This window comes from Nicotiana tabacum, chromosome 22 (genome assembly GCF_000715075.1).
Source record: "Nicotiana tabacum cultivar K326 chromosome 22, ASM71507v2, whole genome shotgun sequence".
NCBI lineage: Eukaryota > Viridiplantae > Streptophyta > Magnoliopsida > Solanales > Solanaceae > Nicotiana > Nicotiana tabacum.
The window spans coordinates 7,723,125-7,781,245 of record NC_134101.1 but is presented as its reverse complement, the minus strand read 5'-3'; the positions used below and the strand labels follow the sequence as shown (position 1 = coordinate 7,781,245).

Below are 58,121 nucleotides of genomic sequence, written 5' to 3'. Positions count from 1 at the left end.
TTTTGGGACTACAGATGTATTCCGGGAGATCCCCCAGCACTGCATTATTACTTTGGGACTACGGACGTATTCCGGGAGATCCCCTAGCACTGAATATTTACTTTGGGACTACAGACGTATTTCGGGAGATCCCCCTGTACTGCATATTCATTTGGAACTACGGGACGATATCCCGGGAGTTTCCCCACTGCGTTTACCTTATTCTGAGCCGAGGGCTCCCTGAACTGTTAAATTTTCGAGAATTTCTTTAACTGTGTTACCATAAACTTTACTTATATCTTTTAGTGTTTAATTTATTATATTTACCCCGGTAGGGCCTTGAACTGACCTCGTCACTACTCGATCGAGGTTTGGCTTGGCACTTACTGGGTACCATTGTGGTGTACTCATGCCCTTTCCTGCACATATTTTCGTATGCAGATCCAGGTGCGAGCTATCAGCCTTGGGGTTAGTGCGTGTTGTTGATTTTCGGAGTACTACTACTTGCTACTGCTTGCATCCGCAGATCTTCGGAGTCCCCTTCTACTCCCTCGCCTAGAGATTTTTTTTTATCTTCAGACTTTTGTATAGGGCTACGTAGATTATAGCAGCTTGTGACTTAGTGATATTCCGGGTCTTGGAAAATTATTTTGTATATGCCGAGTGGTACTACTCCTGGCTATTCACAATATGCTGTTGATCTTTAAAAATGTTGTGTTTTCTTTATATTTCTTGTAATATTAGGCTTACCTAGTCGTAAGGACTAGGTGCCATCACGATACCTTACGGAGTGTTAATTTGGGTCGTGATAAGTTGGTATCAAAGAACTAGGTTCATATAAGTCGCGAGTCACAAACTGGTTTATTAGAGTCTCGCGGGTCGGTGCGGAGACGTCCGTACTTATCTTCGGGAGGCTATGTAACTGTTAAGAACAATCATATTTCTTTGATTTCCTTGTCGAGTGATTGCCTACGCGTCTAGACAGTTGAAGATGCATGAGAAGAATTATCCGATTCATGATCTCGAGTTAGCAGCTATTGTTCACGCCCTGAAGATCTGGCGTCATTATTTGTATAGTGTTCCTTGTGAGATTTACACTGATCACCGGAGTTTGCAGCACTTATTCAGGAAGAAGGACCTTAATTTGCGTCAGCGGAGGTGGTTGGAGCTACTTAAAGACTATGATATCACTATATTATACCACCCGGGGAAGGCCAATGTAGTGGCCGACGCCTTGAGTCGCCGGGCAGAGAGTTTGGGGAGTTTGGCATATCTTCCGGCAGCTTAGAGGCCCTTAGCCTTGGATGCTCAAGCCTTAGCCAGTCAGTTCGTGAGGTTGGATATTTCAGAGCCTAGCCGGGTATTAGTTTGTGTGGTTTCTCGGTCTTCTCTTTATGACCGTATCAGGGAGCGCCAGTATGATGATCCTCATCTTCTAGTTCTTTAGGACAGGGTTCGGCGAGGTGATGCCAGAGATGTGACTATTGGTGATGACGATGTGATGAGGATGCAGGTCCGGATCTATATGTCCAATGTAGATAATCTTTGGGAGTTGATTCTCGGGGAGGCCCACAGCTCGCGGTACTCCATTCATCCCGGTGCCGCGAAGATGTACCACGATTTGAGACAACACTACTTGTTACACCCTATATTTTCGTATGTAAAAATGCGTCGTAAGCAAACTAATGTAGGACAAAAAAATGAGATAATATTTAAAAGTATATAAAGTAAGTTAATCATGTTACCTCTGAGGTTACAAATATTGAAGATCATGAACAACAAGTACAAAGAGGGTTGGACAGTTCAGAAGCTAAAGCAATTAAATAAAACAATGTTTCATCGAAAGTCGACAAGTTGGGAATGTTATAACATGTACCTTTGGGGTGAGACTAGGGTGATTAACATGATAAAGAGATTATGTTATGATTTATATTAGTCGTATTACATCCGTGTGTTATGTTTTTAAGTCAAGCGAGTTGTGGAACAAAAGTCGATGAAAGTCATCACAAGTTACATTCATAAGTTTTACTGAAACTTTGGGTCAAATGTAACTGCAATTTTCTCCCAATATACTTAGAGTTATAGTGTGTTCCACACATCAAATTAAAGATCTATGAGTCTATTTTCCAACGCATTAAACCATTTGTCAATACGACATCGGAGTAGAGAGATATGTGCATTTTTGCGATACTGCGCAAGCTGCTAGGTGACAAGTAGGTGTGTCACCTACTTGCTTAAATGAAAGCCCAAAAATGGGCCATTTCGGGTCGTCCAAAGAGGCCTTTTAAGGGCCTATTTTCTTCATATATTAGACTTAAAATAGAGCATAATAACCAGACATAAGCTCTGCAAAGAATCCTCCCAAAAATTTCCCACAAACCCTAATTGATTTTCTCTCCCTTTCAAGTTCCAATTGGAGGTAAAACTTAGAGTTTGAAGAACCAAGATAGGAGCTGAGTTATCCAACAAATAAGGTGAGTTTACTGCTCTCTTTCATCCATTTTTTCTTCTGTAAATTCATGGTAAGTCGTTCTATACTTGTAAGAACTCACGGGATGGTGATCGGAAGCCGTGAGTTCGAGTTATTCACTTGTAGCGGACTGTTTTGTGGACTGTTTTGTGTTGCTGTTGGGCTGCGTGTTTTATTACTATTTTGTGGAGTTTTGGAGGAGGAAGGGGGTTTATAAACACCATATAAATGTAGGGTGGTTGGCTGGTCGTTCGTCATAACATTTTCGGGTCGTTTGACACTACTACGGTGGTCGTTTTGTGTACGAAGAGATTGGGGTGTGTTGGGCTGTTTTGTAGTATTTGATGGTGTATATAGGGCTGGAAAATGATGTATATATGTTGTTATTGTTCTATCCTTGTATTGTTGGTGTTATCTTGAAGTTGGAGGAAGGGCATATTATAGGGGAGATGCTGCCCGTTTTAATACAAAATAGGTTTGTCGTTCGTTGTGCGATAGTTGTACCTTTCGTAACTTAACGATAGTATTATTATCATTCTTGTAGATTAAGGTGCGAAGAGGTGAGTTCAACTTGGTGATTGAAAAGATTGTGATAAGGTATGTTAAGGCTAAGCCTTCCTTCATTTTGGCATGATCTCGTAGCTACATGTGTTAGTAATGAGACAAAAAGAGAAGTTCATATTCATGAATTTATTCACACTATTCTAGTCTCATAAGTTACAATATTATTCCTTATCGAGACTCTATATTCAATTTTAGTATTGTCTTCTTTCAGTCAAGAGAGCAGCAAGCCTATATATACAGTATTACAGTATTTTCATTACCATCGAGCTATAATCGATGGGCAGGCCCCTATTGGGCAACCTCTGATCAGATGGAAAGTTATATACCGAGCCTACTGTGGCCGAGCGCCTATGAGCGAGCCCAGCATGGTCGAGATACATAGCCTAGTATGGCCGAGCGCCTATAAGCGAGCCTACTATGGCAGAGCAGTTATATATACCGAGCCTTATAAGGCCGTACAATTATTTTACTTACTATATTGAAGGAGTTGAGTCAGTATCAGCAGGTAAGTATATCTCCAGATCATCTTTGACTCCCAGTTAATTTCAGTTATCATATTATCAGTTCAGTTTCAGATTTCAGTTATTTTATTGCCTTACATACTCGGTACATTATTTCGTACTGACGTCCCTTTTTGGGGGCGCTGCATTTCATGCGTGCAGGTTCAGACAGACAGACGGGTAGACCTCCTCAGTAGGTGTTTTCCGAGTTCCGCCTGATCGGTAAGCTCCACGTCTTTCGGAGTTGCCAGGACTAGAGTTTTGTGTACATCTTATGTATATCTGTATATATGTTATGGGTAGGTCGGGGCCCTGTTCCGATCATAGTACATCTATCAGTAGAGGCTTGTAGGCATATCCTGTTGGTTAGTGCAGTATGTTGGGTTTGTATAAATTGGTGGTTTGTCAGCTGTAGTAGCTATGACGGCCTTGTCGGCCTAGCTTTATATTGATATTTAGTTAGTGCTAGTTTCCATTCAGTTTTATATTTTGCTTCGCAAATTGTCTTGCAAGGTGGCCCCATGGCCAAAGTATGACATTATGTGTTCAGAGTCCCTTAGTCGCAATTTGGTACGCCAGGTTAGGTGAGGCACGGGGTGCTTGTCTCGCTCCTAGGTTCGGGGCGTGACAAACTTGGTATCAGAGCAGTTCTGTCCTAGGGAGTCTACAAGCCGTGTCTAGTAGGGTCTTGTTTATAGATGTGTTGTGCACCACATTATATAAGCAAGGAACTACAGGGCATTTAGGAGTTGGTTACACTTCTTTGAAATCTAAATCGTGCTATAGAACTGAGTTATAGGAAATTTGAATTAAACTTATGTGTTGGTGTTTGCATGCACAGATGACGGTGACTAGGAAGACTACGGCTAGCCAGAGGAGAGATACAGTAGTAGGTGAGGGGACCAACAGGGTACCCCCAGTAGATGGGGCCCAGTCTGAGGCTCAAGGGGAGACCCCTACTCAGCCATTACCGGCTCCTCCACCAACTACGGAGATTCCTAGGGAAACCGCACATCCAGTTCCCCCTCCACTTCCATCAGATCAGGACTTAAGGAGTGCGGTGCATTTGTTGACACAGTTGGTAGCTACCCAGCAACATGCTAGGGCATCAGCTAGTGCAGGAACTTCTGAGGGGTCTGGGAGTTCAAGGGTCCGAGAGTTTATTGCTTTGAGTCCCCCAGAGTTCACGGGGACAGATCAGAGGGAGGACCCGTAGGATTTCATAGATCAGCTTCACAGGATCTTTCGTGTTATGCATGCCACGGAGAAAGAGGCAGTTGAGCTAGCAGCTTTTCGACTCCGAGATATAGCCATCCTTTGGTATGAGGGATGGGAGAGGTCCAGGGGACGTGATACACCTCCAGCTATTTGGGAGAATTTTTCAGATGCTTTCCTTGACCAGTACTTACCGCGGGAGATCCGACAGGCTCGAGTCGATCAGTTTCTAGCCCTCAAGCAGGGTAATATGAGTGTTTGAGAGTATAGTCTCCGTTTTGACTCATTGGCCAGATATGCACCATCCATAGTTTCTACTATGCGGGACAGGATTCACAGGTTTATAGCAGGGTTAGCCCCAGAGTTAACCGAGGCATGTGCCACCGCTGCATTGCAGGATAGTATGGATATCTCCCGGATTCAGGCATTCGCCCAGAATATAGAAAGGGGTAGGCGTCGACAGCAGGGTACAGAGAGGGCTGAGCAAGGGCAACGTAAGAGGATGAGATTTCCCAGGTCTCAGGAGCAATCTCAGGGTAGTTATAGGACCCAGTACTTCGGACGGCCACCTAGGCCTCCGCCACCTCAGTTACAGGGTTACGGGTATGACCGCTATACTCAGTCAGGACCAGGTGAGAGCTCACGGGCATCGGGTTTGCAGCGACAACGAGGTTCTGAGCAGACATGGTCATTTCCTCCGCGGTGTGACATCTGTGGTAGAGGACACTTGGGTCAATGCCGAGCAGGTTCTGATGCTTGTTATACATGTGGGCGTCCGGGGCATATGATGCGAGATTGCCCAAATAGAGATTCTGGGGGAATGGCACAACCAGCGAGTTCAGCAACAGGATCGTCTATGTCCGTGCATCCTTCAAGGCGTGAGTCTCAGTCTTCGGCTGGTAGAGGTCGAGGCAGAGGTAGAGGTTCCAGTTCAAGTGGTAATCAGAACCGTATCTATGCTTTAGCGGGTCGACAGGACCAGGAGTCTTCACCAGACGTTGTGACAGGTATATTAACCATTTGCTCTCATGATGCTTATGCTTTGATAGACCCAGGATCTACTTTATCGTATATTACCCCATTTGTCGCGAGGAAGTTTGGTATAGTGCCTGAAATACTAAGTGATCCTTTTGCGATATCTACACCGGTCGGAGAATCGATTATTGCTAGACGGGTTTACCGAGGTTGTACGGTGACAATTTGTAGTCGTCAGACCTCAGCTGACCTAGTTGAGCTAGAGATGATGGACTTTGATGCTATCATGGGCATGGACTGGTTGGCAGCTTGCTATGCCACAGTTGATTGCCGAGCAAAGGTAGCCAAATTTCATTTTCCGGGTGAGCCAGTCCTTGAATGGGTAGGTAATACACCAACACCCAGAGGTAGGTTTATTTCCTATCTGAAGACGAGGAAAATGATCGCAAAAGGGTGCATTTATCATATTGTGCGAGTTAGAGATGCAGATGCTGAGATACCTACACTTCAGTCTATTCCCATAGTCAAAGAGTATGCAGATGTGTTTCCAGATGAGCTTCCAGGTATTCCTCCAGAGCGAGAGATTGATTTTAGCATCGATTTGCTTCCAGGAACTCAACCAATATCCGTCCCTCCGTATAGAATGGCACCTGCCGAATTGAAGGAGTTGAAGGAGCAGTTAAAAGATTTGCTAGAGAAAGGTTACATTAGGCCCAGTACCTCACCTTGGGGTGCACCGGTACTATTTGTGCGGAAGAAAGACGGCTCGCTGAGGATGTGTATCGATTATAGGCAGTTGAACAAGGTAACTATTAAGAATAAGTATCCACTTCCAAGGATCGATGACTTGTTTGATCAGTTGCAGGGAGCTAGATGCTTTTCCAAGATTGATTTGAGGTCGGGGTACCACCAGGTCAGAGTTCGGGAAAAAGATATTCCGAAGACAGCCTTCAGGACCCGATATGGCCACTTCGAGTTCCTTGTCATGTCCTTCGGGTTGACTATTGCACCCGCTGTATTTATGGACTTGATGAATAGCCTATTCCGGCCATTTTTAGATCTGTTCGTGATAGTATTTATTGATGATATTCTGGTTTATTCCCGTTCAGAGGATGAGCATGCGGACCACCTGCGAGCGGTACTCCAAACCCTCCGTGATCGTAAGTTGTATGCTAAGTTTTCTAAATGTGAGTTCTGGTTGAAGTCTGTAGCATTCTTGGGGCATATTGTATCAGATGAAGGGATAAAGGTGGACACTCAGAAGATTGAGGCCGTGAAATCTTGGCCTAGACCTACCACTCCGACAGAGGTTCATAGCTTTCTAGGCTTAGCAGGATACTATCGGAGGTTCGTAGAGGGTTTTTCTTCCCTTTCGGCACCATTGAGGAAGTTGACACAGAAAGAAACTAAGTTTCAATGGACAGAGGCTTGTGAGCGGAGTTTCCAAGAGCTTAAGAACAAGTTGACCTCAGCTCCAGTTCTAACACTTCCAGAGGGTCTAGAGGGTTATGCCGTGTATTGTGATGCATCAGGTGTCGGGTTAGGATGTGTCCTGATGCAACATGGGAAGGTAATTGCATATGCTTCAAGGCAGTTGAGGAAGCACGAGAGGAATTATCCGACCCACGACCTCGAGTTAGCTGCGGTTGTCCATGCACTTAAGATATGGCGGCATTATTTATATGGTGTTCATGTTGATATATTTACTGATCATAAAAGCCTACAATATATTTTCAAGCAGAAAGAGTTGAATTTGCGACAGAGGCGATGGCTTGAGTTATTGAAAGATTACGATGTTAACATTCTCTACCATCCAGGGAAAGCTAATGTTGTAGCAGATGCCTTAAGTCGCCGATCTATGGGTAGCTTAGCACATGTAGAGCCCGAGAAAAGACAATTAGCTAGAGATATTCATCAATTGGCTTCGTTGGGGGTTCGGTTAGTAGATTCTGAGGATGGTGGAGTTGTAATCCAAAACACTGCAAAATCATCCCTCATAGCTGAAGTCAAGGAAAGGCAGTACGAGGACCCAGAGTTGGTCGAGTTGAGAGAGCGAGTTCCGCAGCAGAAGAAGCCATTGTTAGAGCTCAAAGGAGATGGGGTTCTCAGATACAAGGGTCGTTTGTGTGTTCCAGATGTAGCAGGGCTACGAGACAGGATTATGTCAGAGGCACATTATTCATGGTATTCCATCCACCCTGGATCGACAAAGATGTATCATGACATTAAGGATATGTACTGGTGGAATGATATGAAGAAGAACATTGCTGAGTTTGTCGCCCAATGTACTAGTTGCCAGCAAGTGAAGGTAGAACACCAGAAGCCCGGAGGGCTAATGCAGACTATAGAGATCCCGACATGGAAATGGGAGGCGATAAACATGGACTTTATCATGGGTTTACCTCGTTCTAATCGTAAGTTCGATTCCATATGGGTGATAGTCGATAGGCTCACGAAATCAGCTCACTTCCTACCGGTCAGATCTACATATACAGCAGAAGATTATGCAAAGTTATATATTAAGGAGATAGTGCGGCTACACGGAGTACCAGTTTCTATTATATCTGACCGTGGGGCTCAGTTTACAGCACATTTTTGGAGGTCATTTCAGAGAGGTCTAGGGACTCAGGTGAATCTCAGCACAGCTTTTCATCCACAGACTGATGGACAAGCCGAGCGCACAATTCAGACGCTCGAGGATATGTTACGAGTATGCGTGTTGGATTTTAAAAGAAGTTGGGATGAACATCTACCTCTTATCGAGTTTGCATATAATAACAGTTACCGCTCCAGTATCCAGATGGCTCCGTACGACGCTTTGTATGGGCGTAAGTGCAGATCTCCTATAGGGTGGTTTGATGTTGGAGAATCTGGGTTACATGGGCCAGACCTGGTTCAGCCAGCCGTAGAGAAAGTAAAGGTTATCCGGGAGCGACTGTTGATAGCTCAGAGTCGTCAGAAGTCATATTTTGACGTGCGGCGACGAGACTTAGAGTTCAGGATTAATGACTGGGTATTCTTAAAGGTATCACCTATGAAGGGCGTGATGAGGTTTGGCAAGGAAGGAAAGCTTAGCCCACGGTATATTGGGCCTTATAGGATCATTCGGAGAGTGGGCCAACTAGCTTATGAGTTAGAGTTGCCCTCAGAATTGGAGTCTGTCCATCCGGTTTTTCACGTATCTATGCTACGGAAGTGCATTGGCGATCCTACCCGAGTGGTGCCCACGGATGATGTACAGATTACAGAGGACTTGTCATACGAGGAAATTCCAGTTGCCATCCTAGACCGACAAATCCGCAATCTACGAAATAAGGAGGTAGCTTCCGTAAAGGTTTTATGGAGGAGCAAGAATGTAGAAGAGATGACGTGGGAATCGGAGGAAGAAATGAAGTCTAAATACCCCCACCTATTTCAAAATGAAGATATGGTTCGAGATGGGACGCTACAACATAGCTCTATGTAGGCTAGCAGGTCATCAGGTAAGCTTTTATTTTTCACTTTCAATATTTATGATTTACGGTCGGTGAGGCAAATTGCTGCTATTTATAAAGATTGGCCATGTGTGGCATGCATAGTATGTTTCTGGCTACGTGCAGGTTGGTTTTAACCTAGTGTACGAAGGATACTCTGGAAAAAGTTTCCAAAGTCTCCAAGAGTAAACATTCGAGGACGAATGTTCCCAAGGGGGAGTGATGTTACACCCTATATTTTTGTATGTAAAAATGCGTCGTAAGCAAACTAATGTAGGATAAAAAAATGAGATAATATTTAAAAGTATATAAAGTAAGTTAATCATGTTACCTCTGAGGTTACAAATATTGAAGATCATGAACAACAAGTACAAAGAGGGTTGGACAGTTCAGAAGCTAAAGCAATTAAATAAAACAATGTTTCATCGAAAGTCGACAAGTTGGGAATGTTATAACATGTACCTTTGGGGTGAGACTAGGGTGATTAACATGATAAAGAGATTATGTTATGATTTATATTAGTCGTATTACATCCGTGTGTTATGTTTTTAAGTCAAGCGAGTTGTGGAACAAAAGTCGATGAAAGTCATCACAAGTTACATTCATAAGTTTTACTGAAACTTTGGGTCAAATGTAACTGCAATTTTCTCCCAATATACTTAGAGTTATGGTGTGTTCCACACATCAAATTAAAGATCTATGAGTCTATTTTCCAAAGCATTAAACCATTTGTCAATACGACATCGGAGTAGAGAGATATGTGCATTTTTGCGATACTGCGCAAGCTGCTAGGTGACAAGTAGGTGTGTCACCTACTTGCTTAAATGAAAGCCCAAAAATGGGCCATTTCGGGTCGTCCAAAGAGGCCTTTTAAGGGCCTATTTTCTTCATATATTAGACTTAAAATAGAGCATAATAACCAGACATAAGCTCTGCAAAGAATCCTCCCAAAAATTTCCCACAAACCCTAATTGATTTTCTCTCCCTTTCAAGTTCCAATTGGAGGTAAAACTTAGAGTTTGAAGAACCAAGATAGGAGCTGAGTTATCCAACAAATAAGGTGAGTTTACTGCTCTCTTTCATCCATTTTTTCTTCTGTAAATTCATGGTAAGTCGTTCTATACTTGTAAGAACTCACGGGATGGTGATCGGAAGCCGTGAGTTCGAGTTATTCACTTGTAGCGGACTGTTTTGTGGACTGTTTTGTGTTGCTGTTGGGCTGCGTGTTTTATTACTATTTTGTGGAGTTTTGGAGGAGGAAGGGGGTTTATAAACACCATATAAATGTAGGGTGGTTGGCTGGTCATTCGTCATAACATTTTCGGGTCGTTTGACACTACTACGGTGGTCATTTTGTGTACGAAGAGATTGGGGTGTGTTGGGCTGTTTTGTAGTATTTGATGGTGTATATAGGGCTGGAAAATGATGTATATATGTTGTTATTGTTCTGTCCTTGTATTGTTGGTGTTATCTTGAAGTTGGAGGAAGGGCATATTATAGGGGAGATGCTGCCCGTTTTAATACAAAATAGGTTTGTCGTTCGTTGTGCGATAGTTGTACCTTTTGTAACTTAACGATAGTATTATTATCATTCTTGTAGATTAAGGTGCGAAGAGGTGAGTTCAACTTGGTGATTGAAAAGATTGTGATAAGGTATGTTAAGGCTAAGCCTTCCTTCATTTTGGCATGATCTCGTAGCTACATGTGTTAGTAATGAGACAAAAAGAGAAGTTCATATTCATGAATTTATTCACACTATTCTAGTCTCATAAGTTACAATATTATTCCTTAGAGAACCAAATTTCTCACCATCCGGTTATTTCCATAATACCTGATTCCTACATCAACGCACGGTATCAGCCTCAACCAACTGTAATAACCTATGTATACACTCACCAGATACAAACAAATGACCTAATACACTACACATATGTCCATAACAACATTTCTAATCATAATAGCCGTCCATACTCAAACCCAGCACCGATAATTAACCTCATATCAGCTATAACCCTGTTCCAAACCTCCATAACACCGACAAGGATGCAAGAAGCACGAAGATGCCATGATTATTCACTCAAATAAACAAGTCACACCCAACACCACTTGGGCACACACCTCGCAAGTAAACCCCAATAAGCACAACATGAATATGACTGAATATACGAGGGAACACATGAAAGAACTATCAAACAAGCCCGACCGGCACAACTCCCTATCAGTAGCATACTATGAATTAATTCCACAAGGGAGAATCAAAGTATACGAATAACTCACAAGGATATCATCCTAATATAACTTCACCGCGACACGCAGCCCGGCCCAAACATAACAAACCTCATGGAAACGCGAGGATCCCATTCTGAACTCTGAATCACAAGTAGATTACACATCATACCAACCGAAACCTTCCACTAATTCAATTTCTGCTAGCAAGGTCACAACACATGTTGAACTCCTACACTGGTATCGCATATAATTCACAAATTATAACCAACCACCCAGAAATCACATCAAAACCTACCGTAATAGGTAACAGAAAGTCATTCCTAGACTTATAGCTCTCAATAATGAATAAAACAAAACGATAGACGCGGGCTACCACTATAGAATCTCCCAATAAAGGTAAACACATAAGAAGAACCGAAATAATATATGAATGATGCTCCTTTATAACAAATCAAAACCATACTTGTTCGACATCAACCGGTGCAGCGGCCTCATCCCTACCTTAGAAAGTACATCAACGGACCGAGCCCCCCCTCTTGGGCACCCTCTACCTGCCTGACCTGCACCTCAAGCTAGTTGTGTAGTGATATCAGCAACTCGAGCAGAACGCATAACCTGGATATCCCGCCGTGACACATCTGTTCGGAGTTTGGGACAATCTCTCACCATGTGGCTGGTATCTCCACACTCAAAGCAGCCTTTCCGCTGGCATGGCTGTGGAAGCTGTCCGGCCCGGGCACTCTAAGACCCATGGATATCTGAAGCACCGAGCAAAGCCTGAAGTGAAAACTAATAGACTTACCCACAAAACTTCTACCATGGCATACCTTGCCTCCAAAATAGGGACTAGCAGACCCCACTGGTCTCTAGAATACCTGTTGTACGGAGTATCCTCCTAAACCTGTCCCAGAAACCCTGTGCATCTGCTTCCTCGGTACCACTGAAAGATGGGGGCTAGAGTCTCCCAAACCTCTCCAATCGGCGCTGCTCATCATCGGGCATGACAGAAACCACATAGTCCTGAGCAGCTGCAATCAGCTGGGTTGGTGGCGCTCCCGGTGTCTGGAGTCCTTGTACCACCTGCTTTGGTGTGCGAGCGACAGGAGTTTGTGCACCTCCTCCAGCCTGAGAAATGGCTGTAGTGGCTAGAACAAAGACCGCCTGAGCAAGACTGGTGCACATGGTCATAATCTGAGCTAAGGCCTCCTGAAGGCCTGGAATCACAATGGGCACAAGTGGTGCCTGAGCTGGTCCCACAGGCTCATCCACAACTAGAGCCTGCCCCTGAACTGCGGCAACTGGTGGATCTGTAGGTGCTGCCCTAGCTGCGGTGCGAGCTGCACCTCTACCCCTGCCGCGGCCTCTATCGCGACCGTGACCTCTCTCGGCCCTGACTGATGGTACTGGTGGCTGTCCATCCTGCCTCGTAGCACGCGTCCTCACCATCTCTAATAGAATAGAAAAACATAAATTCAGTTACCAGAATCAAACCATTCGTACAAACACTCCGGCGCCCTGTAACTGATCAAATAGGTCATCAATACGAGGCAAAGGATACCGGTTCTTCACTGTGACTTTGTTCAACTGGCGATAATCAATGCACATACTCATAGAACTATCTTTTTTCTTCACAAACAAGATAGGATCACCCCAAGGTGACATACTGGGCCGAATGAAGCCCTATCAAGCAATTCCTATAACTGTTCCTTCAACTCCTTCAACTCAGGAGGAGTCATACGATAAGGAGGAATAAAGATGGCTGAGTGCCCGGCAATAAATCAATACCAAAGTCAATATCTCTGCCGGGCGGCATGCCCGGAAGATCAGCTCGAAACACATCAGGGAAATCCCTCACTGTTGGGACTGACTCAACTGTAGGGGTATCAATACTGACATCTCTCACATAAGCTAGATATGCGTCACACCCCTTCTTAACCATTCGTTGAGCTTTAAGAAATGAAATAACTCTGCTGGGAGTGTAATCTAAGGTACCTCTTCACTCTAATCACGGTAAACCTGGCATAGCCAGCGTCACGGTCTTGGCGTGACAATTAAGAATAACATAATGGGGCAACAACCAGTCCATGCCCAAGATAACATCAAAGACTACCATGCTGAGCAATAATAAATCGGCTCTGGTCTCAAAACTACTAAGAGCAATCAAACACGATTGATACACGCAGTCCACGACAAGATAATCTCCCACAAGAGTAGACACATAAATAGGGGAACTCAAAGAATCCCGAGGTACGCCCAAATGCGGGGCAAAATAAGATGACACATAGGAATAAGTGGAGCCTGGATCGAATAGAGCCGATGTATCTCTATGACAGACCGGAAAAATACCTGTAATGATAGAGTCGGAAGCAACGAACTCTGTAAGAGAAGGAAATGCATAGTATATGGCCTGGCCTCCCCCTCTAGGGCGGCCTTTACCTCCCCGACCTACACCTCGAGCTGGCTAAGTAGGTGGAGTGGCAGTTGGTGCTGGAATCATGGCATGAGAACCCGATGGAGCACGCTGTGGCTGAGAAGTCTGTGGAGGTGCGCCCCTCCTAAGTCTAGGGCAATCCCTCACTATATGGCGAGTGTCGCCACACTCAAAATAAGCTCTAGGAGGGCGTGGCGGATGTGGCTGGCTCGGGCCAGGTCTGCTGGACTGACCGCTAAAAGAACCTCGTGCAGGAGGCACACTAGATACTGGAGGTGCATAATAAGGCTCCTGAGGCCTAGAAGGGGATGGAACACCACTGGCGGTTGGAAGAGCTGAATAAACGGGGCGACTCACATAGCCTCTACCATATCGAGTTGCAGCCGGGGCACTAACACCAAAATAATGGCCAGACTCTCGAGACCTCTTGGCCTCTCTCTCCTCTCGGGACATGCTAGTACCGATGTTGGGACGGAGCCCCTCAATAAACCGACGGACCCTCTCTCGAACTATAGAAACTAATGTCGGTGCATGTCTAGCCAAGTCACTGAAACGAATTGCATACTCTGAGACAGTCAAAACACCCTGGCGCAACTGCTCAAACTCTGCGCGCCATGCATCCCTGAGGCTATGAGGGACATACTCTCTCAAAAACATGTCCGAGAATTGAGTCCATGTAAGGGAAGCCGCCTCAGCCGGACTGCACAACTCATAAGCACGCTACCACTGATAGGCTGCTCCTCGAAGCTGAAATGCAGTGAAAGAATCCCAATCGACTCTGCTATGCCCATAGTACGGAAGAAACAATGGCACTCCTCCAGAAAACCCTGAGCATTATTTGTCGCTAAACCACTGAAGGTGGGAGGTTGGTACTTCTGGTACCTCTCGAGCCTACGTTGCTCCTCCTCTGAAACTGCTGCCCTACCCTCGGGCTGAACTGGGGCTACAGGTGGCACCGGTATAACCTCCAAAATCTGATCAACCTGAACCAGCTGCTCCAGGGTATGGACGGTGGGAGTCTGTGCTCTTACCCCGGCCTGAGTTGTGGCTGGAGCAAGGGGAATCAATCCTGCCTGGGCTAGAGTACCGAACATGCTCAGGAACTGTGCAAGGGTCTCCTGAAGAGCTGGTGTAGTAGTAGTAGGTATCTCAGGTGCCTGCACCCCGACTGGAGCTACTGGTGGCTCCTCTATAGCAGCTCGCTCGGGTGCTCTGGCTACACCACATGGGCGTCCTCAGCCTCTGGCGGCTCTAGCAGGGGGCGCGGGTGCCTGGTCATCTCCGGTTGCACGTGTCCTCACCATCTATGAGAGAATAGAAGATAAAAGTTTAGAATTTCGAAACCAACAATTTCACACGATAAGGAATTAAGAGAAGTGAAATTTTTCCTAATAGTTCCATAGTCTCCCGAAGATAAGTACAGATGTCTCTGTACCGATCCGTGAGACTCTAATAAATCAACAAGTGACTCACGACACCTATGAACCTAGAGCTCTGATACCAATATATCACAACCCAAATTCACCCTCCGTGAATTTGTCTTGACGATACCTAGTCTCTACGACTAGGTAAGCCTAACATTTGCGGAAAATAAATGAAGAACAAAAAGATTTACAACTAACAGTAACAGATAAAGTAAATAAGACATTTGAGATGTCGCTCGGCATATACAATAACCAACTACTCAGTAATACACAGCATGCCCAAAACCCGAAACATCATGAATCACAAACTACAGAAAGAAAATAGTATCTCTATACTCTAGAGTCTAACAAAAGGGAATACAGGAAGTGTTTGACATGTGTAAGAGTAGAAAGGGACTCCGAGGACTGCGGACGCGACAGATATACCTTAAAGTCTCCCAAGCTGTCTCGACTCACTGATAATGCAACTGATAAGCAGTACCTGAATATGCATACCAAAATATATGCAGGAAAGGGCATGAGTACACCACAACGGTACCCAGTAAGTGCCAAGCCTAACCTCGGTCAAGTAGTAACGAGTTCAGGTCAGGGCCCTACTGGTATATATATAATAAAAACAAGACAGAATGAAATATCGCAGTAAAGTAAAGACTGAAATTTAACAAGAATGAAATCATAGAAAGGTAACAGCTTAGTACACAGAGATAACAATAGGGGATATCCCGAGATACCGTCTCGTAGTCCCAAATGTAAATGTGCATGGGGGATCTCCCGGAATACCGTTCTGTAGTCCCAAAGTAAATATGCAAGATAGGGAGGATCTTCCGGAATACCGTTCCGTAGTCCCAAAGTAAATATATAGGGGGATCTCCCGAAATACCATTTCGTAGTCCCAAAAGTAAATATGCAGCTCAAACAATAGAATTAACAGCTACAACACGAAATCCTACAATTTAGTCTAAGTACGAGTCAAGGAAAAGCAGGAAATTCACAAAACATGTTGCACTGTATTCAGATAAACAATTAAGGCAAGTAGACATGCTCTTCTAAGCTAAAAAGATACTACACATGCTCATGTAACTCAAATAAGAAGGAAACAAGTTATTACTTAGCAGAAATTGGGTTTTTACAATAATTAGCCCGTGTACATACTCGTCACCTCATGTACACGGCGCTCCTATATCAAAAACATACCAAATCCTAAGGGGAGTTCCCCCACACAAGGTTAGGCAAGCCACTTACCTCGAACCAAGCTCAATCAATCGGTAACAATGCTCTTTCCTCGAATATCCGACTCTGAATGGCCCAAATCTAGCCAAAATAAATTACATACCATAAATATAACTATAAGAAACTAATATAATTAATGAAATCAAAGCTACGACAAGAAATTAGAAAATCGCCCTAAAAAGTCTCCTCGGGCCCACGTCTCGGAATCGGGTAAAAGTCACAAAATACGAACACCCATTCACTCATAAGTATAACTATATAAGAATTATTCAAATCCGACCTCAAATCGCCTTCCAAAACTCGAAATTTTAGTCTATGAAATTTCTACCATTTCCCTCAAATTTTCAACTCAAATCACTAATTAAATGATGAAATTAACCATAAATTAGTGGGTTATAACCATAAAGGAGTTAAGAATCGTTACCCACAAGCCTTCATCTGAAAATCCCTCGAAAGTTTGCCTCAATCGAGCTCTCTATGTCCAAAAATGGAGAATGAAATCAAACCCTCGCACTTAGCCCCTTTTCTGCCCAGCGATCTCGCACTTGCGAGGGGGTCCACCGCATCTGCGGAAAAATCCATCTCATGTGCGGACTTAACTTAAGTCCACAAAAGTCGCTTCTGCGCACCAGGGCACGCACCTGTAAGCATGCTTCTGCGGATGTCCTTCCGCATCTGCGATCCTGCCCAGGCCGCCCATTCTCGCTCATGCGTTCCTTCCTCCGCATCTGCGGCTGCGCATGTGCGGTTCCCTTCTCGCGAATCACCCTCCAATTCAAACTTAAAGAACTTGAAACTTCAAATTTCCACAACCGATGCTGAAACCTATCAAGCCACGTCCGATTGACCTCAAATTTTGCAAACAAGTCATATTCAACATTACATACCTACTTCAACTTCTGAAATCGGATTCCGACCCCGATATCAAAAAGTCCACTACCGGTCCAAATCTAAAAAAATTTGACTTTCGCCATTTCAAATCTAATTAAGCTACAGACCTCCAAAATACAATTCGGATACGTCTTTAAACCCAAAATCACCCAACTGAGCTAACAGAATCAACATAACTCCATTTCGAAGACGTTTTCACATAGTTCCGACTACGGTCCAAATCCTAAGACTTAAGCCTTCGTTTAGAGACTGTGTCCCAAAACACTCCAAAAACTAAAACGAAACCTCCCGGCAAGTCACAATAGTAGAAAATAGATACGGGGGAAGCAGTAAATAGGGGATCGGGGCTATAACTCTCAAAACGACCGGCCGGGTCGTTACAATGTTATATCGCACTTTTTTTACACTATCAGTTCCAAAAACTTAAACAACAATAAGAATTGCATTTTTCCATACCTACGGTAATAAAAAAGAAAGAAAAATCTGAATTTCACAAACACTTACATCATCATCATCATCAGAATCACTAGAGACAGCAGGCTCAGCAACATTGTTGGCAGGCCTAGGCCCAAGCCCAAACTTGGCTAGGGCAGACCAGGAAATAGCCTGGGATGTAGATGTAGATGAGGCTTTGCCCACCATTCTTGCCTCAAGTTTAGCAATCTTTGTGGGCAGAGACTGGTCTGATTGATTTGAAGAATTGGATGCAAAATCAATGATCATATCATCTCACATTTTTTAAAATGTTACCTTAAAGAACAAAATATCAGATCATTCACAAGTGCCTTTTAAGACCCAAAACATAAAAAAGAGAAACTTGGGTATCTTTTTTTATAATTCAAAGCGAATTTAGAAGATCCCTTTTAGTCAAAAAGAGTTGTAAAACCAATAAAGAAAGTGTCCCTCAAATGAATTCAACCTTTTTGACAACAAGAAAGCAAGTAAATGGGTAGTGTGGAGATTTAGGGTTAAATTTCTATTTTGTAGAAATGGAAAAAATTAAAGGGAGGGAAAGAATAAGGAGTTATATATGAGGTGGGGGGGGGGGAGATTTTTGAAATCAGAAGAGTGGGTATTTTTGGGAAGGTCAATTTTGTTTCCTATGCGCTGTTAGATTTGTTATGTTAGGGCGAGTTTTGTGCATTTATATGTGTTATATCTAAAAAGCTACTTTACTAGAATTGGGGCTTACGGGGGAGAGGGGGAAGATTTTGAGGGAAGACAAAGAGTTTACAAGCAGGAGAGGGGAGAGAGGAAGGGAAATGAATATAAAGTTGAAAAGAATTTTGGAAAAGGCATAACACTCCCCTCAAACTATCACCATATTTTCAACTACACATTTATATTTCAAGAGGGTCCTAATACCCCCTTAAACTATTTTAAGACGGAATATATACCCCTTTAAAAAGCTACACTTAAATTTGTATTAGGTGGTGATTTGCATGCGCTGTGCCACGTAATATTATAGTTTTTATTCTTTTTCTTTTTTTGCTTTTCCTTGTTGTCCTTTTTCCTTTCCTTCATTTTCTCTTTTTTTTTTCCTTTTTTTAATTGAATTTCTTTCAAATAATGGTATTTTTTATTTTATAATGTTGGATTTGGGGTTAGTGAAATTCTTCGATAGCTGACAAAATGGTAAGATTTTCGTGATAAGGAAAGAGCTGAAAATTTGTAAGATTTTTGTGAATATGGAATATCTAATGACAAAAAGGAGTCGGAGAGGTGGTGGCAGAATGGGTGGTCTTTTGGTGGTGACGGTGGGTGAAACTCCTTATTAAAATATGATTATGTTTTGGCAGAAAAATAAACATGAGGATGAAAAACTAGAGTTTATAACTGAAAGATGGTATTGTGTCTTTGCGGAGTGGAGTTGGCTGCAGTTGATGATTTACGGCAACGATGTAGATGTAGATGAGGCTTTGCCCACCATTCTTGCCTCAAGTTTAACAATCATTGTGGGCAGAGACTGGTCTAATTGGTTTGAAGAATTGGATGCAAAATGAATGACCATATCATCTGACATATTTTAAAATGCTACCTTAAAGAACAAAATATTATATCATTCACAAGTGTCTTTCAAGACCCAAAACATAAAAGAGAGGAACTTGAGTATCTTTTTTTATAATTCAAAGCGAATTTAGGAGATCCCTTTTAGTCGAAAAGAGTTGTAAAACCAAGAAACGACAGTGTCCCTCAAATGAATTCAATCCTTTTGACAATAAGAAAGCAAGTAAATGGGTACTGTGGAGATTTAGGGTTAAATTCCTATTTTGTGAAAATGAAAAAAATTAAAGGGCGGAAAGGAATAAGAAGTTGTAAAGGAGGTGAGGGGGAGATTTTTGAAATCAGAAGAGTGGGTCTTTTTGGGAAGGTCAATTTTGTTTCCTATGTGCTGTTAGATTTGTTATGTTAGGGTGAGTTTGGTGCGTTTGAACTACATTGTTTTTCTTTAGAAAAATATAGCAAAAAAATAAAGTATTCTCCAACTTTTAAATGATAATTGCATAAGCAAACCATTTTTAGTATAGAAATTTGAGTTAGTGAATATAACAATGAGTAAGAAAAGATAAAAGAGGGAATACTGAAAATCCAATCCCCTTCTCCTCGTTCTTGTGCTTTGCATTTTGTTTTTTTAATAAATATTTTTATTTTATGTTTTTTATATATTGACACCTTAGACATCAATTAATGAATTTGAATTTTAAATAAATCTTTTACATGCGTAAGAAAAAAAGAAGAAGAATAAAATTCATAACGAACGAACCAACGTGACATTTCGTCTAGTGAATCACTTCAAATTAGAACATTAGCTAATTGATCCTCCTCCGATAACACAAGAATCGTGTTATTACCAACAACAATAAACCCAAAGTATTCCCATAGTGTTGGATTTGGAGAGGGTACTGTGTACGCAGATTTTACCCATACCTTATGAATGTAAATAGGTTGTTTTGGGAAGACCCTCGACTCAAAAAATGAATTTCTTAATAGTTTTGAAAAGAAAAGTAGTAGTGAAGAAGCCATGTTGAGACTAATGAAAACAAGAATAGCAACAACAACATTAAAATAACAAAGCAATAAGCCACAGAAGCAAGGGTAACAACAACCGACATGTAGTAATAAAAATCGAAGCATAGATAATATGAGAATGATATGATGGAAAGGATACGGTGTCCGAAACTCGACTACTACTAACCTTTTACCCTAATTTCCAGAATCATGTTATTGCATTGACAAATCAGAAAATTTAGTCAATCTAAGGTTACAATAACCAAACTCCAAGAAACAACAAGAAAACATAGAAACTAAAATCACTCTCACAAATTTTTGAAGATCCACTAGTTTCTTTTCTATTCTGTCCACCAATATTATTAGCAGGGGCAGGAGCATGAGTAGGGGCAATGGCATTCTTTTTTCTATCACCAGAAGAAGTAGCCAAATCCAAAATGCCTTTAGAATTCAAATTGTCTGCATCAAACTTATGTACCACTGGTATGCCATCTTTCACTACTGGCCCAATTTGCCAGACATGGTTTACCTGTTAGGATCAAAATAATCCGGTGTCATATAAAAATAACAAATCTTAAATGACAGTAAATCAGTAAATAAAAAGAACATATACCAAAGTGGACACCAAAAAAATATTGAAGTTGGTTTTGAATAATTGATCTAATTCTATGGTCGAAAATCAAGATGAATAATCCACAATATAAAAATGTTTGAAGTAATAACCTTACTCTCAAAATAGTTCACTAAAGTGTCATGCTAACATTTGTGTCTCAACAATTTTCTCCCTAAATAAAACTCTCTAAAAAGTTAAAACATTATTGATGTTATCGAGTGAAACGAAAAAGTCTTAATACAAAATATTTTGGCAAAAAAATACAAAAATGGTCAGTCGGACGAAACTAATTGCATTCGGTAGCTAAAACGTGTATAATATATATATATATACATATATATTGTTGCCTATTATTTTTAAAGCGACTAAAAATATATATTTCTCAAATATTTTCCTCGTATAAAAAGGATGGAAACACAAGTATGAAAGATTTATACTTTTTTAAAAAAAAATCCATTATGGAAAATGCATTGTCGATTCCAAAAAAAAATCAAATATGTTAACATTACCGAAGTCAAGTTTGCCGGTAGTACCAAAGTGGCCAAGATTTTCATAACCCCATTAGAGGACTCAGCTTTAGAATCCAAAACAGTAAACAGAAGTTTGTTAGACTCTACAATGGTTTTATAGGAAGTAAGATTGTAAGTTTTAACAACAATTGAGCCATTGGATTCTTTAAATGCAATAAGGGAATGAGTTCCAATCATTGAGGGGGTGGTGGGGTTAATACCCCAAGCAATCCAACCATTGTTAGATGGCAAAGGAGCAATAAAAGCAATTGAAAGTGTAGAATTTTTGGAATTATAAGTCCAGTGAAGAGAAGATTTGAGAAAAGTGAGATCAGTGCAATTGGCAAAGTGGGTGTTATTAGAAAAGATTTGCGACGAGCATTTGAGTGATATTACAGGGGAGAAATTTAGAAGAAATGAGATAAAGAAGAAGAATAGGAAATGGAGAAGAGAGGCCATTTTCTTTGTAGTGGTAAATTGAGGTGGTGGTTAGTTGTGACAATGGTGAATTTTGGGTTTATATAGGGAAGAGAATCGTTTAATTTATTTATTGTGATAATGTCTAAGATTTGCTATTAGCACAACTTGTAATAATAGGTTTAAGTTATAGTGTGACACGATCCAAAATTTAACTAGTCGTGATGACACCTAACCCAACCCGTTAGATAAGTCAATTACCAACTATCTGATTCCAATGAAATTAACGAGACAATTAATTAAAAGAAAATATCTAAAACCAATACTTTTTCCCAAGAACTGGTAGTATAAATCATGAGCTTCTAAGAATAGAGTTACTTACCTCGAACAAGCCGAATCCAATGTCGAGCAAGCTAAACAATGCTTCCATAAATTTCATTATGCGCGTAACAACTTCCGAACGGCTCGAATCTAGTCACAATTAATTTGATTCAGTCAACCTAAATTATAAGAATTTATTCCATATCAAAATACTAATTTTTCCACAAAATTCGAAATTACACTCAAAAATCGCCCGTGGGACCTACGTCTCGGAACCCGATAAAAGTTACAAAATATGAACGCCCATCCAACCACGAGTCCAACCATACAAATTTTACCAAATTACGACATCAACTCGACCCTCAAATCTTCAATTAAAGTGTATGAAAATTTCTACCATTTTAAACCCAAAAAGTCTGAGCCTTTGTACTAATTGATCTATCTCGACACCACAAAATCTTAATTTCCTTAGCAAAAATTCTCCGGGTCATTACACATACGTCAACATCTGGTCAACCTTTTCAACTTAAGTTTTAAACCTTGGAACTAAGTGTTCCAATTCATTCCAAAATCTCACCGAACCCGAATCAATTACCCTGGCAAGTCACACAACAAATGTAAAGCCCAAATTGAGTAGTAAAGGGGGAAACAGGGCTGTGATACTCAAAACGATCGGTCGGGTCGTTACACTATGTTTATCATATTATCAAATAATGCTAAATGGAAATATTATTTGTAATTATCTAATTTATGATTTGATTGTATAAATATTTTTAAGTGAGTAGATATTATATGAAAAGGGAATTGTTTGACTTATACTCCCTCAATTTTTCGTTAAAAAAAGAATGAATTTTTATATTTTGAAACAATTTACCATAGCCACACAAAATATATATGTGCCTTATTTTATACCATAAACTTTAAAAGTTTTTTTTATACTCCGTATTCAGTCAAATAGATTCACATAAATTAAAACGAATGGAGTATATAAATCTGTGGCTTGAATTGTTGTTACTTAAATCAAAGGGAAAGTGATAAAAAGAAGTCTTTTAGGTCAAAAATTAGCTTAGTTTTTTTTGCCTACAAAATATCAAATATCATGTTCTATAAAGTTAAAAAATTGATAAAATATATTAAAAGAAAAAAAGTCACAAAAAATATATCATCGAACTTGTTTTAGACCCCACTTGATTACTGTGCTATGCTTTTATTACCATTTTAAGCAGGTTCATTCCTTTTAATATTTTAAATTGTTTTAGCGAATTTGCATAGGAAGGTCACGTCCTTTTTATGCAACTTACTGAATTAAAAAACAAAAAAGGCCCGTTGGTGCATAAAGTATTCCTAATTCATATTGGGTCCAGGAAAGGTCGCACTTCAATAAGTATGATATAGACACGTACAATGGCGAATGTAGCCTTATACCAATGGGTTCAATTGAACCCATAATTTTCGACGTGGAGCACAAATTTATGTGCAAAAATTCACTAAAAGCGTAACAAATTATAAATATGAACCTATATTTAAATGATATAACGAGTTCAATACTAAGAACTTTTAAGGTTAAAATCATAAAGTTTATATACTGGATTCCCTTCTAGCTTACCTTAACATTAATGACTATTTTTATGGCTTGAACTCGTGAGCTATAGGTCAGACGGAAATAACTTTACCTCCGAGTAGGGGTGTGAATGGATATTTAAAAAGCGACTAAACCGACCAAACCGTACCATAACGAACCGATTTTTAGGTTTCTCTTAATAAAACCGTAGGTTTTTATATAAATCTATAACCGTACCGTTAATTAGGGTATGTTTTTTATTTTATGAAAAAAAACCGAAAAATACCGAACCGTACTGAATAAATTTATAATGTGAAAAATATACTTATATATTAAGTTTATAAATAATAAAGCATTAATCTTTTTCTTGGGCATATGAAACAGTTACAAGCCAACAAGTAATTAAACTCAAAATCCTAATTCCCAAACCTATTATGCTACTCCTATTGAAAATAAATTATTTCTATCATATTCGCTAGCAAGACACAAGGTATTATAGCGATTATAAATAGCAAACTACAATGTATTGAATATGTTTCCTTTCGTATAATTTAGATTTTATCTTTTAAAATATTTAATTTTCTATATACTTTCTTATTGAATCTCAATTTGGTCAATATCTTTTTACTTGTGTGATTTATATTTTTTCTGTATTTGTTTAGTTTTTTTTACGCTGATATAGAATAGTTGATGGATCTATACTGTGGTCACCTTTCATATTTTTTTAATTCATCACCTTTTAAACTGTAAAAATGTCTAGAAAATTTTGCTAAATCTTATAAAAGTACCTATGTTATTGCATTCGAATTTTTACATGACATTTAAAAAAAATATTGAAAAATTATCGAAGGGTACCGATACCAAAGAGAAACCGACATGATTAAGACGAATTCGAAAAGTTTAATTTTGATTATATATAATAAAATAACCGAATAATTAGTATAAGACAAATTTTATAAAATAAACAAACGAGCCAAACCATTGACACCAATACCTCCGAGGCTCCAAAATATAAAAAGACTGTTCTCTTAATTGACTAATAGAAAGCTGGTTAGCCTGCCCAATCATGTTGAATTGTGACCATTTGGCGCACCATCATATATGTGACGCAATCGCTGCTTTCTCCTTTCTGCGCATTTGGCATCCGATGCTCTTGAAATTTCGCGACGACTCTTCTCCCTCTTGCCGCTCAATTTCCTCCAAATTTTCAATTTCAATTTAATTTTCCAGCCCTTCATCTTTTTCTCTACTCCACCCCAAAAAATTCCTGTTTCACATCTTCTGTATATACTTGTATCTATAGCCGGTATATAATTTGGACGGAGAAATAGGGGTGGGGGGTGGGGGTGGGGTTATAGAGATTGAAGGAAGTCGAGGTGATTTTAAGATCGCAGAAAAAAGGAAAAGGAGAAAAATGTCACCGATCGTGGGTTCAAAGCAAGCGGAGCAACTGAAGCAAGATGGCAACAGTTACTTTCAAAAGAATCGATTTGGGGCTGCTATTGATGCTTATACAGAGGTCTTTTTTACTGTTAGGTTAAATGAAAATATTCCTCTTTATTTCATTTCCTTACTCTTCTAACATATCTGATGCTACTGAATGTTTTATTTTCTAGGCTATTACATTGTGCCCTAATGTTCCCATTTATTGGACTAATCGTGCCCTGTGCCATCGGAAGAGGAAGTACGTTTCTACCAATTTTCTTTTTGGGGGCATTTTAGTGATGTCTTTGTATATGTTTATTTTATTATTGTCGTTGTTGGTATGTAGTGACTGGCAAAGAGTGGAGGAGGATTGCAGAAAGGCTATTCAGCTCGATCACAATTCTGTAAAGGTGCCAACTTTGTACTCTACATTTAAGCATAATTTTACGTTTTTTCCAATGTGGGGAATTCATATAACTATATATATGTTCTATCAATGTTGATATTTTATTATTTCCTTTGTTCTTTGGATGGACTAGGCGTGTTTCTCGGTGTTTAACTAAATCTAGCCTTTTCTTCTCATGGATATTAATAATATTTATGGTCATAACGATTAAGTATGAATGAAGTGAAATCTTTATTGTTCTACCGGAGAAGTCGTATGATGAGACAGCAGTTACCTTAATAGGATAACTGTGGAAACAACTCAAATATGGTATTCTTGTAATCTTGCTGTTCGCATAGAATAATGCATAGATACTCTGGAGGTATTAATGATGTAAATTCTGGAGATTGTTAATTTGGTACTGTTTCAAAGGTTTTTGCAACGTCAAAGTTTTAGAAGGATAATTTAACTTATTAGAGCATCCACATAATCACAGATAGAACTGAGCTGAATAATTTTAGAAAACCTCTGTTTCTTATCTGCTGAATTTATTGTCTTTCTAAGTTGGTGTAGCTAGAAATTCTTCGTTCCCTACAGATAATAACCTAAAGAGTGAATTCTGGGAGTACAGGCCCATTATTACCTTGGTCTTGCATTGCTACAAAAGGAACAGTATGCCGAAGGTGTCAGGGAATTGGAAAAGGTAAGCCATTGTCTCTTACACATGTTTAAATATTTGTCTGGCAAGTGGCAACTGTCCATACATCAAATTGGTACTTAACACTTCGGTAGCCGTGGCACTCTGTGGTGCCTAATCTGTATCCAAAATGAAAATGATAATGTGACCAAGTAGGTCTTTTTTTCCTTATATAATTCTTAATTTTGCTTTTATAATTTCCTCTTTCGTGCTCATACAGTCATACTAGTCTAATCCAAATGCAACTCTTTTAGTAATGGTGTAGTGCGGCTGCTATTGTCATTGCTCATTTCTTGGTATTTTTAACATATGAAGTTAGCAGGCCTGATTGTCAGAAAACAAGTTTCAGAACCTTTTTATCATTTCGTTTGCTTATTTTCTGAGTCTGCATTTTCCATAAAGATGCCTTAGGTTCAAACATTAACTAAACTTGATCTTATTTTAACTAAACTTGATCTAATTTCACCCTTATGCTTTTAGCTAAGTGATCATGTAGAATAACCTATGTTGCTCGGACTCTCCGAAAATGTTGCCGGGTGCGTGTTGTATCCTCCAAAAGTAATGCATTTTTGGAAGACCCGCCACGGGCAGGGGCGGACCCACATGGGGTCAAGAGGGTTCATATGAACCCGCTTCATCAAAAAATAACACTATATATATATATATTATCCTTCTTTCAGAAAATGTGAGTATATTATTTATGATGACCCCGCTTAGAACAAGGACAACGTCCAGCCCAATGGCAAAGCGAGTTCAATTCTTTTAGGTTGTCCTGAGTTCGAAGCCAACCAGCCCCATAATGGGCACTCTCTTTTCCTATATGCATACAACAGTCATTTTTTTCTTCCTATAAACATCACGTTTTTTGTTTCCCTATATCCTATACACAACACTCTTTTTTCTTTCCTATATTCGTACGACATGGGAAAACTTTTATTTATCATTTTTAGACTAGGAAATATATTTTTTATATATATAATTTAGGGAAAGAAAACTACATGTATTAATTTTTTTTCTTAATCGAATCTAAAATCTGAAATTATAAATTATATATTTGCTTTTTTGCATTTTGAACCCGCTTGATAAAAATTCTGGGTCCGCCACTAGCTACGGGTGCGGCAGCATTTTGTAGTCCGCACAACACTCCAGTGTGTTGTTGATAGCTTGCTTGTGAAGAACATCTTGGCCTTAACCATGTATTCTTCGTCTTTGCTCTTCCAATATAATTTCTTTTTTAACCAAAGAAGAAGCTTACTGTAAATCTCAGGGATAAGTGCCGAAAACGTTTATTGGATAGCAACCCTAGCATCCTCATATGTGTTAGGATCATCATGGTGGTGAACTATTCTAAAAGTTGCTCTTTGAAGTTTTCGAAAAATAGCTGTCAGACGAGGTGCACAGATAAATGAAAAGCTAATTATGCTAGAATAATAGGCTTTATGTTTTTCTTTTGTTTTGATAACGGTGTTGTGCCCATCTCAACTATTCCATCGGATACTTGCTACCTCCACAGCACAGGCATCGAGTAACTTCACCCACCAAAGTTTAGGTAGATAACAACAAATCACCTTCTTTTTCTCTCCTCCATTTGTGTTTTTTTTTAACTATGATATTTCTCTGGGACTTGAGTTCGCTTTCACTGCATTTGTTGTTCACATATTATGGAACCCATTGACAAAGGAACTATTTTAGTCCAATAGATGAGAAGTGAGCTTGATGGAAAAATGGTCGACTTGGTTCGCATTTCTTTGTTAAGGGTGAGATCACCACAACTTAAAATAGTGTTGATATTAAGGATGTTATTTATGTTCCTAGTCAATGACAAGTGAAGCTAGTGAATTTTTTCATATTACCTACTCATAATGAATAAATTCCTCAAGAAACATTATCAGATAATTATTTTTACATTGTTTTAGCAAACCTATATGCTCATTGTTGGTTGCTCTTACTAGTAGTAACTGAAAAGAATAGTTCAGTCTGGGGCAGGCTGGCCTTAGGTTCGAACCCTACCACCTTTCTTGTGGATCATCCTGTGGTTACCGGATGATGGGAATATCAAAGTAGAAATTTGGAAATGAGCTCAAAATGTCAATATATGAATTGTTTCATTAATCGTTATTTACGGTCTTTTCGTTGCATTCACACAATACCCGGAGAAATAACAAGAAGATTTCGGGTGTGTTTGGTATGAGGAAAAATTTTTCCGGAAAATATTTTCTAATTTTTCCATGTTTGGTTGGCTTAAATATTTTAGAAAACATTTTCCTCATAAACCATTTTCCTCCCTATCAAAAGAAGTGAAAACATTTTCCAAAATTCTTTTTCAACCTTCTCCACCCTATTTACCATCCCCACCAACCCACCCCAACTCCCCACTCTCCTACCCACCCACTCCAACCTTGCCCACCACCCACCCTAAATAGAACTATTATTAAGAGTACTTTCTTTTCATGTTGTAGATAGAGTATTCTTTATTATTTCAACAAAATGAATATATTCTTTTCATGATGTAGTAAAGTATTTTCTTTCATTTCAACAAAACGAGTACTTTGTTTTTCTGATGTAGAAAAAGTATTTTCTTTCATTTCAACAAACTGAGTATTTTCTTTTCATGATATAGAAAAAGTATTTTCTTTCATTCAACAAAATAAATAATTTCTTTTCATGTTGTAGAAAGGATACTTTCTTTCTCAACAAAATAAAGTATTTTTTTTTTTAGTTATCGAGCTCAAATTGTTGAAGAAAATAGGGGGGGGGGGGTGAAGGAGTACAGGAAACATGGGAATTTTGGGGAAGGTGGGTTGAGGAGAGTATCATAAAAAAATATTTTCCTAAAAATATTTTATACTCTCTAATCAAACACTAGAAAATATTTTTCGGAATTTATTTTTCACTCACCAACCAAACAAGGAAAAATAAACATTTTCCATGGAAAACATTTTCCCTTATGCCAAACACCCTTCAAGACTAACACTATGCTATAGGGATTTTTTGAGTTCAATCCACCAAACGCAAACCAAACTTCGACTTGAAGATTTCCTCATCGGTTGTAGTGTTCCTAGGAACAACCTAAACCTGTGAAACAACTGAATTCCTGCAAAGTAATGCTTCCGCCTTCCAGGCTTGGGGTTCGCCTTTGACTTCAATAATCAAACACTTCTCTACTTGAAGCTCAAGTTACAAGAATGTATGTTAGAGCAACCTGTTAATTAATATACTACCATCAGTGTGTTGACTTCAAATCTTGGCACAAGAAACCCAACCGTAATTCATGAACTATTCATGGCCACTGCTGTGCTGGCAAAATGATATCTTAATCTTTGTTCTTAAGATGTCAGGCGACGTGATATATTTTGCAAAAGAGTTTGGGATGAATCTTTCCTTTTTGTCTTGTAAGTACATACAAGTTCTGCAACTAAGTCTCGGATAAATCTATCAAAGCTCATTTGTTCTTATGATGAGCATAACTGAAACTATGATTTTAGCGAAGTTTATTTTGCTGAATTATGATGGTTGAAAGGATGATTTTAGGGAAGTTTGCTTTACTGAATTATGATACAGCTCTTTCTTATGTATCCTGTTAGGCATTAGACCTTGGAAGAGGTGCAAATCCAGGAAGTTACATGGTTGAAGAGATCTGGGAAGAGCTTGCAAAAGCAAAATACTTGGAGTGGGAGCATGAATCTACAAGGCGCTCCTGGGAACTTCAGAACTTGAAGTAATAGCTCTTGCTTATGTCACTTATAAATTTCCGTTACTTTTGTTGTATTTTTATACCAATGTCGTAGGTTGTCTCCCCATTATTTTTATTGTGAAATGTGCCTCAGAGAATCCTGTGAATTAGCTCTCAAGGAGAAACACATGCTCGATAGTTCTCAGATGGAAGGGCTTGTAGATGAAAACTCAATGTCTCTTTTGAAGCAATTGGAAGCTGTGGACGAAGTTTTCATGAAAGCTGCAGAAGATGATACTCCAACTGAGGTGAGCATTCAAGCATTATCATCTTAGTGATTACTCCCTTTTGTAAGCAAGTGTGTTGTGTTATCCTTTGACACTGAGTATTCCCAGGTTCCTGATCACTTGTGTTGTAAAATCACTCTTGATATTTTTCGTGACCCTGTCATCACTCCCAGTGGGGTTACATACGAGCGGGCAGTGATTCTTGACCATTTGCAGAAGGTAAAATTTGTTTCCTCATCACCTTAGGCATCTCAGATTCTCTTCCATTTGTATTATATCGATATTCCTGAGTGTGCCAATTTAGGTGGGAAACTTTGATCCAATCACACGAGAACCACTTTATACGTCCCAGTTGGTGCCAAATCTAGCCATAAAAGAAGCTGTACACGCATTTCTGGATAGGCATGGCTGGGCATACATGATAGATTGAATTTTTCATTGGTATGATCAATATCATCTGATGCATGGCAATGATGGTGCTAGTGAAACCAAGAACAGAGCCAGAGGGTAAGGAGGACACGGCTTTTTGTGGGAGTCATCTGGCTAACAGCTTCCAGTATTATTGAATATTAACATGGTTTCCCATGTTAATCACAGTTGTACAGTGTAGTGCTTTTGTAATGGCTCGTTGGTCTTCATTAATTGTACAGCAAAACATCAAGCCAGCTTTTTGTGAGATGTTACAGTTACACTGTTGATCAAATGAAACAATAGTCTTTTGATATACAATGTCTGTTCCTGTGTGAAGAAATTGACAAGCTTGAACTAGCTTCTGACTTGATTTTCCAATATGTTCTCCATCACACCAATATAGGCACAAAATGAGAGCTTAAAACTGCATTTCCCCCTAGGATACTGTGTTTGTTATTAACTAGACTTCAGCAATTGAGCCCCGTTTCCCTTTTACCTAGCAGTCCTGTATCTCTCATTTCTCTTCACAGATCACAATCCATGCAACATTGAGCAGTCTACTAGCTCATCTACGAAGTATATGTAGATAGATATTAGGGGTGTCAAATTTAGTCTATGAAAACATAATCTGTCCAACCAATTCGGCCAGATTTGGGTGGCAGAGGTATTAATTGCAATCGCGTGGCATCGGTCGCGATCGCGTAGAAGGATTTTAAGGGCCAGTGGTTTGTTCTTCACGAACGCGTTCTAGGAGTCGTTCCCAAAGATGATTTTCCGCGTTTTGGGAGTCGCGATCGCCTAGGTGTGCATGTGGGTGTTCTTTGCGAACGCTTGAGGTACACGTCGCGATTGCAATGTGCATTTTCTGCCTAGGGGTATATTATATCCAGATATTGGGATTTAGCTCATTGTCATCATTTTTGAGTTTTGGACTTCAGGAAGAGGCGATTTTAGAAGGGGATTACGAGTATATATTCATTGGTGGGTCATTTTGCACATACTTATACTATCTACGAATTTAGGATTGAACTTGAAAAGTGATGCATGGTACTTGCGAGTCAAATCTTGAGGTGAAGATGTTACACTCTTGTGCTTAGTCTATTTTAAAATTTCTTGGTGTGATGAGTTAGAAGAATTGTTTAAAAAGGCCGTGTTTATATAAAGTGTAGTTTGATTGCTCAAGGACGAGCAATGTTTAAGTGTGGGGCAGTGATGTTTGGCTATAATTTCATATTTTTAGTGCATTACTTATCTTACATTTTGAGGCTTTAATGCTAAACTATACTATATTTGTGCTTAATTGAGTTTATTTTATGTGTATGTACGTTGAAGACGAAATTAGGAGCAAAGTAGAGATTTTATGTGTATTTTATACACTACAAGAAAGGAGCTATGATTATTTGATTATTGAATATACAAGGAATAAAGTTTAATATTACAAAGGAAATCAAAACAAAGAAAGGAGAACAACTAAAAATGAACCAAAAGCAAGAAACGAGAATGAGAAAAGAGTTTGAAAAGTTAGGCAGCAAAAATTGAATTGAAGCTAAGCAGTTGGGCGACACGAGAATATTTGCTCGCTATAGAGCATGCGACACGAGGATTAAAGCTCGCTATGGAGCTGGCGACGGGCAGGCTAAAGCGAGGAGGAGCTCGCGTCAGAGGTTGCGGCGCACAGTGTGTAGCGAGGTGAAACTCGCGTTTTGCCTCGCGAGGCGAGACCCGTGGCGAGCGTGTTCCGGATTTTTAAAGCCTACTTTGTCTCCTATTTGGTTTTGGACTTGGTTATTTCGTCTAGGTCTCTTCCCTACACATATAAATAGTCATAAAACACCATTTTTCAGGAGTTTGGTGACCGGAGGCAAGAACATCACGTGGACAACTTTTGGAGGAGAAAATCATAGAGTTCTTCATCCCTTTATCTTTTCCTTGTAATTTATTTATGCAAAATACTTGGAAGTTTGTTACTACGAACATGAGTGGCTAAAACCCATAATTCTGGGGTTGTGATTTAGCCATGCATATTGTTGTTTTACGTTGACTTAACCTTGATTACAATTTACTAATATATGGTTGTTTCTTCAATTCTGTGATTAATTGCTTAATTGTTTGGCTAACAGTTAGGTTCTATTTACTATCTATGCTATGCTTGGGAAAGCCGTGTTTAGATTAGAAAAGAATTGAAGAGAGCATGATCTTAACCCTTAGGGGGAGCGGATTCTCTTAAGGGGGCGAATTTATGGTTAGGATAGGAATATACCTAGTTACCGTGCTTAATTAAATATCGTAATCTTAATGCGTTCTTGATAGATTGATTTCATAGGAATATAGGCGTTAATCTATTTTGAATAGGCGAGTAGTACTTTGGGAGAAGGCTATGAGAGCAATTGTTCGATTAATTAGTAATCATGAGTGAATTGTATGAAAGGGAGAGTTAACTAGAATACAATAGGATTGGTGAATCGATCACAACCCTGGAATATTTGTCTCTACTAAATACACCACAATTATTTTGCTATTTGATAATTTAGTTACTCCTTCGAATTATAGTTTAGTATAATCACATTCTTGAACTCGATTTTGGCTTGACTGAATAATAATCTTGGTGATTTTAGTGGGTAGTTGATACAAGTCTCTGTGGGTTCAATACTCGACATATCATTTTATTACTTGTACGACCACGTATACTTGCGTGTGCGTTTGGGAGTAACAAGTTTTTGGAGCCGTTGCCGGGGACTTGAATATCGACTACTTTCTAGTTTTTGCTTTAATTGTTTATTTCGTCAACTCTAACATTACTTGATTGTTGCTATGATCTCAGGAACTTCGATTGAATGCGCAGGGTCAGAAGCCAGGACAGACTTAAAGGCTTTGACCCCGAACATGAGAGAACATTTCATAGGAGGTTGAGGGAAGCAAGGGATACAAATAATCTTCAGGCACTCGTTCAATTTCCTGTGAACATGGCAGAGGAGCAACACATGGCTTTTCAGGAGGTGGCGATGCCCAGTATTGCTAATGTCACCTCCAGCATTGTGAAGCCCAGAATCACTGGGCACTTTGAGCTGAAACAAAGCATGATCCAGATAATTCATGCGAATGGGCAGTTTATGGGTCTTCCACACGAGGATCCACAACAGCATATCCTGAACTTCTTGGAGATTAGTGATACTTACATCACTAACAGGGTCACTCCAGACTATGTGAGGCTCACACTTTTTCCATTCTCTCTGTTGGGCGAAGCAAAGCGATGTCTGAAGGCAGAACCAGCTAATTCTATTACATCATGGAATGATATGGCAAGGAAATTTCTGGCAAGGTTCTTCCCTTCAGGAAAAACTGCAAAGATCAGAAGTGAGATAGTCACCTTCAAACAGAAAGTAGGGGAGTCTCTATATTCAGCTTGGGAGAGGTTCAAGGGGATGCTCAGAGATTGTCCTCATCATAATCAGACAAACGAAGTGTTAGCTCACACTTCCATAGAAGGACTACATCCTGAGACAAAAATTGTGGTAGATGCTGGAACTGGAGGTCAAGTGTTGGAGAAAAGCTTTGACGAGATATATGCATTATTGAATAAATTCTCCAAAAGCAATCTGGAATGGTAAGGAGAAATGGGCAAACACACAGTACAAAAATCTGCAGGGATTCTCGAGTTAGATGTCGTCTCGGCATTATCAACGCATATTTCTACACTGACCAACCAAGTCAATCAGATGACCTTGGTTATTAACAAGGAACAAGCTCAACCAGTGCAACAGGTTCAAATGTTTTGTGAAGTATGTGGAGAGGGTCACACGAGCGACTTATGCCCAGTTAATCCAGAGTGTGTCTGCTTTGTGGGTAATGCAAATAGGGGCCAGACAAACCAATATGGGAACACTTACAATCCCAACTGGAGGAACCACCCAAACTTCTCTTGGAGTGGAAACCAAGGTGCTCAAAATCAATACCGACCACAAGCACCTCAACAATAATATAGACCACCCCAGGCCGAACAACATGCAAACTCAACAAGTCACATTGAGGAAATGATGAAGAAATTGATGGCTAACCACAAGCCCAAGCCGCAGTAATGAGAAATTTGGAGCTCCAAATGGGACAGCTGGCTAGTGCCCAAAATACTCGACCAGTTGGAGCTCTTCCAAGTGTCACTGAGGCTAATCCTAAGGCATCTATTAATGCTGTCTCATTGAGGAATAGGAGACAATTAGAAGAAGTCCAATCGAAAAAGAGAAAACAAGTGACCTTTAATGAGAAGCCGACCACTATAGAGTCAGAATCAGAAAAATCAAAGGAGTCTGAGAAGCCAACTGAAGAGGCGGTGGCTAAGAAACCCCCACCATTAGTTGCGAGGCCACTGCCTCCGTTCCCTCAAAGATTGCAGAAAGTGAAGGATAATGCCGCGTATAAAAAGTTTCTTGATATTTTGAAGCATGTGCAAATAAATATTCCACTGGTAGACATCCTGCAAGAAGTTCCCAAATATGCAAAATACATCAAGGACATAATGGCAAATAAAAAGAGGCTGACTGAATTCGAGACTGTGGCACTCACTGAGGAATGTAGCTCTAGAATCCAAAGCAAGCTATCTCAGAAATTGAAAGATCCAGGTAGTTTCACTATCCAAATCTCGATTGGTAAGCATGCAGTCGGGCGAGCTTTGTGTGATCTTGGAGCGAGCATCAATCTGATGCCGCTATCTGTGTTCAGAAAGTTGGGTCTGGGTGAGCTGCGCCCAACAGCAATAATCTTACAGTTGGCTGACCGCTCCCTTGCTCATCCGGAAGGAGTGATTGAAGATGTGTTAGTTCAAGTGGGTTCTTTCATATTCCCTGCTGATTTCATTATCTTGGACTACGAGCCTGATCAGGAAGTCCCATTTATTTTGGGGCATCCATTCTTAGCCACATGCCGAGCTATTATTGATGTATGCGAAAGAAAGATGACGATGAGAGTAGGTGATCAAGTGGAGGTATTTAATGTGTACAAAGCACTCAGATTGCCAGCCCACTATGAAGAGCTATCCATGATTTCTGTAGTGGAAAGCAATGCTATGTCATTGGTGCCTTATATGGGCCCCATAGATCCTCTTGAACGAGCTTTGATTGGGAATGAAGAAGACATTGAAGATAAGATGATGGGCAAAATTTAACAAGTACTTGATACATCATGCAATTATGTCCATGGGTTTGGGAAGTTTGAGGAGTTGGGCAGGCCTGTTACTCTGACCCTTCCTAAGCCATCTATTGAGGAAGCTCCAAAGCTAGAATTAAAGCCCTTTCCAGCACATTTGCGCTATGCTTATTTGGGGAGCTCTGAAACATTTCTAGTAATTATCTCGTCCAGCCTGACTAATGTATAAGAAGAAAAATTACTCGGAGTACTTCGCGAGCATAAAAAGGCTATAGGGTGGACAATTACTGACATCAAAGGAATCAGTCCATCATTTTGCATGCATAAAATTTTTCTGGAAGATGGACACCGCCCCAGTGTTGAGCAGCAGAGGAGATTGAATCCTATCATGAAGAAAGTCGTGAAAAAGGAAGTATTTAAGTGGCTCGATGCAGGTATCATTTTTCCTATCTCTGATAGCAATTGGGTTAGCTCAGTTCAATGTGTGCCTAAAAAGGGAGGGATGACTGTGGTTGAGAATGAAAAAAATGATCTAATTCCTACTCGCACTGTGACAGGGTGGAGAGTTTGCATTGATTACAGAAGGCTCAACAAAGCAACCTGCAAGGACCACTTCCCACTTCCATTCATTGACCAAATATTGGACATATTGGCGGGGTATGATTATTATTGCTTCCTTGATGGTTATTCGGGGTACAACCAGATCGTCATATGCCCAGAGGATCAGGAAAAGACAACTTTTACTTGTCCTTATGGCACTTTCTCCTTCAAGCGAATGCCGTTTGGTCTTTGTAATGCACCAGCTACTTTTCAAAGATGTATGATGGCTATTTTCACCGATATGGTGGAAAAATTTGTGGAAATTTTTATGGATGATTTTTCAGTCTTTGGGTCTTCTTATGATGATTGTTTGAAGAATTTGAGCAAGGTGTTAGCCTGTTGTGAAGAAACAAATCTGGTATTGAATTGGGAAAAGTGCCATTTTATGGTGCAGGAAGGCATCGTGTTGGGTCACAAAGTGTCTAGGAGCGGCATTGAAGTTGATAAGGCGAAGGTGGATGCGATTGAAAAATTACCTCCACCCATTTCTGTGAAGGGTGTCCGGAGTTTCTTGGGACACGCAGGATTCTATCGATGCTTTATTAAAGATTTTTCTAAAATTGCTACTCCCTTGCGCAGGTTACTTGAAAAAGATGTGACTTTCAATTTTGACGACGCCTGCCTGAAAGCATTCAAAGAGCTCAAAACGAAGCTGGTGGTTGCCCCCATTATTGCCGCACCAGATTGGTCCTTACCATTTGAGCTTATGTGTGATGCAAATGACCATGCTATTGGGGCAATGCTAGGCCAGAGGAAGGACAAAATATTTTATTCCATCTACTATGCGAGTAAGACTCTTGATGACGTGCAACTGAATTACACCACCACTGAAAAAGAGTTGTCAGCTGTGGTGTGGGCCTTTGAGAAATTTCGGGCATACTTGGTGGGAACAAAAGTCATAGTCCATACCGATCATGTATCAATCGGGTATCTATTTACAAAGAAGGAATCTAAGGCTAGATTGATGCACTGGGTTTTGTTGTTGCAGGAATTTGGTGTGGAAATACGAGATCGAAAGGGCACAAAGAACCAATTAGCTGACCATCTATCAAGGCTGGAAAATCACGACCATGTGGAGGAGGGTGGCCAAATTAAAGAAGTATTTCCTGATGAGCAACTTTTTGCTATCACCCAAGACTATCCCCCATGGTACGCGGACTATGTGAATTATCTGGTGAGCAGGGTACTTCCACCTGAAATTGAATCTGAAGCTAGAAGAGGTTTCTACATGATATGAACTTCTACTATTGGGATGAGCCATATTTGTACAAGCAGTGTGCTAACCAAATGATGAGGAGATGCATACCTGAAAAGGAGGTCGAACTAGTGTTGTATGATTGTCATGCATCACCCTATGGGGGCCATCATGGAGGCGATAGAACAACTGCAAAGGTATTACAATTCAGTTAATTTTGGCCAACATTATTCAAGGACGCCCATGCATTTGTTAAGAAGTGTGACCAGTGTCAGAGAACAGAAACAATCACAAAGAGGCATAAGATGCCTTTGAAGAACATCCTCGAGGTCGAGATTTTTGATGTGTGGGGGATAGATTTTATGGGACCATTCCCATTGTCCAGAGGAAACAAGTACATTTTGCTAGAAGTTGACTACGTGTCAAAATGGGTAGAGTCGATCGCATTGCCAACGAATGATGCCATGGTGGTAGTCGCGTTTGTAAAAAAGAACATATTTTCGAGATTCGGGATTCCACGTGCTTTGATTAGTGATTAAGGGACACACTTTTGTAATCAGTTGTTGAATAACCTTCTAGATAAATATGGAGTCCGCCATAGAGTTGCGACGACATATCATCCTCAAACAAGTGGACAAGTTGAGGTGTCTAATAGAGAAATAAAGCAAATCTTAGAGAAGACGGTGAGTGTGAATAGAAAAGATTGGGCTGCAAAGTTAGATGATGCCTTGTGGGCATATAGAGCTGCACACAAAACTCCAATTGGGGCGTCGCCGTATATGTTAGTTTATGGGAAGGCATGTCGCTTGCATGTTGAACTTGAACACAAAGCATATTGGGCCATTAAGAAGTTAAATATGGACCTTGAAGCCGCGGGCAAGAAAAGACTCTTGCAATTGAATGAGTTAGATGAGTTCAGACTGCACTCCTATAAAGATGCTAAGCTTTACAAAGAAAAGACAAAAAGATGGCATGACAAGCATATCAAACTGCGTCACTTCGAGCCAGGCCAACAAGTATTATTGTTCAATTCTAGACTAAAGCTATTTTCTGGGAAGTTAAAATCGAGATGGTCAGGCCCGTTTGAGGTAGTGAGAGTCACTCCTTATGGTGCAATTGAGCTGCGAGCTTTGAATGGTGAAAGAAAGTTTTTGGTGAATGGACACAGAGTAAAGCATTATTAGGGAGGAATAATTGATCGTGAGAAGACCAAGGTTGCACTCGCTAATGAGTAAGCAAGATTCTGAGTCGTGTCGCGACGTTAAATCAGGCGCTTGTTGGGAGGCAACCCATCTTTACTGCTTTCGTTTATTTCTATTTTTTTTTCTTATGATTGTTGTAGTATTTGTTTTTGTTTTGTAGGATTATAAGCATAGGAGGCAAAGCCATTGGAAGAGTGCAAAATCGAGTTACATGGTGAGAACTAAGTGTGGGGTGCCACACAAAGGACCATGCTTGAGGGAAGTCTGAGTACCCGTGAACCGCTATTGCTTCGGCCTTTGGCCTTTCATGGAGTTTCTTGTCCACCCTCATTATTGTTTTGCTTTATTTGTGCATTGGGGACACTGCACTCTTTTAAGTGTGGGGTGAGAGAATTCTCTAAATAATTAGTAATAGGATGTTAGAAAAATGTTAACTTCTTATTTTTGTTTTAGTAGTTGTGTAGTATTTTAGTAGCTATGAAAAAAAAATGAAAAATCGGAAAAAAGTAGAAAAATTGGACTTCTCCTGACGATGGATCTCGTTCGACAGGTTTCTTGAGGGATTTAAGTTGAAAGAAAGAAAAGACAAAAAGATTTTCTTTTGTTGGGTAGTGTAATAATTCCCCCTTAGTTTTTCTTTGTGCCGCGGTTCTTTTTCAAGGGTTTTGTTTGAACCTGGTGTAGTTAGTTTTATTTTTTAGGAGTAGGAGCCACTGTGAGATGAATTAAATTGGAGCAATATCTCTTGACTTTGTTATGCCTTGAGAATAGTGAGTACTTTGGTTGTGACGCTTAGGCTCAGTTTTTGACTCTTGTATAAGTACCTTAAATTGCATGATCTTAAATTTGCTTAACTGCTTTGACTAGAGTGTCTTGATGAGTACGATCCTGAGTGAGTTATGTGCCATATGTGTGTGAGGTTTGTGTGTTATTCTGTGCATTGCATTTGATGTCTAGAACTTGCCCCGTGTATTTGCAAAACGAAATAGTAGCGTTGTTCAGTCTTGGAAGTGATATAAGCGTTTCTTTCTTGAGCCAAATATATATAGTTTACCAGCCTAATTGTTATGTATCGCAGTTAATCTTTTGAGCCTGTAATCCTATTTCTTTGGCAAGCACATCACAAGCCTTACCCATTTATTTGAATTAACCATCTATTTGAACCTTTTAACCTCTCATGAGCACTTGAATTGTTATGAACTTTGTAAAAGTTAAAGTGTGGGGTGGTTGGTTTGGCTTTTGAGTGGAACTAATGAAATAAGGAAAAAGGTGCACTGTTTTAAAAAAAATAATAAGAGCCACTTGAATTGAAAAAGAAAAGAAAAATATAGTTGTATTGTTGTGAAAAATATTCCTTAACAGTGGTGACTGTTGATGTAATTGTGCTTAAAGAAGTATGGAGTTATATACATTGATGTGAAGGTAGAGTTATGGTTTGACATAAGTGTGGGGTTTAAATGTTAAAGTGTGTGTATTAAAGTGCTTAGGGAGGTGTAGTCACTATTATATTCAAATGTATCCTATCCAACCCGCAGCCTACATTACAACCAATTAAAGTCCTACTTGATCCTAGACTGAATGAACTAGATTAATAGAGTAGTACACTACGGGCAAGCCTATGGTGCATATTTTATGGCATATGAATTTTATTTCTGAGAGTAAAGAATTCTTTCTATCTTGAGTTCCTAATTGTTCTTAAATTTTATTGTGTATGGAAAAACTCTCTTTTGTTATGTGAGGGCACTTGATTCATGAAGGAAAGGTAATGTCATTGACCTCTATGTTAGAGTAAGTGAGTGAATTGTGAATAATGCATGGTACTTGCGAGTCAAATTTTGAGGTGAAGATGTTACACTCTTGTACTTGGTCTATTTTAAAAATTCTTGGTGTGATGAGTTAGAAGAATTGTTTATAAAAGCTGTGTCTATATAAAGTGTAGTTTGATTGCTCGAGGACGAGCAATGTTTAAGTGTGGGGTAGTGATGTTTGGCTATAATTCCATATTTTTAGTGCATTACTTATCTTACATTTTGGGGCTTTAGTGCTAAACTATACTATATTTGTGCTTAATTGAGTTTATTTTATGTGTAGGTATGTTGAAGACGAAATTGGGAGCAAAGTAGAGATTTTATGTGTATTTTATACACTACAAGAACGGAGCTATGATTATTTGATTATTGAATATATAAGGAATAAAGTTTAACATTACAAAGGAAATCAAAACAAAGAAAGGAGAACAACTGAAAAAGAACCAAAAGCAAGAAACGAGAATGAGAAAAGAGTTTGAAAAGTTAGGCAGCAAAAATTGAATTGAAGCTAAGCAGTTGGGCGATGCGAGAATATTTGCTCGCTATAGAGCATGCAACACGAGGATTAAAGCTCGCTATGGAGCTGGCGACGGGCAGGCTAAAGCGAGGAGGAGCTCGCGTCAGAGGTTGCGGTGCACAGTGTGTAGCGAGGTGAAGCTCGCGTTTTGCCTCGCGAGGCGAGGCCCGTGGCAAGCGTGTTTCGGATTTTTAAAGCCTACTTTGTCTCCTATTTGGTTTTGGACTTGGTTATTTCGTCTAGGTCTCTTCCCTACACATATAAATAGTCATAAAATATCATATTTCAGGAGTTTGGCGACTGGAGGCAAGGACATCACGTGGTAACTTTTGGAGGAGAAAATCATAGAGTTCTTCATCCCTTTATCTTTTCCTTGTAATTTATTTATGCAAAATACTTGGATGATTGTTACTACGAACATGAGTGGCTAAAACCCATAATTCCGGGGTTATGATTTAGCCATGAATATTGTTGTTTTACGTTGACTTAACCTTGATTATAATTTACTAATATATGGTTGTTTCTTCAATTCTGTGATTGATTGCTTAATTGTCTGGCCATCAGTTAAGTTCTATTTACTATATATGCTATGCTTGAGAAAGCCATGTTTAGATTAGAGAAGAATTGAAGAGAGCATGATCTTAACTCTTGGGGGGTGGGGGGTGGAGGGGATTTGTGGTTAGGATAGGAATATACCTAGTCACCATGCTTAATTAAATATCATAATCTTAATGCGTTCTTAATAGATTGATTTCATAGGAATATAGGCATTAATCTATTTTGAATAGGTGAGTAGTACTTTGGGAGAAGGCTATGAGAGCAATTGTTCGATTAATTAGCAACCATGAGTGAATTTTATGAAAGGGAGAGTTAACTAGAATACAATAGGATTGGTGAATCGATCACAACCCTGGAATATTTGTCTCTACTGAATACACCACAATTATTTTGCTACTTGATTATTTAGTTACTCATTCGAATTATAGTTTAGTATAATCACATTCTTGAACTCGATTTTAGCTTGACTGAATAACAATCTTGGTGATTTTAGTGGGTAGTTGATAAAGTCTCCGTGGGTTCGACACTCGACTTATCATTTTATTACTTGTACAACTACGTATACTTGCATGTGCGTTTGGGAGCAACAAGAGGATTCCGAGTATATATTCATTGGTGGGTCATTTTGCACATACTTATTGGTAGTTTAATCGTTCTCTGAAAATCTAGTCTCGTTGACTTCTTTCCGGAAAAGGAGGGATTAAAAATCCAAAGAACATGTCTTATAACACTTTTTACTTTTGATTAAACAAAAAGGGAGGCAAAAGGGCAGTCCGGTTGTAATACCTCATATTAAATAAGGAATAGTTAAATAACTTGCAAAAAAAAGAAGAAAGAAAATAACAATAAAATAAAGAAGGAAGGCAATCAAGTAGGCCTTAGCCCATCTGCTTCAAAGGGACGAAGCCAGAAAAGGGTTTGAAAACAAAAAAATCCCTTTAGCCAACCACATCTCAAGCGGGAAAAGAAAGAAAATGTTTCTACTGTTTCTTAGCGCCGAATACCGTGTTTCACTTCGTCATCGGCATATATTCTTGAGCCTTAACAATAAACTCCAGGTAATTACATGCAGTTCTTTTTCTTTTGATACAATATTATTATATATTCATGATTCCTTATGGGACTGAGTAGAGAAGATATTGGGATTGGATTTGTAAGGTCCCATAAAGAGTTTAACCAAAATACTTGGGGTTTCATGGTGCCAAGATAGATTCTTGCGTTACTATAGATTCAGACTTTTTGGATTGAACAGTACCCTACGGACTGAGAGGAAAATGTTTCGCAGAAGAACGTATTTCTGCGGCCCATTATGCGGCCGCATAATCACTCTACGGACCGCATAATGGCCGCAAAGTGAAGCAGTAAGTTTGGCCAACTTGAGGTCAGTTTTGCGGTCGATTATGCGACCGCATAATCGATATGTGGATCGCATCTCAATCGCATAATTTCTCTTGAGTTTTTGCGGAGGGAGTTCTGCGGTGCATTATACGACGGTAGAATGAGTATGCGGACCGCATACTGGTCACATACCTGGGCCGTAAGTCCAGGCCCTGAGGGCCATTTCTGCGGTCACTTTGTGGACCGCATAACCATTATGCGGTCGCATATGCGACCGCAGACCTGTATCGGGACACCATTTTTTTTAATTTAAAACCCGACCCCCATTCCGTTAAAACACCCATTTAGTCCATTTTGAAGCTCATTTCTTATATTTCTAGTGTGTGAGAGAGAGGGTTTCAGAGGGAGGGCCTAATTTTCATCAATTGATCTTCAACCATCACTCAAGGCTTGGAAATACTCAAGTAGAGCACCAAATTCTTGATCCAAAAAGGTAAGATTTCATCACCCCAACTCTTAATTTCAAACATAGCTATAATGGGGTACTAGGGCAATACTTCATGGGTATGAGAGTGGTTCATCTTGCATGCATGTGATAAAGAGTGTGGGAAAAATGAAGAGTGAACTAGAACTATGAATATTTTCCTAATTTTGGGTTCAATTTGTATATTGCTAAAATAGATTGAGGTTGCTAAAGGTTCCGGATAATTGTAGACTCTAAAGAAGCGCAATTGAGGTATGTGTGGCTAACTCTTTTCTTCCTAGAATCGAACTCTTGGTGTCCGAATAATTGGTGTAAGTTTCGACTTGATCTTACTAGAATTGTTTGCCTTAATGTGTTGGGTTGAAAGATTCATGTTCCCTAATTATTTTAGATATTTACCATGGCATCATGCTATTTGAGAACGTAACTATGATTTTTCCAAGCTCCTTCCCTTATGTGTTCAATGCCTTATGTGATGGTGCTTATCGACATGAATGATGACGTTATTTGAACCAATAAAAAGGGATAAGAGTGACTATTATATGGAGCGATAAAGGTGGCTATAGGAGCGATAATGGTGGTTATTGATATTGTCAGGGCTGAGGGATAAGGGTGGCTATAGGAGAGATAAGGGTGGATATTATCAGGGATGATATGTGATGATGTGGGGTTATTGTGTTGGTAAGTTTTATGTGATGTTGTGATTTTCCTTGTGTTTATTTTTATATCTTGTGCAATTTGTCTTGTTGTTGGTAAATTGATAATAGTCTGATCTATTCTGAAACTAGGAGCCAGTTGCTATTGCAAGGCTGATTATGTTATATGGGATTGGGTTGCACGCCGCAACAGATATGAAATGTGGGCACGAGGTGCCGTGAGTAAAACATGATGATATTGGCACGTGAATTATCAGTGCAGTTATGATATGAAATGTGGGCACGAGGTGCTATGAGTAAATGATGATGATATTGTGTCACGACCCAAAATCCAACTAGTCGTGATGGCACCTAACCCAACCCGCTAGGTAAGCCAACTTTCAACTATCCAATTTCAATAACAATTATTAAGGTAATTTAAGTAAATAAAGATCTTAATCTTATACATTCCCCAAGAACTAGTAGTACAAATCATGAGCTTCTAAGAATAGAGTATACAAAGCCGGTATGAAGTAAATACATCTTCTGTTTGAGTATACAAGCACGCAATGTGCAGAAGCACGCAATGTGCAGAAGTGTAGTATCAACACAACCGACCCCATGTACTGAGTAAGTAACAAACCTAACCTTAGGTTGAAAGTAGTGACGAGCTTTTACCAAGGTCGGGTCCAAAACCAATAGTCCACAACAACGTAAGGCAAATAATACAAGAAGTAACTCAGATATAAAATGCTCAGCTAAATCATGACTTAAAAAAATAGTTCTTCCTTTCAAGTACATCAGTGAAAACCCAAATCGTTTACCGAAGTTGCCAAAAATATGAATAAGTTTGAAAACAATAATATTCCCAAAATTCTTTCAATAATAAATGAGATGTTTCATTTTCTTTCCAGATAACTCGTGTAAAACAAATGCATCACTATGCCCATCTGTCAACATGTTTGAAAAATCATGAATGATATGATATTGTACAACATAAGGAAAAATACATCTCTATGTCTGTATGTCAAATGTGCATGTCAATGCGATGCAACTCAGTGATAAAATCATATGCATACTCTCAGAGTATCATTTCACTCAGTCCTCCCAATCAATTAATCCTCCCAGTCACTCAGTCCTCACAGTCACTCAATCCTCCCAATCACTCGGCACTCGCGCTCGGCACTCGTACTCAGTAGGTACCTACGCTCACTGGGGGTGTGTACAGACTCCGGAGGGGCTCCTTCAACCCAAGTGCTATAATCTGCACGAACAACTCACGTGCTATAGTATAAATATCTGTATCCGCACGGATAACTCACGTACTATCATAAAGCCTATAAGGCCTACTGCAGGCGGGCAACCCCGATCCACATAATAGTAATAATATATATAAAGCCAACATGGCCTGCTGCAGCGTGCAGCTCGATCCCAAAAATATCCTCACAGTTAGGCCCTCAGCCTCCCTCAGTCATCAATCTCTCTACTCTCTCTCTCATGGGCTCACACTGTCATGAAAATAGCCCGAAAATGATGATATGATGTATCAATAAATAACAACAGAGACTGGGATATGATATGTAATGAGATAAATATGACTGAGTATAAATCTTCAATTCAAAACAAATAATTCACAGCAATATGACCTCTGTGGGTCTCAATAATACTGGCACATAGCCTCAACATGATTGTTAATATGATTCTCAGCTCAAATTCCTTTAACATATGACAATACAAGGAAAATGCCAAGATTAGTTTAGTATAAAATTCCACGGAATCAAGTACGTCATAATTTCAACGGTGCACGCCCACACGCCTGTCACCTATCATGTGCGTCACCTTCTACCAAATCACATAACATGTATATTCAGGGTTCATACCCTCAGCTCCAAGTTTAGAAGTGTTACTTACCTCGAACAAGCCAAATCCAATATCGAGCAGGCTAAGCAATGCTCCAGAAATTCCATTCTGCACGTATCAACTTTCAAACGACTCGAATCTAGTCACAATTAATTTGATTCAGCCCACAAAAATTATAGGAATTAATTCTATATCAAAATACTAATATTTTCCAAAAATCCAAAATTACGCCCCAAAAATCACCCGTAGGGCCCACGTCTAGGAATCCGACAAAACTCACAAAATACGACAACACATCCAATTACAAGTTCAACCATACTAATTTCACTCAAATCCGACTCCGAATCGGTATTCAAAACTCGAAAAATTCGTTTTGTGACATTATAGAAATTTCCTTCGATTTCTCTTGAAGATTCTTTAATCTTACACCAAAAATGAATATTAATTCATGAAATATAATCATAAGGGAGTCAAGAACGCTTACCCCAAGTTGTGTGGAAACATTTCTCTCCAAAATCGCCCAAACCGAACTCCAAAATCCGAAAATGTGTGAAAATCACAAAACCCCGAATTTAAGCTTCTGCCCCAGCGATTTCCGCATCTGCGAACAAGGGGTCGCACCTGCGACCCTCGCTTCTGCGGACAATTGTCGTACCTACGCTGCCCGGCTCGCTATTTTCCGCTTCTGCGCCTACCCCTTCGCACCCGCGGCCTCGCAGATGCGGGCAAAATTCCCGCACCTGCGAGCACTGCCCAGCTCCGCTCTTGGCCGCTTCTGCGATTGGTTACACGCACATGCGGCCTCGCAACTGCGGTCAGACCTCCACAGGTGCGAAAATATCAGAAGCAAAATTTCCAGCAGTGGTGTTAAGTCCGAATTTGATCCGTTAACCATCTGAAACTCACCCGAGGCCCCAGGTACCTCAACCAATTATACCAACAAGTCTTATATCTCAATACAAACTTAGTCAAATCCTCAAACCACCTCGATAAACATCAAAAACACGAATTACACATGGATTCAAGCCTAATGAACTTCGAAATTTCCAAATTCTACAAACGACACTGAAACCTATCAAATCACGTCTGATTGACCTCAAATTTTGCACACAAGTCACATTTCATATTACGGACCTATTCAAATTTCCAAAATCGGATTTCGACCTTGATATCAAAAAGTCAACCCCTCAGTCAAACTTCCAAAAAAATTAACTTTTGCCATTTCAAGCCTAATTCCACTACGGACCTCCTGACACGCTCCTAAGTCCAAAATCACCATACAGAGCTACTGGAATCATCAGAATTTGAATCCGAGGTCGTTTACACATGGATCAACATCCGGTCGACTTTTCCAACTTTAGCTTTCTATTTAAGAGACTAAATGTCTCATTTCACTCTAAATTCTCTCCGGACCCGAACTAACTAACCCGATAAGTCATACAATAGCTATAAAGCACAAATGGAGCAGTACATGGGGGAACGGGACTGAAATGCTCAAAATGACCGGTCGGGTCGTTACATTCTCCACCACATAAACATATGCTCGTCCTCGAACGTGCCAAGAGCTGTTTCCAAGCCATCAAGTCACTATTCCATATTACCACGCACGTACCGGGGGTGATCCCACGTCATCTATTCCATATAGGCCTGACAACGCAACAAACTGAGAATTCATTGATTTAACATTAGACCAAAAACCTTGGAATTCAATTCCCAACCTTCAGAATTTCTTTTCATGACACGAATCTCACAGTTACACACCGTATAAGTCCGAACAAGCTGCATCGAGCTATAACTATAACCACGGATATAATCACCGAGCATATTACACAACTCGAATGTTCGTAGCACCATTCCTGATCACAATAACTACTTCAAACCAACCAAGTACTAGTATTAAACCCCATATAGAACAAAACCTCATCCCAACACCTTTGTACACTGTTGATAATAAAAGAAACATGCAGAATCTTGTAACCCCTTATCAGATCAATAAGTCATGGAGCTCTCTCGCCCCAACCAGAACCATAATCACTTTCTAAGCCGAATTTCAATATTATCCTCCCGAATATATCATTTCAACCCTGATCATACTCATTATAGGTCCAATGACCTTATATTATTAAACACAACTATCCCACAGAGATGCCACACAAAAATAATTCAGAGCCACAAACCGTGCCATCCGTGTGCCAATACGCAACAATTCAAATGTACTAAGTCATGAGAAATGACTCAAATGAGAGGACTGGCCCGCAAGATTAACAAATACTGCCACAAAGAAATGCTGGAAATCCATCACACACCGTAGAACCATCACACAATTCTAACACAAGGTACATACCTTTACATAACTCCGCTGCAATGCGTGACCCCATCCAAATGCCGGTCCATATTATATACTTCGAGTCACCCTGCTCAAAATCAATAACCACGGAGAGGCAAATGACACAATGCCACACAAAACCTGAAAGAACATAGCCAACATGAAATCAATCATGCAATACCCACCTACTCATATCGCTCAAATTCCGCCTTAAGGCCCCCAATAGAACCGCACCATGGGTGCATAACCAATGAATCACAACTCCTCGTAGCATAAAAGAGTAACTCACAGATCATTTCAGAACATGAATAATCTCAACATCAACCGAATGGCACATCCCTCAACAATAGCAGTACGGATCTAACAAATCCGACTCGGTGTAGAATACACATCCTAATTGGGCCTACCAATGGACCCCCAAATCAGCTCTGGTTACCCACAAATAGATAAATAACCCTCCAAAAATCCACAATAACTGAAATCATAATACATACTATTATCTGGCTGGCTTCGGCCACTACTTCACAGTCCATAACCATGAAACAATATGCTCCTGAAAACTCCTAGTCTTCAAATAAAAAAAATCCATAGAACACACGAATCACCATTTCTGATCCAATCTCCACCGCCCGAATGACTATCACGTCCTTAATGCAAGATCATCCCACTCGGAATATTTCCATAATTCTTTCGTGCCGCATAGAAATATTTGAATATCAGCAGTTTATCAACCAGGTGTGTATCGCAATATCAATGACATCGAAACACAATGCACTTTTTGAAATGCGCACCCTTCTCAGGAATTACCGAGCAGTTATAACATTCGTCTAAATATCTGAAGTTGACCATGTTGTCAAAAATTCGGGACCTTCCCTTCAAGACTGAACTGCCACCTCGTCTTCCCTTCAAGACTGAACTGTCACCTCGTATATGTAGATTTTAATCCCGCACAACACACCGCATCTATCATGCCATCATGTGACAAGCACAAGAATCTCGTTATCAACTTTGAGTCACCAACAATTTACATACTCTATTAGTTAGAAACCTTTCTCTTACTTCTTTCCAGGAGGAAATCACAATACACAACACATTCCCCACACCGGTAGAAAAGTATCCGGCTCAAACTATGGTAGAAACCATCAAGGATACTTTGGAATCCATTTGCACATAATCAAGCCATCAGAACTGAATATCTCTAACTCAATCAAGCCACGCAGGTCACCAAATCCAAGAATATTGCCACCAAAACATCTGCAAAGTCTTACCTTATCGTAATTACCCAAAGGACCGATCCTACCATTACCATACTGGTCCAATCTACTACCTAGTTGTCCTATTTCTCCGAGTCCCTTCCGAATTTATCTTCAGATTGATACTTCTCCTTTCTAAAACACCACGATCTTTAACCACAACTCACTATAAGACACCCTAACATAAAACCACACCGCCCTAAGGCCCATAAGTCAATATATTCTTCTTAAGTACCCCAAAAGCACCACAAACGAGACATCCACTCTGAAAGACCTTATGTAAATTTAAAATTGTTCCTCTTCCCTTTTTTATACTGAAATGTAGAGTCCATAGTCATACAGAATTACCGCAAATCTTGACACCATCTAATGTAAATAACTGATTCTAGCGATATACGAATCCGATTTTTTTTTTCAATTGCCACTTATACATTTTTGAATCCATTAGCACCTCCTCGAGAGTCACTCATTTTGCTCGAATCTGAAAATTACACCGCCCAAACGGGTTGAAAGACACGTGCCCCATTAGCAAACCACTACTCAAAGAAGTAACCCTACCTTAATACCAACGATCAAATTTATACTCTGTGCACTACATCCTTCAGAAGTAACAACGCACTCATCCCATGATTTTCCTATACTCTTAAAGTGCCATAACCCGTATCCAGAAATTCCCTTACTCGAGTCATTCTCGAACTCCACCTCTGCAAGTCATCACTAGTTCCCAAGTATACCTCAGGCCAAAACAAAAATTTGACACATAACCATGAATTGAATTGTCAATAGTAGACTCCCCACTTGGCTCAAAGCCATAAATTTAAACACTCGATAACTCACAATATCCATACTCTATTACTGTCATAATACTGCAATCAGTTCAACGAAAATTCTTCTCAAGCTCGTACAACGCCAACCATAGAATACCTCAGTTATCCGCTAAGCTCGCATTTATTCTCTTGACAGTCAAGTCAACTTTCTCAACCAAATTCCAATTCAAATCTCAACACATACGCCCCACTGGCAGAAAAGAAACCATCCACTCACATTATAAGGAACATACCCACGTAGATTACTCCGCAGGGGATAAACCACCTGCTTAGCCTCAAATTGGTATCTTGTTATACCCTTTTGCAGTTACAATTTCTATGCAATCACTTAGTCTATATGAGTCCAAACTCATTAACCATACATGGGAATTTAATTTGTCCCAAAATTTAACAACATGAAAGATCCTTCAAAATATTCACACTCGAAACTGTACGTCACATCAAAATAAAAATCAAGCACCCAATGGCCTTTCCTTTACATTTCAAGAAAACACTTCTCATTATATTCAAATCGTCATAACACATCCCGTAGTTACATCATACTCATCACAAATCCATTCCACCGCTCATCAAGAAACAAATTCCACTCGTATGGACATTACCCGACATATGAGTCCAAATGTACAAGTTACAACTGAAGTTACCGAACTTAAGCTATGGTCTAACCATGGCCTCAAGTCCTTCAGACTAGCCCATCACCAAAACACATAATACACATCTCGAACCTCGTTCATAGAATCACAAGCCGGCGATGCACAGCTAATACCGAGCGTTCATGTACGCATACGAATACATGGAAGGAATTCAAAGAGTTATGTCTCAAGCTGAATCAATTCTGCACGATAAGAAGCGAAAGATGGGAAGTATATATCCCAAATGCCCTGTAGCCTCTCGAAGATAGGTATGGTCGTCATCATACTGATCCGCAAGGCTCTACTAGACACTTGCTCATGACATGTAGAACCTATGAACCTAGAGCTTTGATACCACCTTGTCACGACCCAAAATCCAACTAGTCGTGATGGCACCTAACCCAACCCGCTAGGTAAGCCAACTTTCAACTATCCAGTTCCAATAATAATTATTAAAGGAATTTAAGTAAATAAAGATCTTAATCTTATACATTCCTCAAGAACTAGTAGTACAAATCATGAGCTTCTAAGAATAGAGTATACAAAGCTGGTATGAAGTAAATACATCTTCTGTTTGAAAAGTACATAAACAGAGATTTTATAAATCTAAGGCTACCATGAACAAGAGACAGCTACAATAGGAATGCAGGTACATCTTCAAATCCGGCAACCATCGAGCACAGTAACAACAGCAGCCAACATCTACACGCAATGTGCAGAAATATAGTGTCAGCACAACCGACCCCATGTACTGAGTAAGTAATAAACCTAACCTTAGGTTGAAAGCAGTGACGAGCTTTTACATGGGTCGGGTCCAAAACCAATAGTCCACAACAACGTAAGGCAAATAATATAAGAAGTAACTCAGAGATAAAATGCTCAGCTAAATCATGACTTCAAAAAAATAGTTCTTCCTTTCAAGTACATCAGTGAAAACCCAAATCGTTTACCGAAGTTGCCAAAAATATGAATAGGTTTGAAAACAATAATTTTCCCAAAATCCTTTCAATAATAAATGAGATGTTTCATTTTCTTTCCAGATAACTCGTGTAAAACAAATGCATCACTATACCCATCTGTCAACATGTGTGAGAAATCATGAATGATGTGATACTGTACAGCATGAGAAAAAATACATCTTTATGCCTGTATGTCAAATGTGCTGCACAGACAACTCACGTGCTGCACAGACAAATCACGTACTATAGTAACAATATATATATCCGCACGGACAATTCACGTGCTATAATAAAGCCTATAAGGCCTGCTGCAGGTGGGCCGCCCCGATCCACATAATAGTAATAATATATATAAAGCCAACATGGCCTGCTTTGATGTGCAGCTCGATCCCAAAAATATCCTCACAGTCAGGCACTCGGCCTCTTTCAGTCATCAATCTCTCCTCTCTCTCTCTCTCATAGGCTTACAATGTCATGAAAATACCCCGAAAATGATGATATGATGTATCAATAAATAATAACAGAGACTCGGATATGATATGTAATGAGATGAATACGACTGAGTATAAATCTTCAATTTAAAACAAATAATTCACAATAATATGACCTCTGTGGGTCCCAATAATACTGGCACATAGCCTCAACATGAATTTTAATATGATTCTCAGCTCAAATTCCTTTAACATATGACAATACAAGGAAAATGCCAAGATTAGTTTACTATAAAATTCCACGGAATCAATTACGTCATAATTTCAACGGTGCATGCCCACACGCCCGTCACCTAGCATTTGCGTCACCTCCAACCAAATCACATAACATGTATATTCAGGGTTCATACCTTCGGCTCCAAGTTTAGAAGTGTTACTTACCTCGAACAAGCCAAATCCAATATCGAATCTAGTCACAATTAATTTGATTCAGCCCACAAAAATTATAGGAATCAATTCTATATCAAAATACTAATATTTTCTAAAAATCTGAAATTATGCCCCAAAAATCACCCGTGGGGCCCACATCTCGGAATTCGACGAAACTCACAAAATACGACAACCCATCCAATTACAAGTTCAACCATACTAATTTCACTAAAATCCGACTCTGAATCGGTATTCAAAACTCGAAAAATTCGTTTTGTGACATTATAGAAATTTTCTTTGATTTCTCTTGAAGATTCGATAATCTTACACCAAAAATGAAGACTAATTCATGAAATATAATCACAAGGGAGTCAAGAACACTTACCCCAAGTTGTGTGGAAACATTCCTCTCCAAAATCGTCCAAACCGAGCTCCAAAATTCGAAAATGGGTGAAAATCACGAAACCCCGAATTTAAGCTTCTGCCCCAGCGATTTTCGCATCTGCGAACAATTGTCCGCACCTGCGACCCTCGCTTCTGCGGACAATTGTCGCACTTACGTTGCCCGGCTTGCTATTTTCCTCTTCTGAGCCCACCCCTTCGCACCTGCGGCCTCGCAGATGCGGGCAAAATTCTCGCACCTGCGAGCACTGCCCAGCTCCACCCTTGGCCGCTTCTTCTATTGGTTACGCGCATATGCGGCCTCACACCTGCGGTCAGACCTCCGCAGGTGTGAAAATACCGAAGCAAAATTTCCAGTAGTGGTTTTAAGTCCGAATTTGATCCGTTAACCATCCGAAACTCACCCGAGGCCCCCAGGACCTCAACCAATTATACCAATAGGTCTTATATCTCAATACGAATTTAGTCGAATCCTCAAACCACCTCGAGCAACATCAAAAACACAAATTACACAAGGATTCAAACCTAATGAACTTTGAAATTTTCAAATTCTACAAACGACGCCGAAACCTATCAAATCACGTCCGATTGACCTCAAATTTTGCACACAAGTCACATTTCACATTACAAACCTATTCAGATTTCCAAAATCAGATTTCGACCCCGATATCAAAAAGTCAACCCCTCGGTCAAACTTTTCAAAAATTTAACTTTCGCCATTTCAAGCCTAATTCCACTACGGACCTCCAAAAAATTTTCCGGACATGCTCCTAAGTCCAAAATCACCATACGGAGCTATTGGAATCATCAGAATTCAAATCTGAGGTCATTTACACATAGATCAACATCCAGTCGACTTTTCCAACTTAAGCTTTCCATTTAAGAGACTAAGTGTCTCATTTCACTCTAAATTCTCTCCGGACCTGAACTAACTAACTCGATAAGTCATACAATAGCTATAAAGCACAAAAGGAGCAGTACATGGGGGAACGGGATTGAAATGCTCAAAACGACCGGCTGGGTCATTACATATTGGCATTTGAGTTGTCCGTGCGGTTGTGATAGAGAAATTGGCACGAGGTGCCATTGAAATATGAAAGTGGGTTGAGAGCTGTATTTTATGATTTTGAAATGAGGTGTCACAGGGTGACTTTTATGTGAAAGATATTTATTTGAAAGAATTATATTTGAAAGATATTGATTTGAAGGAATTATATTTGAAAGAGATTTATTTGAAAGAATTATATTTGAAGGAATTATATTCGAAATATATTTATTGGAAAGTATTATATCCTGAAGATTATTATTTGAAAAGCATATAGGCGAAAGATTTATATTTGAAGGACTTGATTAATTGGTTGTACTTGTATTCATTATTTATTGAGCAATATTTATGGTGTTCTTGTTGCGCTGTTGTGTACATCACTGATTGATCATTGTTGCCATCATTGTTATTTGTTTCCTGTTATTTTTGTATACTATATTGCACATGTTATTAGACTAGTGAGTGTCTTGACTGTACCTCGTCACTACTCCACTGAGGTTAGTCTTGATACTTACTGGATACCGACTGTGATGTATTCATACTACACTTCTGCACATTTTTGTGCAAAGCCAGGTAGTGGAGATATCGGACTCGGACATAGTTAGAGTGCGATCGCAAGGATTCAAGGTAGACTTGTTTGGTCATCGCAGTCCATTTAAGTCTTTCCATTTTTATTGTACTCTTAATTATTAATCAAACAGTATTGAGTATTCGATCCTTGAGATCATTTCATGTATTCAGTTAGAGTTCGTGACTCAGTATTACCAGTCTTAGGAGGTTGTTATGTTTGTAATTATTTCCATTGTTGGTTTATATATATATAAAGGGCTTCGAAATGTAATTGTAATCGGCTTACCTAGTCGTAGTTTAATAATTGGGTAATTTTTAATATTACACGAAAAATTGATTAAAAATATTATTTGAGAAGGAAAATAGTTCAAATATAATATAAAAATATATAATTGTGGGGGTATTTGTTTTCTTAATTTCAACTCTTTATCCAAACCATTTAATATTACTTTTATGTTTTCTTCGTATTGGACATTATGGAGTGGTAATGTAATGTCAATACGAAGGATTCTTATTAAATTGATTTTATTAAACATTCCTACATATTTTTAATAAGAATTTAATAGAGAAAAAGTTATAAATTTTGAAATCTTAAATATTAAAAATTAGCATAAAAGGTATTGTAGTCCAAAAAATAAGTTATTGCAGTTATGTCCTTTCCCTATGAGTTCTTTCGTTTAATATTTTAGGGATTTTTTGATATATTAATATTGTATTTATGCCTTTTATAATAATATAGGCTCTCATTTTTCTAAATAGATTTGGATAATATAATACATTCTGATATTAAATTAGTAATAGGAAATTATAATACGTTTTCAAATTGTAATAGGAATTTTTAAGAAGTAATAGGATTACATGACTAAAGATATTTACTTATTCAATTTTATATTAATTAGACAGCCCCAATGCAATTATACTAATAGGATTCCTAAAGGTAATCACGTAGGATTCCTAACGTGTAGTATTATATCCTAAAACTAATAGGATTATAAGGCTAATACCTAGAATTCTGGTTATGTCCTTTTATTATGAGTTGTTATACTTAATATTCTAATGTTATATTTGTAAATCTATATTGTATTCATACTTTTATAATAATATAGACAGTGAGTAATAGAAATCAATGTGCTTACAAATATTTATGTAAATAATCATGCTCGTTTAATCCAAACAAAACAAGACAATTAAATGTGCTTGAAATAGTTTACAAAAATGCATAATCACCATTTATTGAACAACATCCTCTCTTTGAAATTTTGCTTGTTAGTTGAGTATATTTGTGTCGTAATTAGATGTTTATTTATAAATTATATCGATTAAGTAAGTATCATTTATTTGTATAGAGTATACAATTAGATTAAATAAAGTTTTACTCTTGAATGAAGAGAGGGGATATGACTATTCTGTTAGGGGATTTGGAGCACTCCGAGAGCCGACATGATTTTAGGTATTGTAGGCATATTAAGCTCAGGGAGGTTAAGGGCGCTATGCGCAAGATGAGCAGAGGAAAGCGACTGGATCATACGAGATTTTGGTGGATTTTAGAAAAATACGAGTAGAGCAGGTTTGGAATGGCCTACTAGGTTGTTTAACGTTATATTTAGTACGACAAAAAATACTTGAAGATCGGAGGTGGAGTACGATAATTCCATTATACAAGAACAAGGGTGATATTCAAAATTATAACAACTATAGGGGCATCAAGTTGCTAATCCACACTATGAAAGTTTGGGATAGGGTGGTGGAGATGCGGGTGAGGAGGAGCGTGTCTACTTTCAAGAATTAATTTTCATGCTGGGGCGATCAACCACATAAGACATTCATCTTGTGAGGAGGTTGGTGGAGCAGTATAGGGAGGGGAAGAAGAATTTGCATATGGTGTTCATTGATCTAGAAAAAAACATACGACGAAGTCCCAAAGAAGGTTTTTATGGAAATGTTTGGAGGCTAAAGGTGTACATGTAGCATATATTAGGGCGACTAACAACATGTATGATGGAGCCAAGACCCGGGTTAGGACAGTAGTAAGAGACTCAAGACACTTTCTAGTCGTGATGGGTTATGATAAGTGAGGTTTTAACCACCTATTAGAATCTTCTTGCTATAATTTTTAGTCCAAAATTTATAATTTTTATCTCCGAATCTAATGAAAATGGTTAAATTGCAGGTGTGCCGGAGAATGTGAGCTCCATGAAGAAAAATAACTCAAAAAGGAGAGGATCTAGCCAAGTTCAACAAAGAGGAGAAATGCTAAGGAAAGTGCAGTATGCAGAATTCCATCGACGGCTGCAAAAGCATGTGCGGTCCGCATAAGATGAAATGCGACCACAGAAGAACTGGAGCTTCAGGGATTTTTGGCAGAACAGGTTCGCACTGACAAAGCATGGAAAATCAGAGAATGTTTAATCGAACAAGTCTGAAGCCTCCTCAAATGCGGCCCGCAGCAATTCATGTGCGGACGCAGAACTCCTACAGCTGAAAGCACCCTCAATATTAACCCAACAAAGTGCGGATCGCATAAGTTAAAGTGCGGCCGCAAAACCATCCGAAGTGTATTTTTGTCATAAATTTGAAACACTATAAATGGGCGTGTATCACTTTTTAGTACATCTTTTCATATTGTAGTAGTGATAAGTGTGCGTTTTAACCACTTATTAGTACCTTCTTGCTTTAGTTTTTAGTCGGAAAGTAATGATTTTTATCTCCAAATCTAATGAAAATAGGTGAATTGCTGGTGTGCTGGAGAATGTGAGCTCAATGGAGAAATCTAAATCAAAGAGGAAATGTTTCAGGTAAGATTAGCTAAAAGGAAAAATGCAAGAACAATGCGGTCCGTAGAATTCCATCTGCGGCCACAAAAGCAAATGTGGCCCGCAGAAAATGACATGCAACCGCAAACAAAGATGTGGATCTTCAAGGATTTTTGTCAGAAGCGTGGTCCGCAAACCAAAAAGTGCGGTCGAACTTGAGGCTCGCACTGGCAAGCCTTAAAGATTAGAGAAGATGCAATTGAACAAAGTCCGAAGCCTCCTCAAAGTGTGGTCTGCAGCAATTTAGTGCAGTCGCAGAAGCTGAAGTGCGGCCGTAGAAGCTAATGTGCACCACATAACTCCTCCAACTAAAATCACTCGCAACATAACCTACCAAAGTGCGGATCACAGATGATAAAGCGCGGCCGCAAAAACCTTCGAAGGATATTTTTGTCAGAAATTTTGGAGTACT

The 58,121-nt window shown here is 39.5% G+C and overlaps 3 protein-coding genes and 1 non-coding gene across 4 annotated transcripts; 2 read left to right on the top strand and 2 right to left on the bottom strand.

Annotated features, from left to right (window-relative positions):
- Positions 1–20,457: 20,457 nt before the first annotated feature.
- LOC107832522 (auxin-induced in root cultures protein 12-like) lies at positions 20,458–21,995 on the bottom strand. Its single transcript, XM_016660387.2, has 2 exons — positions 21,513–21,995; positions 20,458–20,919 (listed from the first exon to the last, which is right to left on the bottom strand). The coding sequence occupies exons 1-2, from the start codon at positions 21,969–21,971 to the stop codon at positions 20,644–20,646; spliced, it is 735 nt and encodes a 244-aa protein (XP_016515873.1). The 5' UTR covers positions 21,972–21,995; the 3' UTR covers positions 20,458–20,643.
- A 2,889-nt stretch (positions 21,996–24,884) lies between these two features.
- On the top strand, positions 24,885–31,002 carry LOC107826895 (E3 ubiquitin-protein ligase CHIP). Its single transcript, XM_075244462.1, has 8 exons — positions 24,885–25,330; positions 25,428–25,495; positions 25,583–25,646; positions 26,253–26,324; positions 29,903–30,036; positions 30,146–30,299; positions 30,387–30,497; positions 30,583–31,002. Exons 1-8 carry the CDS (start codon positions 25,226–25,228, stop codon positions 30,706–30,708), a joined length of 834 nt encoding a protein of 277 aa, XP_075100563.1. The 5' UTR covers positions 24,885–25,225; the 3' UTR covers positions 30,709–31,002.
- Positions 31,003–34,033: 3,031 nt separating this feature from the next.
- On the bottom strand, positions 34,034–34,138 carry LOC142176958 (small nucleolar RNA R71). Its single transcript, XR_012705752.1, has one exon. It is a non-coding gene; the product is annotated as a small nucleolar RNA R71 (small nucleolar RNA).
- A 3,520-nt stretch (positions 34,139–37,658) lies between these two features.
- Positions 37,659–38,804, top strand: LOC142175700 (uncharacterized). Its single transcript, XM_075242678.1, has 2 exons — positions 37,659–37,817; positions 38,181–38,804. Exons 1-2 carry the CDS (start codon positions 37,659–37,661, stop codon positions 38,802–38,804), a joined length of 783 nt encoding a protein of 260 aa, XP_075098779.1.
- Positions 38,805–58,121: the final 19,317 nt, after the last annotated feature.

What these genes read in the sequence shown, in the direction of transcription:
- LOC107826895 (XM_075244462.1), top strand. Translation starts at nt 25,226, where the DNA reads ATGTCACCGATCGTGGGTTCAAAGCAAGCGGAGCAACTGAAGCAAGAT. An exon ending in TCGATCACAATTCTGTAAAG is followed by an intron (nt 25,647 to 26,252) that starts GTGCCAACTTTG and finishes CTGGGAGTACAG; the next exon opens with GCCCATTATTACCTTGGTCT. An exon ending in AAGATGATACTCCAACTGAG is followed by an intron (nt 30,300 to 30,386) that starts GTGAGCATTCAA and finishes GAGTATTCCCAG; the next exon opens with GTTCCTGATCACTTGTGTTG.
- LOC107832522 (XM_016660387.2), bottom strand. Translation starts at nt 21,971, where the DNA reads ATGGCCTCTCTTCTCCATTTCCTATTCTTCTTCTTTATCTCATTTCTT. An exon ending in TACCGGCAAACTTGACTTCG is followed by an intron (nt 20,920 to 21,512) that starts GTAATGTTAACA and finishes TGATCCTAACAG; the next exon opens with GTAAACCATGTCTGGCAAAT.
- LOC142175700 (XM_075242678.1), top strand. Translation starts at nt 37,659, where the DNA reads ATGAACTTCTACTATTGGGATGAGCCATATTTGTACAAGCAGTGTGCT. An exon ending in GCGATAGAACAACTGCAAAG is followed by an intron (nt 37,818 to 38,180) that starts GTATTACAATTC and finishes TTTTGTAATCAG; the next exon opens with TTGTTGAATAACCTTCTAGA.